We start from the raw sequence: 72,089 nt of genomic DNA, 5'->3' as shown, positions 1-72,089 counted from the left end.
TCATGACTATAGGTGAGGGTAGGAACGTAGCTTGACCGGTAAATTGATAGCTTTGCCTATCGGCTCAGCTCCCTCTTCAACCACGACGGACCGATACACCGACCGCATTACTGCAGCCGCCCGCACCGATCCGTCTGTCAAACTCAAGCTCCTTCCTTCCCTCACTCATGAGGATACTTAAACTCCTCCACTTGGGGCAGGAACTCTCCTCCCAACCTGGAGAGAGCAAACCACCTTTTTCCGGTCAAGAACCATGGCCTCAGATTTGGAGGAACTGATTCTCATCCCAGCCACTTCACACTCAGCTGCAAAACCGCACCAGCGCACGCCGGAGGTCCTGGCCTGATGAAGCCAACAGGACAACATCATCTGCAAAAAGCAGAGATGCTATCCTGTGGTCCCCAAACCAGACCCCCCTCTGGCCCCTGGCTGTGCCTAGAAATTCTGTCCATAAAAATAATGAACAGAACCTGTGACAAAGGCATCCCTGCCGAAGTCCAACATGCACCAGGAACAGGTCTGACTTATTGCTGGCAATGCGAACCAAGCTCCTGCTCCGATTGTACAGAGACCGAACAGCCCTTAGCAAAGGGCCCTGGACTCCATACTCCCGGAGCACCCCCCACAGGATGTCAGTTCAGGGACGCGGTCGAATGCCTTCTCCAGATCCACAAAGCACATGTAGACTGGTTGGGCAAACTCCCACATACCCTCAAGCACCCTGCTGAGGGTTATAAAGCTGGTCCAGCGTTCACGACCAGGCCGAAAACCACATTGTTCCTCCTGTATCCGAGGTTCGACTATCGGACGAATTCTCCTCTCCAGTACCCTGGCATAGACTTTCCCAGGGAGGCTGAGAAGTGTGATCCCCCTATAGTTGGAACACACTCTCCTGTCCCCCTTCTTGTGAAGAGGGACAACCACCCCGGTTGTCCAGTCCAGAGGAACTGTCCCCCTCGTCCACGCGATGTTGCAGAGGCGTGTCACCCAAGACAGCCCCACAACATCCAGAGACTTGAGGTACTCAGGACGGATCTCATCCACCCCCCGCTGCTCTGCCACCGAGGAGCTTACTAACTACCTCAGTGACCTCAGCCTGGTTGATGGGCGAGTCCGCCTCTGAGTCCCCTGCCTCTGCTTCCTCAGCAGAAGGCATGTCGGAGGGGTTGAGGAGATCCTCAAAGTACTCCTTCCACCCGTTCAATAATATCCCCAGTTGAGGTCAACAGCTCCCCACCTCCACTGAAAACAGAGTTGGTAAAGAACTGCTTCCCCCTCCTGAGGCGCCGAACAGTTTGCCCAGAATCTCTTTGAGGCCGAGCGATAGTCCTCCTCCATGGCCTCCCCGAACTCTCCCAGGCCCCGAGTTTTTGCCTCCGCAACGGCACGGGCTGCAGCACGCTCTGGCCTGCCCGGTACCCATAGCTGCCTCAGGAGTCCCACAGGTCAACCAGACCTGATAGGACTCCTTCTTCAGCTTGATGGCGTTCCTTACCTCCGGCGTCCACCATCGGGTTCGGGGATGGATTACCACCATGACAGGCACTGGAGACCCTGCGTCCACAGCTCCCAAACGGCCCCGCGTAGACGATGGAGACCAAGAACATGGTCCACTCGGACTCTATGTCTCCGACCTCCCTCGGAATCTGGTCGAAACTCTCCCGGAGGTGTGAGTTAAAGGTCCGTCTGACAGAGGGTTCAGCCAGGCGTCCCAACAGACCCTCACAATACGTTTGGGCCTGCCAAGTCGTTCCAGCCTCCTACCCTGCCCAGCGGATCCTACTCACCACCAGGTGGTGATTCAGTTGACAGCTCAGCCCCTCTCTTCACCCGAGTGTCCAAAAACATATGGCCGAAGGTCAGGGTGAAACGACTACAAAGTCTATCATCGACCTCCGGCCTAGGGTGTCCTGGTGACATGTGCACCGATGGACACCCTTATGTTCGAACATGGTGTTTGTTATGGCCAAAACTGTGCCTAGCACAGAAGTCCAATAACATAACACCATTCGGGTTCAGACTTTTTCTGTTCTGTGAGTGGTCAAGAGAATGCCAGACGTACCCAGGCCGCCAAATTTGAAACGATGGTTCTTGAACGGGATTGGATAAACTCTCGAAAATGTGAAAAAGGTAGGGGGCGTACTTCAAACACACCAGGAGTGTCTTAACGTGACCCAGGGAGTCGAATAAACATACCAGATTGTCCAAAAAGTTAATTTTGCATGTGCAGGCACCTTTAAGCTCCACCTTGAGCTATATGTGAGAAAAAATTACTATCATTCAATCTTTTTATTTGCTATACACCATATGTGCACTCTCTCTCTGAACCGCATACAGCGCAGGCCTTGCAGTCCTTCTGCTTTTTGACCTGTTGCCGTTTTTAAGGTACAGAACATAAATTTCTCACACATGTCCTGCATAGATATGATTTCTGATTTCTTTTTTGTGCACTACATGTGATGTGCATGTAAGTATTTGCTCATAAGATTGGAAAATGAACATTAACATGAAATGCATTTTTGTCGCCTCATTCACCACCCTCTAGCTGTGATTTTAACAGCGATATATACAGAAATAAACCTTACACTAATAGAAAGCACATGAGTTATTTTAAATGATATCAGGCACTTGTATGCCAAACATTTCTATCAATGTTAACAGACTGCCTGAAATGTGCCATGTTTTCATGACTCTGGCTCTGCGTTCTGGCTGGTGTCTGGTAAAAAGTGCAGTATTAGGAGGAGGATTTCTCAGCAGTGTCACATCATTCAGAAGTAAACCTGTAGCCAATCCACGTCTGGACCTACTGTAGGTAACTTAATACAATGTGTAAACTTTACTCCCTTCCACAGAGACAAAGCTGTAATTTACCAGAAGATAAGAATGCACAGAACTCTTTTCTATTCCACAGGGACACTGTTTCCTCTCACAACAGATCTGTGAGTTTAACATGAACAACACACATAAGAAGTGCACATCAAAAGACCATGGATACTTTTAGGTGACACCACCTAAATCTCACCAGGGTCTTCCTCTACCTTATCACTAAGCAGACCAAGACTTCTCATAATTTCCCTCTCCCCAAGACTCACTTCATGGACTCTCCCACTAGCCCAGGAGATCTGGGATCTAAAAACCTGGAATGTGAACTAATAAAAAGGAAAACTCTTCATTTCGACCCAAGTTTCTGGTTTCAGATGCACCAGAACTTTGCAACTGTCATGAAACTGATTGCCCATTGCATTTTGTGTAAAAAATGCTGTAATTATAATAAAATAATTATGTACAAAAATTACTGATATTGGATTGGTGTCATGTTCAATGCCCTGATCTACAGATTTGCCAGGAAATTCCCAAAGAACAACAAAGGACTTGAGACAACTTATCACCATGCTTTCTTTTGTGTGAAGTTTGAAGTTGAAAATAAAGATACTCACCTTCTTCTTTTAATCTGTGCACTATACATATATGCTATGTCCACCAGCTAAATTAGATATCCTCATTATTGTGAGACATTTTAAGTGTTGCAATAGTAGTCAGTAGTATAACAAGTAATGTCTAGATAAAGCCATTTATAATTTGATTTTGCTTGCAATTATTATTTGTGTATGTTGTAGTGTTTACTCTGTGTTACATAGGGACAAGACCATTCATCATGAATAACATTTCATTTGCTACAGCGTTTTAAGTGACCACGAATAAAACCTTAATAATCCATGCATTAATAATCCACGGATTTCCCTCTATCTTTAAACTTCTTTACCTTTTCTTTTTGGCGTCGCATTACTTTAATTTTACCTTTTGAAACTCCGCAAAACTGAAACAGTCACAAACAGTCCTTAGGTGATTCGCTATTTTAGAATAAACTAATTAAATTCGATTCCAGCCCGTTTTCCTTTTTGGGCTAGTTTAAGTAGCGCTGAAATTTTTGAAACACCTTGGAAGTTCAACCTGGCTGACTGTTACCTTGCTGACTCCGAGCCGTCATCATCACCGCGGGCAACGATTTGTTGCGGGTGTGGCGGGGAACCCTGGACTATTACTGTCACTAATTATACAGGATGGGGAAATAAAGCAATCTCCCTGGCACTGACTGGTGGGTCCCCTACATTGTATGTGAAATGTATATCAAAAGATAAAGTTCTATCTACTAAGATAACATGGCTAATTCCTAAAGGAAAATATCCAGTGACACGAGTAGGACTTAAACCACAAACACAGTGCTTCAGAGGGGAATGCCCTAACAGTTAAGCCATCAGAACACTCCTGCCACAAGATTAATTTGGTCTCCTAATCCTTACTAAGTCCACTTCACATGAGTACAAGCCCTGTTCATGAGCTCTGGACTTACTGAGCTTCCTTCTCTGATGTGAACGACTGGCAAAAAAAAAGTTGGTATCATTTAAAAGCACGTTATCCAAGCTTTAATTCGGCATACAGCATGTGTTATTATCTGTAAGAATGACAAAGAAGCCCTCCCTACATTTATGCACATTACTAAGCGCCTTGGCTCCGAAATTATCAAATTAATTGAGGGCTCTCTTCTGCTTTGAATGACTGACACAGACAAGCTTGCTATCATTCGAAAGCACTTAATGTGAGCTTTAATTCAGCATATAGCATGTGTTTTTATGTGAAGGATTAATGAAGAAACCCTCCCTAATGTTGTGCAAATTACGTTGGGGTCTTACTGAGGGTCTTACTGGGGATTCATCTGTGGCAGTTTTTCACATAATTTTGTAGCTCCCTCTCCTTATTGTACCAAAAGAACCGCTGATGAGCCGAGAAGCGTGTGCGAGGCTGACCTTGATGACCAACGTTGTCGTGAACACCAGCTGGTTTTCAGAGATTCGGATACCACAAACAAACCATTGAAATCTCATGTTAGTCAATTGTCAGGGCGACGTAGATGACGGACCCACATGCACAGCACAATACGAGGGTTTCTGGTGTTAAAGAGTGTCGTTTATTCCAATAAGCAGAGTCAAATCCAGGCAGGGTCATACACAGGAGATCAAGCAGGTTAAACGGGATCAGGCAGAGGCGTAGTCAGGGGCAGACACAGGTCAGATACGAGAGGTGAGTACAATACCAAACGTCAGGCGTAGAATCGTGGTCGGGCAGGCAAGGTCGGTAACAAGCAGTAGCAACAATCAAGGCAGACAAGGATCAGGCAGGCTCAGAATCGGAGGTCAGAACTAGAAACACGGTACACAACAAGGCAGAACTAGAAACGCTGGAAAGTGGTGATCTCACGCAACAATCTGGCAACTGGAGTCTGTGAGGGGTGAATGCTATATACCGGTGTTGATTAGTAAACTGCTAACAGGTGTGCTGAGTGATCCGGGGACTGAACAGAGAAACAGGAAGTATACAAAAATAAAACAGGAAGTCCTTTCAGTGTGAAGGGCGGGTGACAAGCCCGGACGTGACAGTACCCCCCCCCCAGGGCGTCTACCACGGCACCCACGGGGAGCCCCCCCCCCCCCCGACCAGGGCGGGCGGGAGGGTGGATCAGGAGGAGGGGACCGGATCCCGGCGCTGGTCCCCGTCGCCGCCTCAGCGTCCCGGCGGAGCCCGTCCGGGGCGGGAGCTTCCGGATGCGCCCAATGGAAGTCACGGATGATGCGAGCGGTCCAGGATGTCCCGAGCCGGGACCCAGGACCTCTCGTCCGCCCCGTAGCCTTCCCAGTCGACCAGGTATTGGAACCCGCGGCCCCGGCGCCTGCAGTCGAGAAGGTCCCGCACCGAGTAGACCGGGTGGCCGTCCACCACCCGAGGCGGAGGAGGAGGCTGGGATGGCGGGACCAGAGGACAGGAGCGGGTGGGGCTTGAGACGACTGACGTGGAAGGTAGGATTGCACTTTCATGGACCTGGGCAACGAGAGTCTCACGGCCACGGGGTTAATCACTTGAGCGATGGCTATACGGACCGATGACCGTGGAGTCCAACTTACGTGGAGATCCCGAGAGCCGCAGGTCCTTCGTGGACAGCCAGACCTGGTCGCCCCACTTCATACGTGGGTCCCGGGGACCTCTTTCGATCCTGCTGCCTCCTTGTAGCGTGGCCTGGGGCCTGGAGCATCGTCCTCCGGGGCTCTGAGCCACGTCTGTCGACACCCGGCCGTAACAAAGCATGGGCCCGATGGGGACGTGGACTCCTTTTCTAAGGACGGAAACATAGGGGGCTGGAAGCCATAAGCACACTGGAAAGGTGTCAAACCCGTGGAGGCGCAAGGCAGGGTGTTGTGGGCGAACTCGACCCATATCAACTTCCGGGACCACGTCCCGGGGCTCTTCGATGCCAAACAACCGTAGTCCCACCTCCAACTGTTGGTTGGCCCTCTCCGTCTGGCCGTGGTCTCCGGGTGGTATCCGGAGGAGAGGCTGACCTCTGCCCCCCAGAAGTGCGCAGAACTCTCTCCAGAAACGGGACACGAACTGGGGGTCCACGGTCCGACACAATGTCCTGCGGAAATCCATGTAGACGAAGACGTGGTCCCAACATGGCTTGGGCCGTCTGCCTGGCTGAGGGGAGTCTGGGTAGAGGAATGAAATGCGCGCACTTAGTGAACCGGTCCACTACGGTCATGACGACCGTGTTACCTGCCGAGGGTGGTAACCCGGTGACAAAATCCAGCGCCACATGCGACCACGGCCGATGTGGGACTGGCAACGGTCGCAGGAGGCCGGCGGGTCGCTGGTGGGACGGTTTATGCATCGAGCATGTGGGGCATCCGGCCACGTACTCCCGGACGTTCGATTTCATAGAGGGCCACCAGAACCGTCTGCCCACCCTGAACGCGGTGCGGGGTGCCCCGGGGTGGCAGCTGATGGCAGACGCGTGGGCCCAATGGATCACCTCCCCTCTAAGACCTGGGGGAACAAACAGACGGTTGGGGGGACATGCAGGAGGTCTGGGAAGGCCCTGGGTGGCCTCCTGGACCCGTCTCTCCACCGGCCACGTAACTGCCCCCACCAGGCACCCCACCGGTAGGATGTGCTCCGGTTCCACCGGGGCGTCTAGGTGATCATGGAGCCGGGAGGAGAGCGTCCGGTTTCGTGTTCTTCGAGCCTGGGCGGTATGACAGGTGGGAAATGGAAGCGGCTGAAGAACAGCGCCCAGCGGGCCTGGCGGGAGTTCAGCCTCTTTGCGGTCTTTATGTATTCTAGATTTTTGTGGTCGGTGTAGACCAAGAAAGGCTGCGCCGCTCCCTCCAGCCAGTGCCTCCACTCCTCCAGTGCTGTCTTAACAGCTAGCAGCTCCCGGTTCCTGATATCATAGTTCCGTTCCGCGGGAGATAATTTGCGGGACATGAATGCACAGGGATGTAGCCTACCTCCGGCTGGGTCGCGCTGGGAGAGCACCGCTCCTACCCCCGAATCCGAGGCATCGACCTCCACCACAAACTGGCACTCTGGGTCCGGCATGCGAAGCACAGGAGCGGTAGTGAAACTCTGTTTAAGGTGCTGGAAGGCCGACTCTGCTTCTTCCGACCACTGGAACGGAGCCTTCAGGGAGGTGAGTCTGTGCAGGGGGGCTGCGATACTGCTGAACCGAAGGATGAAGCGGCGGTAGAAGTTGGCGAACCCGAGGAAGCGCTGCACGTCCCTCCGACATTGGGGCGTCGGCCAATCCTCTACCGCCTTGGTTTTAGCCGGGTCCATCTGGACTCCGCCCTGTGACACGATGAAACCCAGAAATGACACGGTGCTGACGTGAAACTCACACTTCTCGGCCTTTACGAAGAGCCAATGTTCCAAAAGTTTCTTTAGGACCTGGCGGACGTGACTCTGGTGTTCCTCCTCAGTACTAGAAAAAATCAAGATGTCGTCAAGATACACAAATGCAAATCTGTTAATCATTTGGCCCAATACTTCGTTAACAAATGCCTGGAAGACGGCGGGGGCGTTGGTGAGGCCGAACGGCATCACCAGGTACTCATAATGGCCGTTCGGGGTGTTGAATGCCGTCTTCCACTCGTCCCCTTCTCTGATGCGAACCAAGTGGTATGCGTTCCGTAGATCCAGTTTTGTGAACCACTTGGCTCCCGACAGTAGCTCAAACGCAGAGTGGAGGAGAGGAAGAGGGTACGAGTCCCGAATAGTAATGTCGTTGAGGCCTCGATAGTCTATGCATGGTCGGAGTGTGCCATCCTTCTTTCCCACGAAGAAAAACCCGGCCCCTGCTGGAGAGGAGGATGGCCGGATGATGCCTGTAGCCAAGGCTGAGTCCAGATACTCCTTCATCGCCTGTCTTTCGGCTGGAGCCAGCTGGAACAGTCTCCCCTTGGGGGGGTTGGAGCCGGGCCGTAGGTTTATGGCACAGTCGTGGGTCCTGTGGGGTGGCAGGGACATGGCCTTGGATTTACTGAATACCGCGGCGAGGTCATGGTAGCAGGCCGGCACTCCGGTCAGGTCCACCTTTTCCTGCCCAGTCCGGTCGGTGGTTCCTCCGTCTTCACCGAGGGCTGAAAACAAGTGCTCTTACAGTCCATGTCCCACTCGCTTACCTCACCGCTTCTCCAGTCCAGACTGGGGTTGTGCCGACGCAGCCACGTGTGGCCCAACACCACCGGGTGGTAGCATGCCTCCACCACCAAGAAATGGATGCGTTCCGTGTGCCCGTCTGCAAACTCCATGGTGACGGCCTCTGTGTGGTGGGTCACCTTCCATAGTTTGCGGCCGTCCAGTGCTGTGGGTTTCCACCGGCGTCGCAAGCGGGGAGGTGGCGACGCCCATCCTCTCCACCAACCTGGCGTCCATCAGGCTGGCATCGGCCCCTGAATCGATGAGGACCGCCTGCTGGAGGGAATGAGAGCTGGTCGAGAGCGTGACTGTAGGCAGTGAGCGTGCGGAGGCGCTACCAAACATGGCTCGGCTCACCACGATCCTCCGTGCTCGTGGTGAGCCAGGTCTTTTAGCGGACACTTATTGGCGAAATGTCCATGCTGTCCACAGTACAAACATAACCCCTGGGAGCGGCGGCGTCGTTTCTCTGACTCCGTGAGACGCGCGCGTCCCAGCTGCATGGGTTCTTCTGGTGATGGCGGCGTACCTGAGCCCCGCGAGGGGGAACCTCCGTTGGTGAAACACTGACCTCTGGTGGAGACTTCCGCTTTTCCACGGTGCTCTCGTTCGCTGCTTCCCAGTCGTCGGTCGATCTGGATGGCCAGCGAAATCAATGCATTCAGGTCGCTCGGCAGATCCCGAGCCGCTAGACAGTCCTTCACGCGCCGAGAGAGGCCGCGGATGAACACGTCGCCCAAGGCGGTTGCGTCCCACCCGGCCTCCGCCGCCAGGGTCCTAAACTCGATCGCGTACTTGGCCGTGGTCCTCCCTCCTTGTCGAATGTTCACGAGTCTCTGCGCCGCTTCTCTTCCAGGCGTGATCTCCTGGAAGATCTGCTTCAGCGCCGTTGAAAAAGCTCTAAAAGACGACATGCAGGTTGAACCGTTCTGCCATTCTGCCGTTGCCCACGCCTCCGCTTCTCCGGTCAGGTGCGAAACCGCGTACGCCACCTTAGCTCTCTCGGTGGGAAACGCGGGAGCGTGTAGTTCATAGTGGATCTCACACTGTGTGAGAAATGCCCGGCAGTCGCCTGACTCATCGGAAAACCGGGTTGGCGCACCGAGGCGTGCATCGGGTGCCGGAGGGAGAGCCGGCGAAGTCGCCGCGGGTGCACTTGCCGCTGCGGGCGCTGAAACCTGGTTCGGCGCGGCGCCATCGGAGTTTCCTGACGCGAGGCGACCCACCGCCTCCACGAGTCCTGCCACTGCGTTCTCCTGACGGCGGGCGCACTCCGCCAGATTCAGGAGCGCAGAGTTGGTCCTTTCCTCCTGCTCGTTGAGCCGTTGCTCCTGGGCGGCGAGCGCAGCGCGGAGGGTCTCGATGCTGGCTGGGTCCATTTCTGGCCAGATTGTTCTGTCAGGGCGACGTAGATGACGGACCCACATGCACAGCACAATACGAGGTTTCTGGTGTTAAAGAGTGTCGTTTATTCCAATAAGCAGAGTCAAATCCAGGCAGGGTCATACACAGGAGATCAAGCAGGTTAAACGGGATCAGGCAGAGGCGTAGTCAGGGGCAGGCACAGGTCAGATACGAGAGGTGAGTACAATACCAAACGTCAGGCGTAGAATCGTGGTCGGGCAGGCAAGGTCGGTAACAAGCAGTAGCAACAATCAAGGCAGACAAGGATCAGGCAGGCTCAGAATCGGAGGTCAGAACTAGAAACACGGTACACAACAAGGCAGAACTAGAAACGCTGGAAAGTGGTGATCTCACGCAACAATCTGGCAACTGGAGTCTGTGAGGGGTGAATGCTATATACCGGTGTTGATTAGTAAACTGCTAACAGGTGTGCTGAGTGATCCGGGGACTAAACAGAGAAACAGGAAGTATACAAAAATAAAACAGGAAGTCCTTTCAGTGTGAAGGGCGGGTGACAAGCCCGGACGTGACATCAATGAGTCTCTAAAAAATAGGCAACGCCATTGAGAGTTGTGAGCCTGTCACAATGTTTCAGAAGTCTACACTGTTAAATATTTTGCTGTAAATTTACAGTAAATTACTGGCTACTAACTGCATGACTTTTACAGAATTTTACTGCTTGTAAATTTACAGTTATTTACTGTGACTTCACAGTAAGACAGGATACTAAATTACTGTGAGATAACAGTATATTACTGTGATTTTACAGTAAATGGACATAATTTTTACTGTGATATAACAGTATGCTATTTAACTGTAATATTACAGTAAAGGTTTTATAAGATTGCTGTGAAGTTACAGCATATTGTGGAACAAGTAATATATTAAATTGTGAATTTACAGTAATTGTTTCATGGAAATGCTGTGAGGCTACAGTACTGCATGCAATAATGTAAATGTAATACTAACTAGTAGCCAGTAATTAACAAAATAAACTAAAGCAATATTGCAAATTTTATTAAGTTTAGGATCTAACAAGGTATTACAAATCTAAAACAAAATTAACCACAATAAAATTTATTTTACTAATTTATTTTACCATTACAGTCCAGAAAACAGACAAAACATGACAATGGTAATATAAAGAAAAAAAAACACAATTTCTGTCACTGTTAGGTTTGTTTTTCATGGCACAACCTTTTGCAACACTTAAGCTGGTGACTTAATGAACAGGTGTCTATGACAGCCATTCAAAGTCAATTAATTTTTGAATGAAAGTGCAGACTTTTTGATTAATAGGTCCTTGCTGCCTTTTCGATTTTGACCCTTTCTCAGGATTTATTGTATGCCCAAGAAGCACCTGTAAAAACAAGATCAAGTACAAAAGTGTTAGTTATGGTGAGAAACTATAATATGAAGATAAGCTTATTTTTTATTTTTTAATAAACGTGACCTTTGGATGAATTCCAGGCTGCAGGAAGCATCATCAGCATACTGCATGTTGAAATTGTAGTAGCTGGCAAAGAGCGCTGCTAAGCCACCGGTTATGGTGAGGTCCGATGACCTCCTGCCCCAAAACAGACAGCATCCATACTCTTGGCTCCAATATGTCACCTTAAACAAATGAGAAAGAAACATTGTAAAACATTGTGGCATACATTAAGACATGTTTGGGAATTAATGTTTTATACAGTTTACAGGACAGACATCAAATGAGAATTTAAAGTGCTGTTTGAAAGCTGTTTGTTAGTTTCCAAGGTAGCTGATTATCTTATTTTATGTTTTCTACTGCTGATTTAGTTTGTTTTGCTTTTTAAATAATGTATGAATACATTAGCAACTGAACAAAGTTTTGCTATTCTGGTAACGTGGATATTTTATCTGTTGTTAGTGTTATTATAGTAAACTCTGTAAAGAGACACCTTATTTTTTATTTTCCTATACTTCCCATTCTTTTTGCTGTGCTTCACCTTAACCCTCTTTCACCACACAGTCACCCCACCAAATTTGACTTTTTAACTGCTGTAATAGCTGGGGCAGGCACACTATTAAGATGGCGGCGCTGGATGACGTAGGTCTTCTCTCAGCACCACCCGTCCCTAAACTTTCATCCAGTACATGCCAAAATTGGGTTAGCAACGCTATTGAACCCCTGACGTTTACGTTGCTTATGAGCCTGTTTAAAATGAGAGGGTTTGAAATAAGGGACAGCCAGTAACATCAAATTTGATCTAAAACAAGGAAAAACTAGCGGTACAGGTCACTTAGTGTGAAGAGGAACGGCGTAAGACAAAGTAACAGATAACGAGTAACGCTAAAACGTTCCAACTCAGGTTAGCTAAAGTTTAAGTTAATACGTCAAAATTGTAGTTAGCAACCATTTTGAACCCTCCAACGTTTATGGTACTTAGGAGTCCATTTGAAATAAGCGGCTTCAAGCCTAAAGTTACCATCAGTAACGCAAAATTAAATTGTACTCACGTAATAAGTTTAAGCTCTGAATACTCTTTAGGCCATATCCAATAACTATTACATATTCAAATCTAAAGTCTTCTTGAAGAAAATTATGTAGCATTACTTACCGTTTCAACACTGCAGACAAGCGAAGAGAACACCACAAATATAAAAATGTCAATGACCAATACCGCAAAAAGATACGCCTGCTGTAATTTCACAGTAAAATTTATAATACTGTATTATACTGCCAATATCACAATTAAAACCTGTAAAGATCCACGTCTCTTGTAATTTCACAGTAAAATTCTTACTACTGTATTTTACTGCTAATTTCACAATTAAATACCGTGAAGTGACAATATTGTAATTTATTGTGAAATTTCACTGTTAAATACTGTAAAACTCCGGTAATATTTTTCAGTGTAGAATTATGGAGTTTACCAACTCTCATACCAGCGCTCACGTCTGGAGGGCCTGCGCTTGCGGTCAACATAGGATAGGATAGGTGTCACGAATGAAGCAGGAACGGGGGGATGAAGGACACAAGGACAGAGGCAAAGTCGAAAAAACAGGCACAAAACAAAAACCATGGACTTACTAGATGCTCAAAGGTCAACAACAAGGTGTGTGAACAAACAATCTGGCAAACGAGGTAATAACTAATTAAATACAGCTGAACAGAAACAGGCAGGAAGCAAAACGGAAAGTCACAAAGTAAAGCCGGACACTAGCAAAACAAGACTGTGAAGCTAAAAACATGATAAAAGTAAAGCATGAGTTGACTAGGCGAAAACAGGAACTCAACAGAAAGATGACAAAATAAAACAGGAAACCAGGCAGAAAACAGACAATGATGCTGAATGTATGACAATAGGATAGGGTAGGATACGACTTTATTAATCCCATCGGAAAATGTTTGTGTTTACAGCAGCAGCATAATAGACAAAAAGAAAAGTAAAACACCAGCAGTAACAACAGTAATACTAGTACTTGTATCAAGAATACTTATAAATAAGAAATAAGTTATGCATGAATAAGGTATCAATGTTGTCTGTACCCTAAATATTCACAGTGGCAATCATCACACACTGCACAACAATGAATCGTGACAATTGTGAATCACTGCAGTGCTGTGTTGTCCAGTCTGATGGCTGTGGTGAGGAATGACCTGCGCCAGCGCTCCTTCCTGCACTGAGAGTGTAACAGTCTGGTGCTGAAGGAGCTGCTCAGAGCCTCTACAGTGGTGCAGGGGGTAGAGGGTTCTCCATGATGGATGTTAGTTTAGCCAATATCCTCCTGTCCGCCACCTCCTCCAATGACTCCAGTGTGCAGCCCAGGACAGTTTGTTGAGTCTCTTCCTGTCTCGGCCTGTACTGCCCCCCACCCAGCACACAACTCCATACAGAACTACTGGGGCCACCACAGTGTCATAGAAAGTCCTTAGCAGCTGTCTGCACACACCAACGGGTAGAGGCAATTCTGGCCCTTCTCATACAAAGCGTCCATGTTGTTAGACCAGTCCAGTTTATCGTTTATGTGAACACCCACGTATTTGACAGTGTCTCAGTGTCTGAGCCCCGGATGTTCACTGGTGTGTGTGGTGGAGGGGACCTTCTGAATCAAGCATTAACGCCTTTGTTTTCCCAGTGTTAAGTATCAGGTGGGGAATAAGCAGCTCGGAAAATGGATGGATGGAAGTATCAGGTAGTTATTCTCACACCAGCTCTCAAAGTCATAGATGACCCCCTGTACTCCTGCTCATACCCCGATACACCTCCAACAATGGCGGGGTACAAAAGATTGTTGTTTAGCCCCTTTGGTTTGGTTTCTCTCTGGTTCAGTGTTGTGCATGTGGTTCTCGTTTTGACCATTCGTATTTGCATAACACGGAGATTACGAAGTATTTGACAGTGCGCCTCTACTAAATGCAATGGCTTGATGGTTCATTGACTGTGAAATCACATAAATAGTAAAACGAAACAGAATAAGAAACAAGTAGGTAGTAAACAAAATAAACCCGGAAATGGCGAGAAACTATGACTAAAAGTCTCAATTCCTGGCAACTGGTTGCTGAACACAGTGTCAGGAGGTTTGTTTCTCTTTGTCTTCAGCCTGTTTTGGTGACACTTTTGTGGTAAACTTCGCTTCACATCCACCTTCATGTCAGATCTTTTTTTTTTGTATTATTTCCACTCCTGTGCAAAACCGGCAGCATTGACACCTGCACACACAGTGTGCACAGTGTACTGGACAAATGCAGACCATATTTAAATTAATTAACAGATTTATATGGAGGCGTGTCACGGGAGGAGTCTGCTACTCACGTACTTTTCGTACATCCCAATCAACATGGGATGTACGAAGGAAACGTGTAGATTTGTACTTAGTAGAGGTTAATACATGCTGATTTCTTTTTGGATTTGCGCTTACACAAACTTTAGTAAGAAATCTATGCAAGTCTTTGTACATATCTGCTTCATTGACGATGACAAAACAAAAGAATTGCTCACACCTGCCCATGCAGTAGCATATAGATCATTTACTTAAGAGTGAGGGAAAAAGGGATTGTGTTATAAAAATGCTTCACTTTTCCAGATTTTTATCCAATCTTTTTATTTAGGCCATTAAATTAAACCTGAAAGTATTCACTCCAACTGCATCTTAGTTGTTTAATTTACAATTCACTGTAATAATGTACAGAAACAAAATTTTGAAGACATTTGTCTCTGTCCAAATATTTATGGTCCTGACTGTAACAATGAAATGCTATGGGTTTCAAGCTCGAGTCAGTCATTGGGATCATAGTGATACCAATTAAGCTGACTGCACATCTGGTGCAGTCTCACAGCTAGAAGGTCCTGGGTTCGATTCCCGGAGGCGGACAGGGTGCCTTTCTGTGTGTAGTTTGCATGTTCCCCCTTCGATCGTGTGGGTTCTCTCAGGGTTCTTCCTCCCACAGTCCAAAAACATGTACAATATTAGGTTGATTGGTCACTCTACATTGCTTATAGGTGTGAGTGTATGTGTGAATAGTTGTCTGTGTGTGTGTGTTACCATTTGATGGACTGGCGACCTGTCCAGGGTGTACCCCACCTCTCGCCCATAGCCAGCTGGGATAGGCTCCAGCTCCCCTGCAACCCCACATACAGGATTAAGTGGAATAGAAGATGGATGAATAAATTTAACAACACACCTGTCAGGAGGCAAACAGCAGCTTACCACACTTCACAGCCTAAAAAACAGGCCTACATCATGAGACTCAGTAAAACACAGCCTTTTTAACTTTCATATATGTTCTTTAATACAGATCCCAAAGTGTCACATGCAGTGTGTGAAAAACACAGCTGAGCACCACATTGTACTACAAACACAAATTTATACATTTATATGTTTATATTTTCACATTTTATTAAAACAAAAAAAAAACAGATTAAAATGCAGAAGTGAAAGTGAAGAGTTTGACAGAGGTTGTGGGTGGAACATTTCTGTGTTAGAAAACAGTCTGGTGAATGCTCTATTTCCTCCAAGAACCTGACGATGCAGAGACTTCAAATGCTGCTCTTCTTCCTCATCGGTAAGTTTAAATTACAAGTAAAGCAAATAAAAACAACTCCTGCTGTTTTATTTTTGTAGCTTCTCCCTGTTTTGTGAGCAGCACAAGACCGTTGATCCATGTGTTTGGATATGAAGGGAGAGAAGCATATTTAGTTTTTTTAATATTGTTATTGGTGGTTTTAACCCAGAAATCTCACTAAATACATACTACTGTCCTTCTAAAATTGTTTGATAAACACTTGCTGTGACAATTCCAACAAAGTCCACGTGTTGGAAAGATTCAGTTACAGACAATAGATGCTGTAGAGTATTGTTTTTAATACATTGACTGTGAAGAACTCTGCTTTTTTTACTTCATGTAAATCCAGAAGACACCTGCTGTGACAGTTCCACCAAAGTCCAAAGCTATGAGGGAGGTTCTGTGTCCATCACTTGTTCATATGAGTCTCGGTACCAGAACAACCTGAAGTACATGTGCAGAGGAAACCATCCGTCCACATGTCTGCAGCAGGCAGTAGTCTCCTCCACCAAGAAACAAGACACACGCTTCACACTGACTGATGACAAGCTGTCAACATTCACAGTGAACATCACCAGTCTGACCCAACAGGATTCTGGGTCGTATCTTTGTGGAGTCCACACAAACACAGGCCTTGATGTTTTCTCTGCTGTTCATCTGGAGGTCAAAGGTGAGAGGTCACAGTGTCAAAGTTTAACAGCACCAAGGGCATTGACAAAAATTCAACAGTTACATATTGTGTAAAACATATTGACTATTTTTGAGATCAAATGATGGAAATATATTCAATTTCAGACAACTTGTAGATTATTATGTTTTATACATTGAGATTTGAAGAACTCTTTTTTTATTACATAAATCCAGGGAACACCTGCTGTGACAATTCCAAAAAAGTCCAAAGTTATGAGGGAGGTTCTGTGTCCATCACTTGTTCATATGAGTCTCGGTACCAGAACAACCTGAAGTACATGTGCAGAGGAAACCGTCCGTCCACATGTCTGCAGCAGGCAGTAGTCTCCTCCACCAAGAAACAAGACACACGCTTCACACTGACTGATGACAAGCTTTCAACATTCACAGTGAACATCACCAGTCTGACCCAACAGGATTCTGGGTCGTATCTTTGTGGAGTCCACACAAACACAGACCTTGACGTTTTCTCTGCTGTTGATCTGGAGGTCAAAGGTGAGAGGTGACAGTGTCAAAGTTTAACAGCACCAAGGGCACTGACAAGAATTCAACAGCTACATATGGTGCAAAACACATTGACTTTTTTTAAGATCAAATGTTGGAATTATATTTATTTCAGACAATGTGTAGATTATTATGTTTTACACATTGAGATTTGAAGAACTCTTTTTTTTACGTAAATCCAGGGAACACCTGCAGTGGCAATTCCACCAAAGTTACAGTATGAAGGAGGTTCTGTGTCCATCACTTCATATATTCAATATTTAGGTTAACTAAAATAATAATTGTGGGTATTTCTGTGTTTGTCTATACTCTTCCACTTGGTATCTAGGCATCAGTAGCCTCAGGGTTGAACTGCAGATATTGTAACATTATCTTGTCTGAATTGCTATTGTTTTTTTTTTGACTTTGACATTTTGTTTGACTTCTAGCATATTTAGTTTTTTAATATTGTTATTGGTGGTTTTAACCCAGAAATCTCACTAAATAAATACTACTGTCCTTTTAACACTGTTTGATAGACACCTGCTGTGACAGTTCCACCGAAGTCCAAAGCTATGAGGGAGGTTCTGTGTCCATCACTTGTTTATATGAGTCTCGGTACCAGAACAACCTGAAGTACATGTGCAGAGGAAACCGTCCGTCCACATGTCTGCAGCAGGCAGTAGTCTCCTCCACCAAGAAACAAGACACACGCTTCACACTGACTGATGACAAGCTGTCAACATTCACAGTGAACATCACCAGTCTGACCCAACAGGATTCTGGGTCGTATCTTTGTGGAGTCCACACAAACACAGGCCTTAAAGTTTTCTCTGCTGTTCATCTGGAGGTCAAAGGTGAGAGGTCACAGTTTCAAAGTTTGACGGCACCAAGGGCATTGACAAAATTTCCACACTTACATATTTTCTAAAACATATCAACTATTTATGTGACAACATGTTGGAAAGATTCAGTTACAGACAATGGATGCTGTGGATTATTGTTTTTACACATTGACTATGAAGAACTTTTTTTATTTTATGTAAATTCAGAAAACACCTGCTGTGACAGTTCCACCAAAGTCCAAACTTATGAGGGAGGTTCTGTGTCCATCACATGTTCATATGAGTCTGAGTCCCAGAACAACCTGAAGTACATGTGCAGAGGAAACCGTCCGTCCACATGTCTGCAGCAGGCAGTAGTCTCCTCCACCAAGAAACAAGACACACGCTTCACACTGACTGATGACAAGCTGTCAACATTCACAGTGAACATCACCAGTCTGACCCAACAGGACTCTGGGTCGTATCTTTGTGGAGTCCACACAAACACAGGCCTTAAAGTTTTCTCTGCCGTTTATTTGGAGGTCAAAGGTGAGAGGTCACTGTTGTTCATGATTAGTCATGTGTTTAAACTTATGGTGTTTGACACATTGTTAATTTGCATGTATGTAGGTTTGTTTCATTCACTATGAACTATCACTCTATCACTTGTTTTTTCAAAACACCTGTGACCTGAAAATTTCCCCAAAGGAATCAATAATGTATCTTATCTTATTTAACTTTTGCTCCAACCTCCTTGTGTCTGACAGAGTGGTGCTGTGTGAAGTCAAACAAACTAAGAGGCTTTGTGGGACATCCATTAACTATGCAGTGTCCCTATCCACCACAACATGGGACAAACAGGAAGTTCCTCTGTAAGGGAGACCACCACAGGAACTGCACAGACATGATGACTGACACCAGGTTCACTCTGCTGGATAATGTTTCTACCAGCTCTTTCTTGTTGATGGTCTCAGAGCTGGAAGCAGGTGATTCTGGGACGTACTGGTGTGGCTCAGACTCACAGTGGAGCTTTGGAAACTACACCAACATCCAACTGTCAGTAGGTAAAATCCCATCAATGTTTTGGTTTTATCTGAGCTAAATTTGTGATCTGAGCTGCAACCATGTAAAAAACTAGAAGAATTGTATCCTAGTATTTAGTATTATTTCAAACACATCAAATCCACCAAATGCAGTGATGTCCCAGGTCTGATAACTGGTTTCCTTCTGCTTCTGTGTGAAGGTGAAGCAGGCCTCAGAGAGCAGATATATGAGGAGTCTGCTGCTAACGTCTGTTAACAGGAAGGATCATTTTACTCTTTTTCTCTTTTAGATGTTGCCGCCTTTGAGGCTATGGTTTTCATTGTACCTGCTGTGCTGGTGTTTGTTCTGATATTTTTGATGGTCATGGTGTGTAAACACAAATGTCACAAAGAAAAAGGTACGAATGTAAAACAGAAACAAAACAATGCTCAAACTGTAAATATGGAGGAAACAAAGCTTAACTGTTCTGTTTCCAGCAACTGGAGCCAACGTGGAAACAACACATCAAAAACACAAGGCTGAAGATGAAGTGATCAGTGAATCTGTTGTAAGCAAACCTATACAGTATATTATATATTTATATATACATGTTAGCAGCTCAGCTCCACTTAGAGTTATGTACATTCAATGAAGCCATACCCTGACGTCTCATTAGAGATGGTGGTTGATTCATCAAGTTCACGCTTCAGTTGGTCGTGTAATTTGCTTTACCAACACTGTGGAATACTTGAAGAAACCAGTTGACTCATTATTCTGATTCTATTTAGATTTATGAAAATCAAGACGTGGTTGTGTCCTCAAAGCAAAAGAAGTCCAAACAGCAGAACAGCTGCTCCCGTTATGATGCAGGTGGAGCCCAGCAGGACTTGATGTATAGAAAATTTAACACAACTGAAGACATCTACTGTAATGAAGTTTACTGCAATGACAATACGAAATGAGCACTTTGCACGTCTAAACATTACTTTATGCGTTCCAGTTTGTAATATCTATGTTATTATCTCTAAGGCAACATACAGTATAGCTGGTTGTATTTGACTTCTTTGAATGTAGTTATTTGTCAGTTTAAAATCACCATGTAGACATTTTTTATTTATTTAATCTTTTTTAAGCATTTGTTTTTTTAATTAACCTATAGTTAGCTTTAATTTTTACACATTATCAATACTGTAAAATAAACAGTTATACTTCAGTTCAGTACTTCAGTTATTTACGCATACAAATACAGATATGTAAATTGTAAAATTGCTGACTTACAAATCTGTAAAAGCCTATAATAAAGTGAATAGTAAAGCGAACGTTCTACTGCTCCATTGTAACCCTAACCCTCGGGCCGATGGGGTCGGCCCCGCTCCGCTCGTGTAGGGGTGGTGGACTGGGGGTGGGCCCCACTCTGGGCGCAGGGGCATCTCCTGGCGGGCTCCCTACGAACTGCAGATCCTCAGGCTCCATTCTCTCAGGCCGACCCTCCCGCCAGGGGGAGTGTTTGCCCCTAGTTCTCATGGGGCGGACAGCGTTGACCCCCGGTGGCCCACTCTGACCTCGGGTGCTGTCTCTGTGGCTGCTGCAGCTCTGCCTGGGGGGCTCTGTGTGGGCGGCTTGGGTCGTAACACCTGCCCTCCTGGAACTGAAGGTGTGTGGGCTCCCTGGCTGCTAGGATTCTTTATCTGCTTGTTGGATGGGCGTAGTGGCCAAGCCCATCACATCACCCTGGCTTCCACAACTGGCATTGTTCATGCACCAACGTCCTCACCCTTTGGGTGAATAATGTTAAGCTACAGCCTTACTAACCTTGTAGTGGGACACTCAACACCTGAGCTGATAAACAGGCTTTCTAAACCCAACTGTAAGTATTACTACCAACTTATCACTACCAATATCAATAATGTGTATGCATGCGATATATGTATATATAGGTATGTGCACATACCTTAACACTATCATTGGTATTACTATTAATCTCAAAAGGTAAACCACAGTACAGCAGTTGTTTAGTTATGAATGCGTTAGCCTTAGGTACATTTTGCACCGATTGTTTGCTTAACTGATTTGCTTGGTTGCAGCTGGTTGCAGCCCCCCCCCCGCACCCAAAGCAAAAACTCAACCTGTCTACCAACACAGCAACATCACGCATTTTTAGGAATGACTAAATAAAACATTAAATAAACCAAAAGTATATATATATATATATATATATATATATATATATATATATATATATATATATATATATATATATATATATATTAGTATACATATATTTCTTATACTCCTCTTCTAAAAGCAGTATTATAAGTATTAAGTATTGTCCATTACAATACAGCATTCAGCCTAATACATGCTGCTTGTTGAATTGCTAAGCAGAACAAAAAAAAAAAGAGGAAGGGTCCCCCCTAAACAGGTGGCCGGTCTATTGCAGGGCCAAACAGAGACAAACAAACATTCACGCACACACTCACACCTATGGGCAATGGAGAGTAGCCAATTTACCGTATTTTATGGTATACGGTATGGTAGGATCTTATGGTAGGATCGACGAGCAGAGGGCGTGATGACATCAGTAGGTGCTCCTTTTACATTTGGCACCCCATATGATCCTGTCCAACCTGTTTCTTCCTAAGGAGAACCTCAGCATCTTCATCTCTGCTGCCTCCATCTCTGCCTCCTGTCTCTTTCTCACTGCTACCGTCTCTAACCCACAGAGCAGAGCTGCTCTTACTGTCTTTACACCTTTCCTTTGAGTCTTGCTGACACTCTTCTGTTACACAACACTCCTGACACTTTTCCTCAACCCGCTCCGCTCCACTCGCCTCTTCACCTCTTTTCCACACTCGCCATCACACTAAACTGTTGACCCCAGTCCTGCACCTTCTTCACCTCAGCCCCTGTAGCCTCACTGTTCTACCTCTCTCCCTCTTGTTTAGACACATGTATTCTGTCTTACTACGACTGACTTTCATGCCTCTTCTTTCCAGAGCAAACCTCCACCTCTCCAGCTGTTCCTCCACCTGCTCTCTACTCTCACTGCAGATCACAATGTCATCCGCAAACATCATTGTCTGACCTTGTCTGTGTTACGGACAAGGGTCAAACTGGACTGAACTGTATTTTAAAACACACTCACTATGAGTGGGGAACAGGCTACAAAGGCCTTCAAACTAAACTGGAGGGAGGACCCAAATGCACGACCCACAGACAGGACTGACAATAAGTGATTTAATAAATAAATAAATAGAACATACAGACTGAGAACAATACAAACTAAGGACGCTGCGACTGCAGGATAAGCCAGAAACAAAAAATGCAAACTAACACATATAACTCACAGGTAAACTAAAGATCATTGCAGAGCAGGAAACTAAGTAGCCATACTAAAACACAAAACATGCAAACAACAGTATCCAACACAAACAGTGAACAAACACACAAACCTGGACAGAGCACAAGAGCACAACGACACTGCAACACGTAACAAGTAACCCATAACCAGTAACAAGTAACAAGTAACACGTAACGAGTAACGAGTAATGCACCAACAAAGACTGTACCCAAACCAGAAACTTAAATACTTACTAAAACAGGTGATTCTAATTAACCTAATAACAGGACATGACATGACAGGAAATGAAAAAACAAAGAACCAACCAAGAGGGCCTTAATGCCACGTGAGCCAGAGTGCCCTCTGGCTGTCTGGAAGCTGACTCACAACAGAGCCCCCCTCTCAAAGCCGGCTCCCAGACGGCGAACCCGCACGAACTAGACGAGCCGGGCGGGCGGAGGGAGGCGAGGAGGCGGGACAAACAAAACCAAAACACAGAAGACAAGAACACCCAAGAACCAGCAACAGACATGAACCAACCAAACCGTAAACACTCCAAAACAAAAAACCCCATATCACATCCCCTCGTTTGATCAAAACATAACCCCACTAACGTAACTCTCAATAGTCAAACAAGTCCCAAAACAAACTGAGGTAGTCCACAAATAACGAGTCCTCCAGTCTCATGGTGGGTGCCAACGAGGCAGGGTCCAACCCAGCAGCCGCTGGGAGTCAACTGGCACTCCTGGTGCCAGTTGACACGGGCCCAGCTCCCTGGGTGGGCGTCGACGGTAGAGGCCGAGCCAGCGTAGCAGCGGGTGATTATGGCGGCAAGGCGACCAGTCCGGTGGCATAGCCCCCATGAGCCCTAAGGCCCCTTGTGGACCACCAAGACAACGAATGAAAACCAGTGGCGTCCTCCTTGGACCACCGCGACGACAAACGGGAACCAGCGGCGTCCTCCTTGGACCACCGCGACGACAAACGGGAACCAGCGGCGTCCTCCTTGGACCACCGCGACGACAAACGGGAACCAGCGGCGTCCTCCTTGGACCACCGCGACGACAAACAGGAACCAGCGGCGTCCTCCTTGGACCACCGCGACGAACAGGAACCAGCGGCATCTTCCATGGACCACCGCGACGAACAGGAACCAACGGCGTCCTCCTTGGACCACCGCGACGAAGCGTGGCCTCCACTGGACCACCAGGAACCTCAAGGGTCAAACGGGGCTTGGCGACAGGAACCTCACGCCGTGCTGCCATCGGGGAAACAAGAAGCAGCCCCACCCTCAGAGAAGCGCCCTTCTTGGAGGGCAGACGTGGAGCCGGAACCGGAGCCAGAGACGAAACCAGACGTGGAGCCGGAACCGGAGACAAAACCAGACGTGGAGCCGGAGCCGGAGACAAAACCAGACGTGGAGCCGGAACCGGAGCCAGAGACGAAACCAGACGTGGAGCCGGAACCGGAGCCAGAGACGAAACCAGACGTGGAGCCGGAACCGGAGCCAGAGACGAGACTAGACGTGGAGCCGGAACCGGAGCCAAACGTGAAGAGGTGAAGGCAACAGCTGATGTGCTGTCGCGCTGAATCGCACTGAATGGCGCCGCCACTTTATGGCACCGTGGTGCAGGTACTGGGAAGATCGGCTGCGGCGTTGACGTTCCACGCCGAGGGGCCGAAACCAGAACCAGATGTTGTGCAATGGGACTGCCCCGCTGTATTTCCACGCCCTGCGTCTCCTCCAAACGCTGGGATCGTGGAGTTGGCACAGCAGTAGTGAACTGCCGATCTGCACACGTCGATGCTTCCTCCCTGAAGTGCCTTGGTGCAGGTGTAGGAGTCTGAACAGCGGCATCCTCACGCTGTGACTCCCCATCCAGTGCTCCCTCCCAAGAGCGCTGGGTAAGAGGGTCTCCCGCTGACACGGTTGCTGGCCGACAGCCAGCGGGCTGCGACACTTGGTCCTCCAAGTGCCGGTCTGGAGGAGCGAGAACAGCAGCCCTCCATTGCTGTCTCGTCGAGCGCAGCGTCTTCCGCCTTGAACGCTGACGTCTCGGGGGCTGTGCAACAGACGCAGTGAAGTTCGTTGTGCGAGCCGAATCAGGGATGCCCATCTTAGCTCCAACCCACGAGCTGGAGATGAGCGACTGTCCATGGAAGTCTGAGGGCCCGGTACAAAAACGAACCCCCGAGTCTGGAAGAGGGGGGCGAAGTAGTGCGCGTTGTAGCTCATCGCGCATCGCACCCACCTCCGCCCACAGCTTTGCCACACCCGGGAACTCAAACAACCAGGGTTCCTCCCACAAAATGTCATCCAGCAGCTCGACTGCTACTAACCTGGCCTCCGGTCTAGGAGCTTCAGTGGCTGCTTTCAATATGACCCCGTAGCGCATCAAAAAGTGTGGGGACAGATCTGGTCTTGCTGGATCCATGGCACTGAACTTGAACTGGTTACACACACACACAGACAAACTAAACAAGTTGTACAAGCACGAAAACAAGACAAGCACCCAGTGAACACAAACACACAGCCTCAAACAAGACAAGCTATAGTGCTAACACAGACTACCCCTACAGTAGCGCTCCACTACACTAACCGGGGAAAAACAAAAAGAACAGGGTCGGCTGGGTCCAAATGGTTGGTGCATTCTGTTACGGACAAGGGTCAAACTGGACTGAACTGTATTTTAAAACACACTCACTATGAGTGGGGAACAGGCTACAAAGGCCTTCAAACTAAACTGGAGGGAGGACCCAAATGCACGACCCACAGACAGGACTGACAATAAGTGATATAATAAATACTTGAGCGAGAGAATGGGCAAGTGTGAAAGAAGGGTGAGGATGGCTCTGGCTGTGCTGCGTGTGGCGCCTGGGCAGTAGTACTGCGGTCCCTGGGTCTCGGCTGTCCCTTCCTGGCTGGGGGTTGTGGGGGGTGGTGGGATAGGTAGCAGAGCCAGTCGGGAACCTGGCTCTGCGGACCCTGGAGCTCTGCTTCCCAACTACATTTCTCCGCATTCATCCACTTAGGTCTGCAAGGGGCGTCCTGCTGATGGAGGGACCAGGGCTACTGGGAAGTGGTTCCATCCCTTCCAAGTGGGATGCTCTGCAGTTTTAATTGCATTAGTCATACACACTTGTCCAGGAATCTGGGGGCTCCTTCCGGGGGGGCCAGTAGACTTCCCATTGATGGCTCTGTCTGCTGGACCCCCCGGAGAATTGGGTATCTCCCAAAGTTCCTCATACTTAGCTACATACACATACATTTAGGGCCGGGGGTGGGCTCTTTCACTGGGGCCTGGGGCTGAGGCCAGTTGTGGCCTCGGCCACTGGCCCTGATGGAGAGATCACCACCCAGTTTTAACTGCAAAAAGACATTTAGGGCGCGGGGGGGCACTGTCCGGGGGACACACCGTCAGCCAGCGGTTGTGCTCCTGGAGGTGTCACCCACCTTCAGTGCGATTTAGTTCCACACACTCACGTCCAAGCTGGGTTGCAGGGTTCTGGGGTGCCTTTTTCTACTGCCCTCTGCCTCCTCCGGGTTGGGGGGGTTGGTCGGGGCTCGGGAGGAGCTGCGGTCCCTGCCTGGGGCCACATGGACGGCAGGCCGGAGACCTACCCTCCCCACGAATGTGATCAAGCGAATGGTGTGGGTGGGAGAATGTATCTGAGAGTGCATTGGTTCACGTATGATTGACTAGTTTGTTGTGAGAGAGTCTATGGTGTGTGTGTGTGTTGATGTGATGATGTGTGTTGCACATGTGGGTGGGTGTATGCATCTGTGTTTGTGTGAGTTGGTATGCGTGTGGTGCGGTTGAAGTGTGGGGGGTCCGGTTTTTCGCCCGGGGTACGATGATCGTCTGCCTGGGTGGTCTCTTTTCTGCTGACCCCACCAATTGCTGGCCTTGTGCTGCAGGCCGCTGTAGCGCCAGGGGATGAGGTCGGGCCGATGGGGTAGGCCCCGCTCCGCCCGTGTGGGGGTGGCGGGCTGGGGGCGGGCCCCACTCTGGGCGCGGGGGCATCTTCTGGCGGGCACCTTACGGACCGTGGGTCCTCGGGCTCTACTCTTTCAGGCCGACCCTCCCGCCGGGGGGAGTGTTTGCCCCTGGTTCTCATGGGGCGGACAGCGTTGACCCCCGGTGGCCCACTCTGGCCTCGGGTGCTGTCTCTGTGGCTGCTGCAGCTCTGCCTGGGGGGCTCTGTGTGGGCAGCTTGGGTCGCAACACCTGCCCTCCTGGAACTGAAGGTGTGTGTGCTCCCTGGCTGCTAGGATTCCTTCCTCTGCTTGCTGGATGGGCGTAGTGGCGGAGCCCCTCACATCACCCTGGCTTTCACAAGTGGCATTGTTCATGCACCAACGTCTGCCTCACCCTTTGGGTGAATAATGTTAAGCTACAGCCTTACTAACCTTGTATTGGGACACTTTCCAAATCCAACTGTAAGTATTATTGATACTTATCACTACCAATATGAATAATGTGTGAAGATGGAATTTGTGGTGTTGTATGTCATGACTTTTATTAAGTAGTATGGGATATGTATAATAATGCACATATGTATGTATATTGTATGTATATGTTTGTATTAGTATGTGCACATACCTTAGCACTATTATTGGTATTAGTATTAATCTCCAAGGTAAACCACAGCACAAAAATTGTTTAGTTATGAATGTGTTAGCCTAAGGTACATCCATGCTTCTTATTTATTTTATTTATTTTTTTTATTTTTTGCTCCGATTGTTTACTTAACAGATTTGCTTGGTTTCAGCAGCTGGTTGCACCCCTTACCCCCCCTCCCCCCACCCTCCCGCATACACACCCTAAAGCAGAAACCTAACCTGTCCACCAACACAGCAACATCACACACATTTTGGATTAGCTAAATAAACCATTAAATAAACCATAAATCAGGAAGAGTATATATATTCTATATATACTCTTCTTGTTAAAGCAAAGCTGTCCATCACAATATGGCATTCAGCGTAATATATGCTGCTTGCTTAACTGCTGGACAGAACAAAAAAAAAAAAAAAAAAAAGTGATTTAATAAATAAATAAATAGAACATACAGACTGAGAACAATACAAACTAAGGACGCTGCGACTGCAGGATAAGCCAGAAACAAAAAATGCAAACTAACACATATAACTCACAGGTAAACTAAAGATCATTGCAGAGCAGGAAACTAAGTAGCCATATGTGGTGGAAATTTTTCCATAAAGAAGCAGATGAGAGAGTTGTCCTTTTGTGCGATTTATTGAAATAACAAAGAAAGGATAAAATAAAAATAATGGGGAAAGCAAAAAAAAAGCATGGATGTTGATCGTGCACATCAACAAACCAAAAACCAGCTGGGGAGATCAGTGCACACACACCACGGAGGTATAATGCAAAGAGCCCACGATCCTCAAGTTGCTTCTGCCTTTTAACCTTTTTCCCTGGACCTGGTGGAATCTCCTTATCACACTGTGGGTGAAGATGTTCACATTACACAGGGAATACACAAGGCTACAGCATTGGGTCTGGTGAGGCATCAGACAGAAAGGAGCCAGAGCCCAGGGTTAAAAGGCAGACTCAGGCCATGAACAATCGGTCACCTTGAGAGGGAGATAGATTTTCTGTCTGAGTATGTTCAGTTCTGGGTCTAATCAACAAGTACAGAATGCATGGTCACTATACAGAGTCAGAAATGAACACAAAAGCATTAAAGTACAATTTTTCCATTACATTTCCCCCCTTTTGATTACACATTAATCAAACATTAAAAGAAAAAAAATTGTCAATCGTGGCATTCATTTTGTAGTAATAAAGCATTCTTTAAAAATGATTCGTTAAATATATTGCTTATAAACATGTAAATGGCGTAGGGATAAAAGATTGTGAGCTGTTTTTGTGGGTAGTTATACTAGAATAACCCTTGTGTATGAGCTTTTGGAAAGACAGGGACATAAGCCTCTAATCAATCAGATCACGTTCAGTCAAGCAAAAATGGGAAGAGGGTTATATGTTGATTTAAACTATTGTGGCGTCAGTCTCTGTGTCACTACCATCATCATCGGAGTCATCTTTGTGGTCCTCGTTATCAACGTCAACATCATCCTCTACAGAGTCAGCATCAGAACCAATGAGTGAATCGGTATCTGGATTCCTGAATGTAGTGCATTGTGTCATTTGGTACGAAAGCGCCGCTGATATCGCGCTTGGATCTTCAGTGAACAAATGTGTGAGTTCTCCAGAAGTACGGGAGGGTCACACGTCACCGCAATGGTTGATATGACAATCATTTTTATCGTGTTTCGTCTGGTGAATGCCATTTTGTGTCAGTGGAAGATAAAAATTTGTGTGAAAGTGTGAATCAAGTAGAAAACAGCTCTAGATATGCTTATCGTAAAATGTTTTCATTCAAAAATAGTGGATAAAATCACAGAGAGGCATACATGTAAATCAACCACACAATTTAGAGCAAATATTAAAGTAACATACAATAAGGATCAAAGCAACAGGGTCACAATCAGTGTCTTCTTCTTCCTGTTGAATAGTAGCGTTAGATTGTTTCCAACCTGTTTGTTGACACCTTGACAGTTCGTTGGGGTTCTTCACGTTGTGATCAGCTGATCACAGAGACACCTGGGATTCGTTATCACCTCCAGGTTTCCTCCCAATGTCTGTCACTGTCACTCCCGTGATGTGAAGAGTCTACACGTCGTCCAGCGTCGGCAACTCAAGGCTGCTCGTGTGTGTGTTTTCTCAGGAGCGTGTGTGTAGATGTATGGTCTGATGGTGTGATTCACCGACGCAGCTTCAGGCGGCGCTTGGCTCACACCTTCAGCTGAACGGTCAACGCAGCCTCGCCTCAGTGCGTGTGTGAGCACAGCGAGGGTCGTCCTTCTCAATTCTTTTCGTCAGTGGTGGTTTTCTCGTGTGGTGTAGATGGAGGGTCGTCTGTCGGATCCGGGACCTTCCTGCAGTGGCTGGAGTGGATCCAAGTCGCTCTTTCTGCGATCTTCACAGCCGTGTTGGTCGTCAGAAGGACCTGGAAGGGACCTTGCCACCGCTTAATGAGGGAAAAAGTGTTTAGGCAGGCAAGGTTTGCCGTCGGGCCCATACCAAACGCCATGGCTACTGGTGGCGCCATTCGTCAGCCAGAGCTTGCGTTCCTGTGGGGTAGAGAATGTCTGAAGATCAGGGAGAGCAGAGGGAGGAGAGGGAGGTTGGGTAGAGGTGGAGGATAAGAGGCAGGGAGCAAAGGGAAGGGGAAGTCGGGCAGCTGCCTTCGCAGCAGCATCAGCGCGTGCGTTTCCAGCAGAGATGGGATCAGCGCCCCCAGTGTGTGCAGGACACTTACATACAGCAATTGCAGCTGGTAACAGAATTGCGTCAAGCAGATCAGCAACCTTATGATGCAACATAGGTTTGCCATCAGATTTCAAAAACTTCCTGTGTTTCCACAAAGCACCAAAGTCATGTGTGACGCCAAAAGCGTATCTGGAGTCTGTGTAGATAGTAACAGACTTCCCTTCAGCCAATTTACAGGCTTCGGTCAGTGCGATCAACTCCGCAGCCTGAGCAGAGTAATGTCCTGGTAAAGCGCCAGACTGTAAAACAGTATGAGAGGTGCAGACTGCATATCCAACCTGACAGTGGCCCGAAGCAGGGTCTCTAGAGGCAGAGCCATCAACAAAGAGACCGAGGTCACAGTTAGGAATTGGCACCTCCGATAGATCTGGGCGCGGAGTGCAGACCTGGTTCAAGACCGAAACACAGTTGTGAGGCTCGCCATCGTCAGGGCCTGAAAACAAAGTGGCTGGGTTAAGCACATTGCACCTTTTGACAGTGATGTTTGGCATTTCCAGTAAGATGGTGTTGTATCTAAGCCATCGGGCTGTAGAAAGATGTGATGTTTTTTGTTCCAAAAGGATCAAAGACACGGCATGAGGAACCAGCAGGGTGACATCAGAATAGCCAACAATGTCACGTGATGCCGTGGGAGCCCCGCAGCGACTGGGTCAAGCTTAGCAGAGAAATAGGCTACAGGGCGTGAACGCCCTCCGTGATCCTGTAGAAGGACAGAGGTCATACAACCTGATTTCTCATCCACTGTTTGGGTGAAAGGTCGCGTAGGGTCAGGCAGACCCAAAGTAGGAGCCGACTGAAGAGCAAGTTTGAGGTCGGTGAACGCCTGTTCAGCCTCAGATGTCCACATGAGGCGGGTGGTGGATGCAGAAGACGTCTGCATCAGAGCTCTAAGCGGAGCCTCCAAGACGGCGCAGTTAGGAATGAAATTCCTGCAATAAGAGCACATGCCTAAAAAGGACATAAGCTGTTTGTATGTGCACCGTTTAGGCAGGTTCTGAATAGCTTCAGCTCTTTTAGGTGAAATGGATTTTCCTTCAGCGGTGATGATGTGACCTAGGAAGGTAACTTCAGTCTGAACAAACTGTAATTTAGACAGACTTGCTTTGTGTCCTGCAGCGTGCAGGTGTTTCAGCAGCTTGATCGTATCTGCTTTGCAAGTTTCCTGATCCTCAGTGCAGATCATCAAGTCGTCAACGTACTGCAGCAGGGCGGTGCCTGGAGACAAGACAAGATCATCCAGGCTGTCTTTCAGTGCCATATTGTAGATTGTAGGGCTTTCTGAATACACCTGGCACAGTCTGGTAAAGGTGTATGACTTTCCGTTGAATTCAAAAGCAAACCAGAATTGACTGTCTTTGTGGACGGGCACGCTGAAAAAAGCATTGGCCAAATCAATTACTGAAAAAAATTAAGCCTTGGGCGGAACCTGAGAAAGAATGGTGTAGGGGTTCGGTACCGTAGGCACGCGTGGTTGGACCGCCGCATTTACTGCTTGCAGATCCTGGACAAACCTCCATTCTGTTGGCTGTCCTTTGTCTCTGATTTTCTTAACTGGGAAGAGTGGAGTCCTCACTGGAGAGTTGTCACATGGGACGATGACTCCTGCTTTCAACAGAGAGTTAAACACCGGTGTTATTCCTTCAATTGCTTCTCTCTTTAAAGGGTATTGCTGTTTGCATGGTCTGTGGTCAGATTTTGGCGTGATGACCACTGGGTCACACCCTTTGATCAAACCTACATCATATTTGTGTGTGGCCCACAGGGAAGCTGGAACTTCCTGTAAGGCTGGATACTGCGTCAGAGCGTCCTCTGACAAAAACACGTGGTGTGGAGTGTGTGTGGAATGTTGAGGTACCAAGTGCACTGTACGCTGCGCATGAAAGTTAGACTGAAAAAGTTTTTTGTAAGCATGCAGCAAGTAGGTGAATACATCACATTTGGGTCGGAAGTCGTTTGCCAGTCTCCTTCCCGGTGACATCTGTCCATGAAAGGACCCAAGTCCTGCCATCTGTCTCCGTCATGTTTTGATGTTTTGACAGAAGGACATGTGGATCTGTAGAATAAGCATCAACAAATCTCTCTTGTTCGTTAGTGAGAGAAATCGCAAGCGCAGACCTATGTTCATCCCAAAATAGAGAGGTTGAGGTCAGTTTGTCCGCATGTGTGCGTAACCATGATTTTTCAAACTCCTCATCAGGACCAGTGGACACATGTGCTGTACAAGACAGTTCAGATGCGTCTCTAAAGGTCGTATTCTGTGAGGAAACAAGCTGTCGAGCAGCCTGTATGAGGGCCTCAGTTACAGCCTCTCCCTTCAGCAGCCACTGATAAGAGTAGAGCAGCGGCTCTGAGCTGAAATTAACACAAACAAAGGAATAATTATTCACATTGTCCGTGGTTGTGACCTGCACTCCCTCCGGAGTGGAAATCAGTGAAATACCTAAACTACACGAGATCTCTTCCTAATAAATTAACTGGGCATAAGTTTGAAAGCAAAAATGAATGTTTGAGTGTCTTGCCGTCTGATGTCGTGCAAGACAGAGGCTTGCACAGGGGTTGCAAGCCAGTAACTTCTGTGGATGTGTTGCATTCAAATATTGCTGTTTTTTCTCTTGAGTAAGTTCATTTAATTAAACAATTACATTTGGGTTATACCTCACATGCAGTGAATGGCAGAATGATGGTTTATTTGCTTTTTTGTCTGTTGTCTAAATTTGTTGTCTAAATTTGTGCCGCTTAGCTTGAGGGTTTGCGGGAAACCAAAGTTTCCATTGGCTGCTGGATGGAGAGGCTACTTTTCACTTTGGTTATTAATGCCAAGTTCATGTTTCACCGACGTTTCATCACTGTCACGCTTTTACTCCTCCTTTAAATAAAGATTGGTACAGGAAATGACTCACAGTATTAGAAATAGTAATGTGGCATGCAGCTTGACAGTTTGACAATCTTTCACCATCTGTATTTGCAGCATATATATATATATATATTAGAAAAACGTTTAGTTCCTTTTTTGTCATGAAGATGTGTTACATTCAAATATCGCTGTTTACAGTACATTTGTGTTATACCTCACATGCAGTGAATGGCAGAATAAACATCTTGATAAGTGCCATTATGCTAATGTAATAATAAGAAATGCTAGTTCTAAATACATATGTTTATATATGGTGCAGAGATCATTTTAGTAGGAGGATTATCATCTTTAGAGACGATATAAATGGAGGAATCCGTCCGTCCACATGTCTGCAGCAGGCAATAGTCTCCTATACCAAAAAACAAGACACACGCTTTACACTAATGATGGGAGGTTTTGTTCTTTCAACTGACTCGGATCTTTAAGTCTCGTTCGGTACAGTGAACAAATCATTTCGAGTCAGTGGTTCATTTCGTTCATTTACAGCAGGTGGCGCTGTGGGCGTTGTAATAATGGTTCTCAAACACTATATACTGACCACTAGAAATTCAAACTATCTGAAAACCTAGCAAATACCCACGACATTAACGTGACTTATGTCCTGCATCTTCCCTGTCATTGTTGTTTAACAGCGCGACAGACAGTCGCTTGGTAGCGGTAGGAACGAACTGGAGCGCTTGCTGCTTGTTACAGAGCCTGCACGGCTCCGCTGTCACTTGACAAGTGAACGAACGAACGAGTCCCCAAAGAACTGTGGTACTTAGTGCTCGCCACAGAGCCTGAGCTGTGAACGATGAACGAGAACGATGAACTACACCGCGCAGCCGAGCTAATGATTACATGATTACAAGTGAAAGTAAAACTTATTTTGACAATTAGTGAGACTTTTAAAGTAAAAAGTAACAATAAGTTCCTTAAAATATTTACCTGGTGCATTGGTGCATTTATCTTGGTCAAAACGTGACATTATTAATATTATTATTATTATTATTATCACATTTTATGATTGTGGCAGAGTATACAGGACCACAAAATCAACATATTGATATAATGTTCGCAAGTATTTATTTACAAACACACTTTACTTTATATACATAATAACACTACACACATCTACAAGAATCAAAGACCACTAATTAATTATGATTCCATGAATAAATAATATATGTTGGCTGTCAGGTGACAAATAACTAAACGTCAGAAATCAGACATTGCTCATTTCCTTGTTTATCAGTCCACACAGCACCGTAACTGAGCCACAGCTGTGACGTTATGGCAGGCCCCAAGTGTCACAAGAACGGCGTTTCCAAAACGCGTTATGTCAGGTTGCGTCATGTCAGGTTGTGACGCGTTACGAGACGCGTCACAACCTGACATAACGCGTTTTGGAAACGCCGTTCTTGTGACCCTTCAGGCTTTCCATACTAGAACGCTTGCTGCTCTACAGAGCCTGCACAGTTCGGCTGTCACGTGACAAAAGAACTAATCCTTGAGGAACAACGCTCAGTTGAGTTTGTCCTAGGGTGTGTTCCAGAAAGCAGGGTTGATTAACCTTCTGCTAAACCCTGAACTCTGGGTTGATTAACCCAGAACCTGCTTACCCTGAGTATGTCGGTTCCAAAACACCTGATATGAGTTAGGTTAATCTACCTCCTGTCTTTTACCCAGAGTTAACGCACGTGCACAGCGTATACAGTATATAAAGACATTGCCAATGGATCGCCGAATTCACCATGGAAATCCGAAGCTACACTATAATGGCAGCATATTTCAACGGCGGAGTTGGAGGTTTTAATGCAGAGATTGAAGAATTTAAGACGATTATTAATAGAAAAAGCAACACAGCTGCATCGGCGAAGGCAAAAACAGAAAAATAATGTAAATTGAGTTTATTTAATTACCGTTATGTTACCCTCTCCTCCCTTATTGTAAAGGAAAATTTAACATAACTTCCACATCGTTTTGTACTATTAACTCCATGAGATTCAAATAATATTAGATAATAGTAATATTCTTGTTTAATAAGGTGTAATCCTTCTGGAGCAAGAGGAACTCTGTCCCAAGTCAAAATGAAACACAAAATCCTACAAAAAGGTAAGATTTGATTATACAATTACAAGATCTATATTTTGCATAGACTTCTAAAATGTTGTAGTACTCCGACTTTATTTCACATTGATCTTATGGGTTGCATTGTCTTGCAGTCACTGATAGACGGATTGTATTATTGGACGTTCCAGAAAGCACACAGTCGGTGACATTGTGTGAAGCAATGTAAATAATATTCCATTTTATTTTTCAGGACATGAAGAAATGATGAGTGCCTTGGTGCAGAAACCTTAATAAAATTGATTCTGACAAATCATGTTTCTTAAGAGTCTTACATCTCTGAGGTCTACTTGGTTCACTGCTGGATCCTCTTGCTCATCTTCATCAGAACAAGAAGGGTGGCTCTCCTCGTATTGTGGCAATGTTGTGAAGGACAACACACGCCACTATAATGTCACATGCCCTCTCTGGACTGACCCTGAGGTCACGTAGACACTGGAACCTCGCCTTCAGGATGCCTGTGGTCATCTCCACCATGGCCGTGTCTGTGGTCCAGGATCGGGTTCAGGGTAGGGTGTCATTAAATAGGGCAGACAAGGGAACCCTCTGTCCCTCAGCAAGTAGCTATTGTAGTGTCCTGTAATGATTGAAATGTGTAAAACAACAAAACAATACAGTAAAAACATGAACTTAAAAAAATTACAACATACCCTGTTGAAACATGTGACATAGTGATCATTCCCTGAAGATTCTGGAATCATGCAATGACCCTGATCATTTGGCTTCAACATTAGTGATCAGATGGGTTGCATTAAGGGGTGGCACGGTGGTGCGGTGGGTAGCACTGTCGCCTCACAGCAAGAAGGTTCTGGGTTCGATTCCCGGAGGCGGCCCTGGTGCCCTTCTGTGTGGAGTTTGCACGTTCTCCCCGTGCTTGCGTGGGTTCTCTCCGGGTTCTCCGGCTTCCTCCCACAGTCCAAAGACGTGCATTAGGTTGATTGGCTTCTCTCCATTGCCTGTAGGTGTGACTGTGTGAGTGAATGGTTGTCTGTCTATGTGTTGCCCTGCGATGGACTGGCGACCTGTCCAGGGTGTACCCTGCTGTAGCCTACCCGTAGCCAGCTGGGATAGGCTCCAGCACCCCCGTGACCCCGCACCAGGGAGTAAGCGGTAAGAAAATGGATGGGTGGATGGGTTGCATTAAATATTACCTAGTTAATGGAATGGTTGCATTAAATATTACCTAGTTAATGGAATGGTTTAATGACCATTAAACTCATGGTCATTGAGTTTAATGGTCTTTAAACCAAAAGGTTCTGAACAGGAAATAATAGTTACCTGCACATTAATACTGTGAAATGACTTCCTCTTAACACAGCCATTGGCTGATGGAGCTTTAATAATAATAAGGAATGTGGGTGCCATCGATGCACTGTAGATGCACTGTAGATTTTCGGAAGCTAAACTGATCGCCACACCCTCCCCTTTGAGGAAGCAAGATCCGCCGCGGGAATAAAACGTCACGGTCACTGAATCCATTGTAACACTACAACACTGGCTAACTCGTCCTCATAGTGGAGTTCAACCATACGATCTGACCAATCTGACATCAAAGTCGAATGGGAGGCTGCTGAAGTGGTTACACTTCGACTGGCGCAAGTTACGTCTAAATGGCAGATTCACGTTTAATTTCAATTTGATTTATATAATACGCAACTTGATTAGCTGCTAACGCTAATACTAATGGTTGCAAATTAGCAGCCTGAATTAATACAACTGAATATTCATAAACACGACTACAGCTTGTTTGGGCTTGATAAACTAATATAAACTCATTTTTACATGTTTTTTTCTTTCTCGTTCTGCTGCTGTGTGAAAATAATTTTTCCATAATGGGATCTTCAGCTGCAGCTTATATTTTGCCGTATTTGTCTGTAATTAAGTGCCAATGTAGGAACAGTGAATGCCTACAGAGGCATGGTGTGACAGCAACTATTGCTTTCAAGATATTGCATGTGTTTATTACTTTTATTAATACTGTAAATTAAAATTTTCGATAAATCTTACCTCAAGACGCCTGAACTAGATGCCAAACCTACTGTCATGTATGGTTGATGATCCAGGACTGGAGCCAGTATGATTGAAGTTGTATTCATTACATAACACATTTAATATACAGTATATCAGACAATTACACATGCATGGAATAAATCAGTATCTCAGAAATTCATAAAAAACTTTAGTACATTTTACTATTTACAGATTAATCATAATGTACCTGGGAACTCTGGTTTACAAACATAGTTTTGTTTCTAAATATATATTGACCTACTGTAATATTTTTTTATTTGCTTTTAGTAAGGTGTATGATATATCAAGTGCTAATATATAACTAATAGAAATGTAGTTATTGTTTTTTCAGTACTATGTCTGTGTGTATCTCAAGTTGTTGCAGGTATCTAGCCTAGAAGTCTTGTCAGCTGGTGCTGGGGACTTCTAGGGCGAAGAGTCCAAGTCATCCCCCCTTCCCTGGTCTGGATCAGGGCAGTTTTTCCTGAGGGACAAGGCACCTATGTTGGACTTAGACCACCTGTGAAATACCTAAATTATTGTTTTTTTGGCAATACCTCAATAAAAGCTGAAATATTATAAAACATTTGTCTGTTTTCCCTCATTAGGTATATACATACAAAAATAGTTCAGTGAAACAGCAATAGTCAAAGCCAACTTTATTTTTAACCAATGCACCAGCACTATAATGCTGGATAAGTTACCGTCACAGTTCAATTTGCAGACCACAAAATGAACGAGTAGGATTCATAGTTATGTTGAAAGCATAGTTTCTGGAGTGGAACAGGTACAGTCACGTTTTCAACTTATTTTATAGTGCTGGTTTGTTAAATCTTAGCATGACATTAATGACCTCCTTTTTTGTCAGGTTGCTCAAATTTTGCTCAGAGGGCCGGTAGAACAGGGATGTTTACAAGGTCCTCCATAGAACAACCTGAGTCCAGCAGGACTTTATTGAAGATGGTCTCCATCACATTTTCCACATAATCTGCACTATAATACTAGAGTTACAAATTACCCGTCAACGGACTAAAATATCAAAATAAGTTGACCAACTGCATAATGAGTAAATACATAGACAATAATATAGATCAGATTATGAATACCACAACTACTGAAATGTGAAATGCAAAATCTCTGTGAAATAAAACTGCATATTGGCCAACAAATGATCATACTGCTGTTAAATGTACATACCTTTGCTCCTGAGGTGAGCAATCTTCTACTCTTCTACAAGGTAGCCGCGTGTCAGTTTGAGAAGCAACCTCCTCGCATGTCGATAGCTGGCATGCGTCAGCCTCTATAAAAAAAAACACACGTCACGTTTACAGCTAAAGTAGCTGACTAGATAAGCAACAACACACATGTTAGACTTAGAAAGAACTTGCAATAACCCAAATTCACGGGTCTATTCGGGCTACAACATACATACGACAGGCTCGGTAGTAATTAGAAACACAGCTGACTCTCACAATTTACTAGCACTAGCCGCTAACCCTAGCCGCTAAAGCTGCGCTACTATCCCGCTAGCAGCTATAATGTGAGCTGAGTGAATGACCTCAGTACCATATATCACACGATTCGAACCGGACAAATGCTGGAGAGGCTTGGACTCATCCAAATTGTGTGTCAACACCTTGCAACACTGTCTCTCTCTGTCGCTGTAGCTGTTACATTCAACGGTTTCAGCAATTAACATTCCTTACACAGGAGGGAAGCTACATTATTAACAGAGAAACCTCTGGAGTACATACATCAAATAAGTATCAAGCATGTACTTACGTTTGGGGAAGCAGCAAGTGGGCGCTTCTACAACCTTAGTGACTTCTTTTTCTTTTTGTTCTGTAAATGGCGGGTGGCAACCAACTGAAAGGTGCATTAGCGCCACCTCCTATGGTAGACTGCGCAGTGAGTGACTTCTTCTTCTTTTGTCTGTGACTGGAGGGACTGAAACGAAATGTTTCAGGTACATTTAGGGGTCCAGGTTTGTCTGGGGGCGGGCGAAGCTGGTTCTGTGATTGCTCAAGCGAATGCAAACGTATTCAGTCCGCCAAATTTGAAACGATGGTTCTTGAACCTGATTGGATAAACTCTCAAAAGTGTGAAATAAATAGGGGGCGTACTTCTAACACACCAGGGGCCCGTTTCAAGAAGGTGGTTTTGTGGAAACTCTGAGTTTGTTAACCCCGAAATGAGGAAAACTCAGAGTTTTCGTTTCAGAAAGCGGGGTTACTTAAACCCGTAAAGCGGGGTAAGTTTAAGCCCGTTTCAAGAAGCGAGGTAACCGAAACTCAGAGTCAGTTACTATGGCAACTTACTCTGTGAACCTAACCTGGTCGCGAGCAGGTTTTATTCGGGAAACCCAGAGTTTCCTTCGGTCTCCGCCCCTTTTTAAAGTGAACAGTGTTTAAATACCTCGTTTAATCTTTCAGTTCATTCATAGATTTCACCTGTTTCCTTCGTGCAGAGACCAAAATGTCCGTTTCTAGAGGATGCTGTAGATGAAGACTCTGTATTAATTCACACGACGTTGAATTTACGCCGCGAGAGGATTTTAACGCCACAAGTTAATTTTCTGTCATATCGCCGTGCATATTTATTTTAGCGGTACTGTTTTTATCGAGACTCCATACATACATTAATAATCTTATTCACCCATACGTCAAACACATCACCCATCGTGGCCGTGCTTTTACATCCGAAAAGATTCTTTGCGTTGCGTTATGTTTTTTTTTTTTTTTGCAAACGGTAGTTTTCTTTATAACATTGGAGATGCTGAGCACATTAGAGAAGCCACTGTATGTAGAAAAAATCGACCTCAAGCGCTTTCCTTGAAACAAACTCCTTAAAGCCATTAAAGAGGAGTTTCACAGGATTGCAGGTATGTGGTAATTAATTTTTTTCATTGAGGCTAATCTGAAAAATGATGATCAGTTAATAATATCTTGCTGTGATCTGAAATAAACTGATAAATGTGCAGGTACACTGACTACTCTTTCTAATGGTCACTGTAACTGTCATTACATTGTTTACATCACCAAGATCATATGTGATGTTGCACATATCATAAACGTGAACTCATGAATATATAGTGAGTCAACCCTAAGTAACAGGCTGCATTGTGGTAAGTACATGTATGTCCTATACACTTATTTCAATGCATGCACTCACACTCAGAGGAACACTTCTATGCAGCACTAAAGTAATGTGAACTTTCTTCTAGGAGAGATTGACAGCTTTCTGCTGGAGATAGGGGTTACCCATGAAGGCGCACACTACTGACGCCTGACCCAGAACCTGAAGCAGGCCCCCAGCAGCGCTTTAATGTGGCCCTGCAGAACAAGAGCCCGGGTGGAAATGACCATAGGCCTGTTGAAAGCACGTCTTCAGTGTCTACGTCACCTCAGGGAAACACCTGAGAGGCCTGTGACATTAATGTGACATGTGTTGTTCTCCACATTATTGCAATTATTAGAGGGGAGCAACACCCTGCCCTACAAATACAAGACCCTGAGGAGACTCCTTCCATTACAGTAATCTGCAGAGTGGATGGACAGATTTGCTTTAATGTCTTAATCAACCATCCCCACCACCACCAATAAAAGAAACTGAATAGATGTAAATCATAATTTATTTGTTTTTTTTCATTTCCTACAAATACAAAGGCAATTGTTAGATTTTAGAATTCTTCCAATAATTCATGCAATTCACCTTTAACTATACACTCATCTCCAGCTTGTGTTTGGGAATTTCAATTTCTAGATCTGGCTTCTCAATCTTGTGATACAAGTATAACATTTCCTTGAGATTTAGTTTATACAACTCAATAACCGGTAACTTAAAATACAGAAGATTTAGAGTTACATGACATCTTGACATGACATGTTCTTCATTACACTTACAGAATTGAACTCTGGCATTTACTGAACATCACTGAACCGTGTGCATCTGTGCAGCAAATGTGACTGACCTCCTCCTGCGAGGTGCAGGTCCTCCACCAGTTGTTCTAGCCTCTGCCTTCTTTCTGTTGGCTGAGTAGAAGTCAAATGTTTAACTGTGTGAAAACATTACAGCCATGTTGAAAATGCTGCTGCACTTCTATACTCTGCATGCTATTTAGTTATTTAATATATCAAATATTGTAAAGTCAGGTAGTCTACACCCATGACATGATGGTGCCTTATACCTGTTTAAATTATGTTTTTACATTCCATTTTTAGCCACGTTCCTTTATGTCTGCAGGATTGCGCCTACATAAAAACTGAAATTAATTTCTTATATTATTACGTGTTTTGGGTAACTTTTAAAAACCTAATTAGATTAATGTAATAATTGCTCTCCATAAAACGTATTGGATTATTGAATTATCATTACTTTACAAATCCCACATCAACCACAACAGAAATTTTAAAAATGCATAGACATAACACTGCACTTTTAATTCATACAAACGTCGGTATTTCATGCAATTACTGAAGTAACGCCTTAGATAAGTGAAAAAGTCCTTACTTTACGAGTGAAATATAACAACAATACTAAAATTATTTAGTAATTAGTTACGCTGTATGATTAAAATGTAAACTTACGCATTGACTCGAGGAGCTATTTTCTTCCAAGCTAATTCTTTCTCTCGCCGCTGCAGCCGTGTTGCCTTTTCTACGGATTATAGGCTCGTAGTCGCTATATGCTTGACGTAACATATCCATTTGTTGTCCTGTTGCCATGGTGACTCGTAATATCTTCACTCCATTGATCAGGGCTTTGTATCGTCGCGGTGCACGCGCTTAACTCTGAGTCAGACAACTCAGAGTTGCTTAAACCAACTCTTTTCAGCTGTTCTGGAACCGAAAACTCCAGGTTTGCAAACTCAGAGTAAATCAACTCAGAGTTTCGTTTTAACTCAGAGTTTGTTAAACCTCCTTCTTGAAACGGGCCCCAGGAGTGTCTTAATGTGACCCAGGGAGTCTAATAAACATACCAGAATGTCCAAAAAGTGAATTTTGCATATGCCCGGACCTTTAAGCAGTTGTTGCCATGTGGCAAGAGACGGTACTGCACGTACTGAACGAGTCGTTTCCTGAGAGGACTCATTCCACCTGAGTCATATAAAAGATTAGTTCATATTGAACAAATCGTTCCAGAACGACACATCACTACTTCACACTGACTGATGACAAGCTGTCAATATTCACAGTGAACATCACCAGTCTGACCCAACCTTAAGGTCAAAGGTGAGATGTCACAGTTGTCTCATCATTTTTTCATTCCTTAATCTCCAGTATTCCAAAGCATCTGTGACCTGAAGTGTTATTATGTACTTTTGTTCAAACCTCCTTTTGTCTGACAGAGTGGTGCTGTGTAAAGTCAAAGAGGCTCTGTGGCACTGCACATACTGTATGAGCAGTGTCTTTAGCCACAACAACATTGTCATGCCTCAGCATTATTGTCACCAGTATCTTTGCCTGTTTGCAGTTTCCTATTTTATTTTGCTAAGTTCCTGTTTACTTCATCTTGTAAGTGTCATGTACCAAGTTTTGAATTTTGTTTGGCCTTTCTAGCTCGCTCTAGATACTTGATCCTCTTGGCAGGAGCACGTTTGCTTTCACCCCTGGTGGTCCAGGGGAGGCTGCGCTGACCTCCGTCTCCAGGGGCTCGGAGATGTCATGTCTGCCTCGTCTCTGGTCCTGCCTCTTGCGCTTCGTTTGCTCCCGTCTGTGGTTCGGGCTCCACGTCTGCCCTCGTCTCTGGTTCGGGCTCCACGCCTGCCCTCGTCTCTGGTTCGGGCTCTTTGTAATCTCTGCCTCCTACGCCGTCGGCCACCTTGACTGCCCTGTCTCTGGGGCGGCTCCCTGCCTGGAGGACGCCGTCCTCTGCCACAATGATAGCACAGGTAGGTAGTCGTTGTCACTCGTGTTGGGCCACTACAGGCATCTTGCTTAAACGCCTTGGGCTCCAGCCTGGCTCTTGGACACTGAGTGTGCCATTTCGGCCCAGCGGCTGCTGGGCGAAGACTCTCCTTGCTTCCACTCTCATTGAGGGAGTATTTGGATTTTGTATTGCTCTTGGACTTACCTTATGTACTCTTGTATTTAGTTTGTTGCCTTGCCTTTTTTGTTGTAACCCTCCCACTGTCGTCCCTTTGCCCTGCTTCTGTTCTGGGTTATTTTCCTGTGTCTGTCCAATCATGTACCAAGTTTTGATTCGTGTGACCTCGTCTTGGCCACTCAAGATCACGTCCTGTCTGTGCTGTGCATTTGGGTCCTCTTCCATGTGATCGTGACAAACAGGAAGTTCCTCAGTACTGTACTGGACTGTACAGACATGGTGAAACAAGACAACAACAACAACAACACTTGGCTGGAGATGTGGAGGAAGTGATCAGTGAATCTGATGTAAGAAAACCTAAGTCTGAAACGTTCCCTGATTCTCATCTCGACTTTAACCACCCCTGCTCCCCCCTCTCCGCCACCCTCTCCAACTTCACCCAGTAGGTTAACTGCCCCACAAGAGACAATAAAACTTAAAAAAATAAAATTTGACACAATCAACACTTTATCCTCTTCTGAACATGTCTGTTCTAGTCTATTTCCTGTATTACTGGCACCGACACTTCTGCACATCATTGTTCAACATGTTTAAAACTTCTATTTACAGTTAATGACTGTGAAAACATGCTGCAGTGCAGTTCACAGACCTGTCAGGTGCCTACTGTATTGTACTGATCAGTAATCTAATGTTATAATCTGAAATAATCTGATTAGAACGGGTCAATGAATCAATTAATATGGGACATTTGCTATAGTAGTAGTTCAAGAACTCGTTTATCCTCTTGCGGAGTAAAATATTGCAAATTAGAATTATTGAATTTGACAACCTATGCAAAACTCAAATAGATTGTGACAGTAGATTCTTTTGATGTGATGTGAAATGGGGAAGATTATGGAATGGCCCTCTCTCTGTGTAACTGTCTTATTAGCCACATGTAAAAAGTATGTGCTATTATAAGACATTAAGCTTGTCATTATTATTATTCATTCCAGGCATCTAGTACAGCCTGTGATTACTTGGTTTTCTTGCTATTATTAAAAGTACTTTGCAGCCTTCGAGCATCTCATAGTGCAAACAGTGTAAAATAGAGTAAAATGTCCAGGGGTGTGTGTTTCACAGGAAGTGGATTTGATCAGAAGTGTCCAGGCTCTCCTGAAGAGAACTACAGCTCAGGTTGTCACTCAGATCAAGTGAGTGATTGTGCGTGAAAAGTTAAATTGCCCTGACATGTGTCTCACTCAGAAGATGTTATATGGTTCCATGTGTGTGTCAGGATGAACAGAGAGGCTAAGCAGATGCTAGAGTCAGACTGGTCTGATAAGTACCAGGCCTACAACCTGGACGACCACTGTGGAAGACACAACAACATGAGCCCAGACACAAAGCACCACCCGAGCTCAGGCGCCCTGCAGGAGCAGTGAGTGTGTGAATCTACAGCCCTCTGACTGAAAGTGAGTCCTCTGACTTCTGCTTCTCACACTTGCTGCCTTCTGCTCTGCTGCAGGGTGTGCAACCGCTCAGCATGGACAAAGTTCACTCAGGACAACCTGAACAAGGCCCTGCAGGAGGAGCAGGCCACCAGCAGCCTCAGGTCTGATGGCCATGAAGGACGCTCCTGACCCCAGTGTCACTGTGGTGGATGTAATCAGGCTGTGTGTTTGTCCCAGGCTGTTGGTGGAACAGCTGCTGCAGGACACCACCAAGGATCTGACCTTCCAGTGCTCCAGCGTGGACCAGGCTCTCAGTCAGCGCTGTGTGGAGCTGGTGGAGGCCAAGGCTCAGCTGGAGATGAAGCTTGCAGACAGCCTGGGACAGGCTGTTAGGCAGATAGACAGACACATATTAACTGGTTTCAACACTGTCCCTGTGTGTGAAGACCTTGGAGCAGATTGGGGCCCAGAAGAAGAACATTGTGGCTCTGCACAATGCCCAACGTTCTCTGCACTGTCAGGATACTATACTATCTGTTGCTGTGTCTGTGTGTTGTTTTTCAATCCTAGTTGATTTCGTAGTGTTCAAACTATTACAGGGGCAAAGTAGATATTGTAGTGTGTTTATGGAAGCGTTTTTTTATTTTTCATGTAGTAAAATTGATTATTGCTTATGAGAGAAGTACAGAGAGTAGATGGGTTCGTGTGTCCTCAGTGACTGGGTTAAAGAGTTTGCTTAAACTGGGTTCGCAGAATCTGTCTTCGCAGAATCTGTTGCCTAACAATGTTGCTGTTCCTAAGGAAATATTCAAAATGTCACGCCGACCTGGGAAAGGAACTGGGAGGTTGAGGCTGGGCCAGATGGATCTGGGAGCCGGACAGATAACACGGCCCAGCGCCAGGACTTTCCGAGTAGCCGAGAAAAACATCTACACGTCCTTATTTGGACATGTGGAAAGATTTTAGGTGGTGGTTAAAAGCAGGCCTTCACAGGCTGGGGTTTTCAGAGCGCTTCGCAGAGGGTCCGCTGGTAGCACACAGCTGACCTTTTCCGACCTCTCAGTTCTCTCTGCAGAGGAACAAGCAGGTGAATTCGGTCTCTGCCTCTCTTGCTATTACTCTTTTGTAATCATTATCTGATTGATTTAATTTGTCATATAATAGACCTGTATGCTATTGATTTAAACGATACAAAGTTGAGTTCTTGTGAAACCTCTGCTGGGTTGAAGAAAATACACAACAGAAATTCCAAGCAGGCAGGAAACAGCCGGGTCTGGAGCCGACAGGTGCCTGACTGCACTCAGCCCGAGACGACTCGTCACTGGTGGCCACAGGTGAGATGCGCTTAAGCTCTTACATGACGATTCTCTGTGTTGGGGGCAGTGTGGGCAAATGTTGGTTATATTAGAAATTTCTAAATTCTGATTCGGCTATTTCTAGGAAACTATCTGTTTGGGAATTAGCAGAGAGAGTCAGTGGAGAATTTGCTTGTATAATTTGCTGTATATAAATATAACTAACCAACTGCTTTATTTGTGTGCTGTGCTGTGCTTTTATTGGGGGAAAAAATGACATGGCCTATTGACCTCTAGACGTTGACTTAAATGTTGACTTAAGGCAGACGCGGATTGGACACTCTAATATTAAGGGCTTTGAAGTCTGTATTTGGTTAAAGCATATATAAAGGCTGTGTAAGTACCATAACTGATGCAGATGGCTTCGGCCCAACAACGCTGAAGTGGCAAAATATATGCACATTTTTCACTGGACTGGACACTCACTATTTACTCTTTCATAGGGTAGGAGCTATATTATGCCATTTTAAAAGCGTACACTAAATTTACAGGGGGGGGTGAGTAACAAGCGTCAGGTTACGGTGCGGCCTCAGTGAATTAGGGAATAGAGTGTGACCTTGTGCTACACATTCAATCAAATTTTGGTTTTAGGCACTGTAGGTTTGTGTGTGTATGAGGAGACCTACATTAAGCTTGGGACTGATCAATCCAAGTGTAGATTTTCTCATGAGTTGTGAGGCCTGAGAGACATAGGGAAACCGGTAAAAGCACTTTCTGTGATATGCATATGAAGTGTGCTGGCAATAGTGTATGAAGTTTAATCAAGTGTGTATTTGTGTATATACGTATGTGAGGTTAAACGGCGTAATAGTTGCTTGACGCTGATTTAAATTTGAGTAGGCTGGGTTGACAGCGGCTCCTCTACTACTCTGGTGCAGAGGGAGTGTGTGTGTGTGTGAGGGAGAGAGGGAAAGAGAGCAGGAGGGCGGGGGAGTGAGTGTGTGTGTGTGACTAGAGACAGATCCCCGCTCCTCATACGTGTGTGTTTTCAGATAGTTGGGGGGAGCCGTTGGCTTGGTGCCAGGTGGCGACAAAGTTTTAATTTTGTAGTAGCTTAATACTTTATTGTCCTATATCATGTTTACTTTTCTTTGTACTTTTATAATCATTTTGACGTAATCTGAGTATTTTAGTGCATTTTTTGTGACGACGTGTCCGCACTGTGGTTGGGAGTGGTCAAGCTGGTCACGGTGTGTGAAGACGCGGCTGCTTTGTTTATTAAAATAATAAAAAAGGGGGGAGTAGAGGCGCGGTCTCTGAATTGGGTGTGGAGGCGTCAGCTGTGGGCCTCTTCTGTTGTTTACGCTCCCAAGAGAGAGTGTGTGTGTATGTGTTTTCCTGCTCAGAGCACTAGGCTCAGCATGTGTGTCGTACTGGTCAGAGCATTAGGCTCACGTGTGTGTGTGTGTGAGTGTGCATTGGAGAACTATAGACACATAGTAGGCCGACTGTAATAAAGCATTAGTTTTGTCACTATTATTATTGTTACGGACAGCATTTAAACTTCAAAAAAAAAATTCTTTTCTTGTTTGTTTGACATATAAGCATCACATATATCCCGAACCCATACATACATACACATACCGTATTTTGCGCACGAAAAGACGCACCGCATCAAAAGGCGCACCTTCAATAAATGACGTATTTTAATTATTTTTACATATATAAGGCGCATCGCATCATAAGGCGCACCTTTAATAAAACGCTTCGCATAAGGCGCTAAAGTAGAGGCTGGAGTTACGGTGCGTTATGCATCCATTAGATGCATAACGCATCCATTAGATCAGGGGTCGGGGACTTATGGCTCGCGAGTCACATGTGGCTCTTTTGACGACTGCATCTGGCTCTCAGATAAATCTTAACTTATATTCCTTAACACGATATGTAAGAAATAATTCCGCTGGAAATCACAGTGTTAAAATAACGATCACACTGTAACTTAGAGCTTTAGCTGCTTGGGCTGTTTCCGCAGAGATTTTGACTCTTACAAAGATCATCGCTGTATGAAACGATGCCACACTCTGTGATATTTCCTGACAATAGAACGCTAGTCACGCACAGAGAGAGAGAGAGTGTGACATCCTCACTGCAGAAAGGATCTGTGTTCACACAGACACAACAGCGCTGAACCAAACAGGTGACAGCGTCTTAGCAGAAGTGGAGCGCATTTCACTTTTCCTGCGTTTTACTCGTTTTTAATTAATTAAGTGCAAATAAATCTTGTGCTTATCAACGATTAGCGCCAATTTGTGATTTCAATAAATATACTTAAAATATTTTGGTCCTGTGGTGTGCCTCGTGTGTGCCTGACTGATGGATGCGTTATGCATCTAATGATTAGCAGTCAGATAGGTCAGTCAAACTTTATTAACAAGAAAACAAAACAACAAAGCAACAAGCAACAAGAACAATAATAACTCTGTAAACGTAAAGCTCACTTTCTCAGTTCCTTATCTAAAATCCCTCGAAAACTTCTTCTTCCGTGTCCGAATTGAACAGCTGGGCTATTGCGGCATCCAAAACGCCTGGCTCCGTCTTATCAAAGTCATCATTAACCGAGTCAGTGTCGCTGCTGTTGTCTGGCAGTTCGGTGACAATTCCTGCCTTCCTAAAAGCTCGGACCACAGTTGTGACTGATATACCAGCCCAGGCATTTACTATCCACTTGCAGATATTAGCATATGTCGTCCGGCGCTGTCTCCCCGTCTTGGTGAACGTGTGTTCGCCTTCGGTCATCCACTGCTCCCACGCAGTTCGCAGTCGAGCTTTGAATGCTCTGTTGACGCCAACATCGAGCGGCTGGAGTTCTTTTGTTAATCCACCCGGAATGACGGCGAGCACTGAATTAGTGTGCTTCACTTGTTTTTTGACATGCTCGGTGATATGTGCGCGCATGGAGTCATAGATCAATAGGGACGGAGCTGTGTGAAAAAAACCACCCGGTCTCTTCACATAAATTTCTCTCAACCACTCACTCATCTTTTCTTCATCCATCCATCCCTTCGAGTTAGCTTTTATGACAATGCCAGCTGGAAAGTTTTCTTTCGGCAAGGTCTTCCTCTTGAAAATAACCATGGGTGGAAGTTTGTGGCCATTAGCCTGGCAGGCGAGAACTACAGTGAAGGACGTTTTCTCATTCCCTGTGGTGCGAATATTCACCGTACGTGCTCCTGTTTTATCCACAGTGCGGTTTACAGGGATATCGAAGGTGAGTGGAACCTCGTCCATATTGATGATATGCTCTGGCTGGATCTTTTTTCAGTTATCTTGTTTCTGCAGTATGTGCGGAAAGTGGCCAACTTTTCCTGATAATCAGCTGGTAGTTGTTGTGACACAGTAGTGCGCGTACGGATGGAGAGATGACGTCGTTTCATAAAACGGAAGCACCAAGAAGGACCGCCTCTGAATTCACTGATGTTATGTTCGCGAGCTAGCGCTATTGCCTTCATACGAATTGTGACTGTACTAACACTTCTGCTTGCTGCTCTTTGTTCAGCAACCCACTGTTCAACTTTGTCCTCTAACTGTGGCCATCTCGCTTTGTTCCCGCGGAAACTCTGTGTTGTCTTCTTTACTTGGCGGAGCTCATCCTCATACTTCCTCCACTTCCTCGCCATTGATTCATTGATATTAAATTCTCTCGCTGCTGCTCTATTGCCGTGTTCTTGTGCGTGGCTTATCGCCTTGAGTTTAAACTCAGCGTTGTACGCGTGTCTTTTGGTAGGAGCCATTTCAGGGTATTTACAAAAATATTAAAATGGAAATGAAACGCCAGTTTCCCGGTATCCCAGCATGCACTGCGCACTATTACGGGGGAAAATCGAGTCGCGGCTGCTTACCGTAACTGAGACCTGTATGCGTTTTAATACTGGGCCATATACAAGACGCATTGTATTATTAGGCGCATGATCAGCTTTTGAAACGATTGAAGGCGTTTAGGTGCGCCTAATCGTGCGGAAAATACGGTACATACATTCATACCATAAATAGGAACCATGGCTACACAAAAAGACACATCTTCAGTTGCGATATTGGGGAAAAAGTATCCCCTCCTAGTAGCGGAGATCCAGAAATATTCCAAAAAGTGGAATAAGAGAATGCGTAAAGCCACGTCACCCTGGCCATCCGATGTAACATTCGACCGAGATCAGTGTGCAGAGATGGGAGTGTTAATAAAAAATTACAAAATAAAAGATAAATCTGCCAAGCGCGCAAAAACGAGAGCGAGAGACTGCAATGCTAAAACTATTTACTGACCAGGCCAAGATGTTGGGGGAGAAAACAGTGGAGCATGTGAAAAAGCAGCTTGAGCTAAAGAAAAAAGAGATGAAGAAGGGAGGGAAACCCCCTCCTTATGCTGCACAGATGCCTGTTCGGGAAATAAGACTGTTGGGGGACTACTCGCTTAGATCTGGCAGATCAGGTAAAAGCATCTACCCGGTTGAGGAGTTAAAAAAGGTCAGGGAAAGAGAGATAGAGCTAGATGACCTAGAGGAGCTGCCCGCCACATATGCAAAAGCAGCGCAGCTTGCAGGGAAAGACACTCGCCGCATTAGTGGATTGCATGATAAAGTAATGCAGGACATCAAACAATCAGAGTGTGCAGAGGACAGCAGCGAGGCCGAAGAGGAATGTGACGGAGAGAGTGCGACTGGGGAAAGCGAGAGGGTCGACCCCCCGCTATTTGAAGGAGGGGGCCAAGCCCAAGCAGCCAGGGATGAAGAAACGAGTGAGTGTGGCTGCAGCGTTTGCTCCTGGGAGTGAGGTGGAGGAAGAGCATGGAAAGATGAATGGAATCATCACACTCAGCTCCCAGGGACAGCCAGTGTCGTCAGAAGTGGTGGAGGAAGCATCAGAATACCCCCTGCTGGCCAAAGGTGCAAATCTGCAGTATGTGCCCTGGCCAACCATGGATCTGGAGGGGCTGGTACAAAGACTGCCCTGTCTGCATGATGGTGCAGGGAAATGGATTGCAGCCTTCGAAGAAGAGACCATCGCCACTATCCTGGCTATGGGTGACCTCAAAGCCCTCCTGGGAAAAGTGCTGGGGAAACAGGAAATCGTATGCTGGAACCCAGGCACACGATGGAGAACTATTCAACAGACATCGCAACGCGCTGTGGACAACCCTGAGACTGCGCTATCCAACCAGAATCCAGCCTGACAGCATTGTGGCAGTGCCAATAAAAGATGATGAGAGCCCACAAGCCTATGTTCACCTCACACGTAAAGAATGGATAAGACAAACAGGTGGGAAGCCTGATGAGGACATTTTCCATAGGCAGGCTCTGAGAAAGAGGATTGTTGACGGGCTGCCACTCCCTGCACAGATCAAGCTGGGTGATGCAGTGGGACTCTACTCCATGCCCTTTGAACAATTCACAGATCACGTGATAGATGCTGTGACCAAAGTTCGCTCTGCTGTGCTCCGTCAGAAGCAGCAGGACGAGCAGGCAGTGAGAAAGCTGACCCAGCAGCAGCTCACAGAAGGGAAAAAGAAAATACAAGCTGTGGTCCAACACGCACCCCCACCCCCAGGGACGGCCCCAGCGGCTGTCCAGCCCCAAGTGATCTATGTCCAGCCAGACGGAGGGAGGAGGCCCATCCAGGATGAGAGGAGGGGGCATGGCTGGCAGAGGCAGAGGAACGGAGGAGAGACGTGGAAATGCAGTAAAGTGTTACTATTGTGGAAAAGTTGGACACATAAGGCGATTTTGCTTTGAATGGATACAGGCCATGTCTGGCCAGAACCCACAGGGAGGCAGATGGGACCCACCAGTCCATGGCGGGGTCCCCCTGCTGGCTACTAGGGATGCCCTGAGGATCAGGGGAATCCGGGAGGGGAGTGTCAGTTGCCACTAACATGTTTCAAGCCCTGATGAAGAGCCTTTGGTGCCGGTACAGGTAGCTGGTAAACCTATTAACATGATGGCTGATTCCGGAGCTGCTTACACTTGTGTTAGCAACGCTGATGCTGATCACCTCCCAAGATCTGGACAGTATGTATGGATCGTTGGATTCTCAGAGACAAAGCAACTGATTCCACGATCGAGCCCGGTTCCTCTACAGTTCCAGGGAAGAACAGTGAAACTGCCAGTATTAATATCGGACCAGACTCCTGTGAATTTACTGGGACGAGAGACCCTGTGTAAACTAGGCTGCACTATCCTATGCACGTCGGATGGAGTGATTGTGGACACTGTACACCATCAGATGACTATGAGAAAATATGAAGAAATGGTGTATTGGCTCGGAAATATAGATGAGACATTCATGAACTCTGCTGAAATGTGGATGGACTTCATCGGAGCCAACATGCCAGAAGCTTCTCGACCGGCGTGTCCTCCTCACTGCACACTCCAGTACTGTATTTCAAAACAGAATTTGAAGCGCAACCAGATGACTGGATCAAGAAACAGCCAGAAAAAATTCCGATCCAGTCTGCGTCTATCGTCTTAGGGAGGCAGGGAGCTGCGATGACGGTAGAGAAAGGGGATTATTTAGATCAAGAGTTCAAAATAAAAAATAGCATGCCCCACGTTACACTTTTAGTGAATCCGGAGTACGGGCCAAAACATTTAGGTCAAATGATTGTGCAATCTAAACAAGCAAAGTTTAGACCTACAGAGAACAAAAACATTTGGGTGAGTGAGGATGAGTTGTTTCTAAAAATAGCTATTTCAGCTGAGGGTTGGGCTTCCCCACAAGTAATTAGCCTTCCTTGTCAGACTGTGCTCTGTCATCAACATTCTGATTTACAGAAGCAATTGGCTGGAAAATATGGCTGGGGGCTGGAAACAGGGGCTGATTAAATTGGGGGTAATGATTACTGTAGTAGTAGTTGTCCTAGGACTCATCTTCTGTTGTTGCATTTCGTGCTTGAGATCGTTAGCGCTTAGAGCAGTAACCAAGCAGACGATGCAGATGGCTGTTATCAAACAGAGAGAGTAAAGAGAAGTCAGGGTAGCATAAGTAGTGAGGGAGGTGACCTCTTTTCAGTTCCTGACTGGATCCATATCGGGCCCGAGGACGGGGAGGACGAGGAGGCGGATGAGGACGGTGCCACCCCATCAGCGTGAGGACAGAGAGGAAGACTGGAGACGGCCTGATATGCACCACATCTATCTATGCACATATACTCCACACACAGTTAAAGGCACACTTCTGTTCTGTAACGTGCCACAGATTATCCACATTGTTCATGTATTCACATTGTTCATGTACTGCATTAATGTTCTTGTAACCAGAAAAATGACAAATGTATGCTGTGGTGCGTGTAGTATTGTTTGCCACTATGTATCTGAATTAATCTGACACAATATAACAAAAGTTTGTACCACATGATGTATGTTTTTTGTGTTGTTTTAAGGTGGGGGACCGGATTCACCTGAAAAGGCAGTCCTCTAAACTAATTTGGGCGTGAGGTAAAACAGGTGGTTTAAATTGCATAGTTTTACTAATAGGGTTAATTAGGTTAATTGGCTTTAGCTTTAATGGACATTTATCTGTCCATTGAATTGAGGTGAATTCGGTCTCTGCCTCTCTTGCTATTACTCTTTTGTAATCGTTATCTTTGTTAATTTGTTATCGCTATCTTTAATTTGTCATATAATAAACCTGTATGCTATTGATTTAAACTTCGAAGTTGAGTTCTTGTGAAACCTCTGCCGTGGTTGAAGAAAATACACGACATTCATAAATAAATGCTCTTGGAACATTTGAGGCTCTGGACCATCTGGTGACAAAACAGCAGCAGCCAAAAGAAGATGGAACAGATTGAGCTCCATAAAATCTTTACATGGTGAGAAAAAATAAAAACAGGAATCATGTTTAAATTAGGAAAGAGAAATATAATCTCAAGTTATGAAAGTGACTTCCACTGAAATAATGAGTCAACCTACTATCAGTCACGAGGTGGCGCCATCGAACCGCAACATCTCCTTCCTCCACATAAACTGAGCATCTTCCACCAGCATGAGCAATATTAGCATCCCGTGTGGGAACTTTTACAGGTAGTTACATGATAGTGGGTTGTACTTCACATTACAGAATTGTATCAGTGTATTTCATTCGTTGTTGCTGTTATTTCTGTTATTGATTCTATACTCAGTGGAATTCATTGGGGGCGGCACGGCGGTGCGGTGGGTCGCCTCACAGCAAGTACTGTAGGTTCTGGGTTCGATTCCCAGAGGCGGCCCTGGTGCCTTTCTGTGTGGACTTTGCACGTTCTCCCTGTGTTTGCGTGGGTTCTCTCCGGGTTCTCCGGCTTCTTCCCACAGTCCAAAGACGTGCATTAGGTTGAATGGCCTCTCTCCATTGCCCGTAGGTGTGAGAGTGTGTGTGAATGGTTGTATGTCTCTGTGTTGCCCTGCGATGGACTGGCAACCTGTCCAGGGTGGACCCTGCCTCTCCAGCTGGGATAGGCTCCAGCTCCCCTGCAACCCCACGTACAGGATTAAGTGGAATAGAAGATGGATGAATAAACTTTAGCAACACACCTGTCAGGAGGCAAACAGCAGCTTAGCAAACTTCACAGCCTAAAAAACAGGCCTACAGACCCCAAAGGGTCACATGCAGTGTGTGAAAAACACAGCTGAGCACAACACTGCACTACAAACACAAATTAATACATTTATATGTTTATATTTTTACATTTTATTAAAACAAAAAAATAAAACAGATTAAAATGCAGAAGTGAAAGTGAAGAGTTTTGACAGAGGTTGTGGGTGGAACATTTCTGTGTTAGAAAACAGTCTGGTGAATGTTGTATTTCCTCCAAGAACATGACGATGCAGCGCCTTCAAATGCTGCTCTTCTTCCTCATCGGTAAGTTTAAATTACAAGTAAAGCAAATTAAAACAATACATAAGGACACTTTGTCAGAATGCTCACTTTTCTGCTCTGTTGTAACAACTCCTGCTGTTTTATTTTTGTAGCTTCTCCCTGTTTTGTGAGCAGCAAAAGACCGTTGATCCATGTGTTTGGATATGAAGGGAGAGAAGCCAAAGTCTCCTGCTCTTATGATGCAGGATATGAGGATTATGAGAAGTACCTGTGCAGAAACGACTGTGGCAGTAATGATGTTCTCATCACAACGACAGAAGCAAAGAAGAACAGATTCACTATCAGCGACGATATAAACAAGAAGGTTTTCACAACCACCATCTCTAATCTTCAGTATAGTGATGCTGGAAAATACTGGTGTGGAGTGACAATAAGTGGAATACTAGAAGATTTCTACCCTGCTGAAGTCAGGCTGCAGGTGGTGAAAGGTAAATACATCATACATTCAAGTAATGTTATAATTAAGACAAAGTCTTCATAGTATATTTACAATGTGATGAAACTGAATGTTGAGTTTCAACACTGTTCTCAAGTCATTTTTTCATTACTGTTTTTAATATTATTTTGTGTGATTTCAGATTATTTATGAATATGAAGTCATTTAGGTTAACTAAAATATTGTCTGTGGGTATTTCTGCATTTGTTTCTACACACACACACACACATATATATATATATATATATATATTTATATATATATATATAGAGAGAGAGAGAGAGAGAGAGAGTTTTTTATATATATATATATATATATATATATATATATATATATATATATATGTACACACACACACACACACACACACACACACACACACACACACACACACACACACACATATATATATATATATATATATATAATATATTAATTGCTATTTTGCTCTTTTTTGACATTTTGACTTCTAGCATATTTATTTTTTGTAATATTGTTATTGGTGGTTTTAACCCAGAAATCTCACTAAATAAATACTACTGTCCTGAACTGTTTAATAGACACCTGCTGTGACAATTCCACCAAAGTCCCAAGTTCTGAGGGAGGTTCTGTGTCCTTCACTTGTTCATATGAGTCTCGGTACCAGAACAACCTGAAGTACATGTGCAGAGGAAACCGTCCGTCCACATGTCTGCAGCAGGCAGTAGTCTCCTCCATCAAGAAACAAGACACACGCTTCACACTGACTGATGACAAGCTGTCAACATTCACAGTGAACATCACCAGTCTGACCCAACAGGATTCTGGGTCGTATCTTTGTGGAGTCCACACAAACACAGGCCTTGATGTTTTCTCTGCTGTTGATCTGGAGGTCAAAGGTGAGAGGTGACAGTGTCAAAGTTTAGCAGCACCAAGGGCATTGAAAAACATTCAGCAGTTACATGTTGTTTAAAACATATTGACTCTTTTAGAGCTCAAATGTTGGAAATATATTCAATTTCAGACAATGTGTAGAATATTATTTTTCACACATTGAGATTTAAAGAACTTTTTTTTTTTTACGTAAATCCAGGAAACACCTGCTGTGACAATTCCACCAAATTCCAAAGTTCTGAGGGAGGTTCTGTGTCCTTCACTTGTTCATATGAGTCTCGGTACCAGAACAACCTCAAGTACATGTGCAGAGGAAACCGTCCGTCCACATGTCTGCAGCAGGCAGTAGTCTCCTCCACCAAGAAACAAGACACACGCTTCACACTGACTGATGACAAGCTGTCAACATTCACATATCTTACTCTGAATGCCATATTGTGATGGACAGCTTTGCTTTAACAAGAGGGGTATATATAAAATATATATATACTCTTCTTGATTTATGGTTTATTTAATTGTTTATTTAGCTAATCCAAAATATGTGTGATGTTGCTGTGTTGGTGGACAGGTTAAGTTTCTGCTTTAGGGTGTGTGGGGGGGGGGGGGGGGGGGGGGGGGGGGGGAACCAAGCAAATAAATAAGCAGGGATGTACCTTAGGCTAACACATTCATAACTAAACAACTGTTGTACTGTGGTTTACCTTGGAGATTAATACTAATACCAATAATAGTGTACAGGTATGTGCACATACTCATACATATACATATCATATACATACATATATGCATTGTTATACATATCCCATACTACTTAATAAAAGTCATGACATACAACACCACAATTTCCATATTCACACATTATTGATGTTGGTAGTGATAAGTAGCAGTAATACTTACAATTAGGTTTAGAAAGCCTGTTTATCAGCTCAAGTGTTGAGTGTCCAATCACAAGGTTAGTAAAGCTGTAGCTTAACATTTTGAGGCAGACGTTGGTGCATGAACAATGCGTGCCACTACGCCCATCCAATGAGCAGAGGAAAAAATCCTAGCACTGTTTTTTCTTCAAAGTAACTGTGACCTGAAGTGTTAATACACTGTGGCGGTTGGTGGTTTAATCCCACCCGGACACTTCACACTAGGTCCCCAGGGGTCGCCATACAGTATGTGGCAACCCACTGCTCCACCATGGGGGACTGGGAAAAATGCAAAGGAATCAATAATGTATCTTATCTTATTTTACATACTTTTGCTCCAACCTCCTTGTGTCTGACAGAGTGGTGCTGTGTGAAGTCAAACAAACTAAGAAGCTCTATGGGACATCCAATAACTATGCAGTGTCCCTATCCACCACAACATGGGGCAAACAGGAAGTTCCTCTGTAAGGGAGACCACCACAGGAACTGCACAGACATGATGACTGACACCAGGTTCACTCTGCTGGATAATGTTTCTACCAGCTCTTTCTTGGTGATGGTCTCAGAGCTGGCAGCAGGTGATTCTGGGACGTACTGGTGTGGCTCAGACTCACACTGGAGCTTTGGAAACTACACCAACATCCAACTGTCAGTAGGTAAAATCCCATCAATGTTTTGGTTTTATCTGAGCTAAATTTGTGATCTGAGCTACAACCGCTGCCTGTAATGTTTGTTGTTACGTTATCCTGTGTGTGTACAAATATTGTTAGTCCGTGAAATCAGTGTTTACATAACTGGTCCCAGTGTACACATGTAATAAACTAGAAGAATTGTATCCTAGTATTTAGTATTATTTCAAACGCATCACAAATCCACCAAATGCAGTGATGCCCCAGGTCTGATAACTGGTTTCCTTCTGCTTCTGAGTGAAGGTGAAGCAGGTGTGAGAGAGCAGATATATGAGGAGTCTGCTGCTAACGTCTGTTAACAGGAAGGATGATTTTACTCTCTCTCTTTCAGATGTTGCTGCCTTTAACGTTGTGGTTTTCATTGTACCTGCTGTGCTGGTGTTTGTTCTGATATTTGTGATGGTCATGGTGTGTAAACACAAATGTCACAAAGGAAAAGGTACAAATGTATCAACAGAAACAAAACAATGCTCAAACTGAAAATATGGAGGAAACAAACCTTTACTGTTCTGTTTTCAGCAACTGGAGCCAACGTGGAAACAACACAACAACAACACAAGGCTGGAGAGATCAGTGAATCTGATGTAAGAAAACCTACTGTATATATTGAAAACATGAAAATCATGTTAGCAGCTCAGCTCCACTTAGAGTTATGTACATTCAATGAAGCCATACCCTGACGTCTTATTAGAGATGGTGGTTGAATCATCAAGTTCACACTTCAGTTGGTCGTGCAATTTGCTTTACCAACACTGTGGAATACTTGAAGAAACCAGTTGACTCATTATTCTGATTCTATTTAGATTTATGAAAATCAAGACGTGGTCGTGTCCTCAAAGCAGAGGAAGTCCAAACAGCAGAACAGCTGCTCCCGTTATGATGCAGGTGGAGCTGAGCAGGACTTGATGTATGAAAACTTCAACACAACTGAAGACATCTACTGTAATGACGTTTACTGCAATGACAATAAGAAATGAGCACTGTGCACGTCTAAACATTACCTTATGCGTTCCAGTTCCAGTTCTATGACGCAACATATAGTATAGTCCAATCTGTATACAGTATATAGCTGGTTTTATTTCACTTCTTTGAATGTAGTTATTTGTGTAAATCAGTTTAGAATCAGCATGAAGACATACTGTATATGTTGTTTTTTTAATTAACCTATAGTTTGCCCTTTGCCTTTAATTTTTACACATTATCAATACTGTAAAATAAACAGTTATACTTAAGTTCAACAATTTACACGTATACAAATACAGATATATAAATTGAAAAGTTTTTCACTTACAAATCTGTAAAAGCCTGAAATAAAGTGAATAGTAATAGCAAACGTACTATTGCTGAATCTACTACTGCTACTTCTCTTTTGGCTTTTCACAGCGAATCATCCTTTTCCATCAATCTATATCCTGGGCATTTTCTACACTCACACCAGTGAGTCAGTTAGCACATCCATATATCTCCCCTTTAGTTATCCATTCGTCCATCTCCATCCATCTGTAAAATTCTACCAATATATTCACTCTCCCTCCTCTGCACATGTCCAAGCCATCTCATTCCGGCCTCTCTGACTTTGTTGCTAACACAGGCAACATGAGCCGTCCCTCTGATTAACTCTTTCCTGATCCTGTCCTACCTCGGTCACTCCTAAGGAGAACCTCAGCATCTTCATCTCTGCTGCCTCCCTCTCTGCCTCCTGTCTCTTTCTCACTGCTATCATCTGTAACCCACAGAAAAGAGCTGGTGTCACTGTCTTTACACCTGTCCTTTGAGTCTTGCTGACACTCTTCTGTCACACAACACTTCTGACACTTTCCTTCACCTGCTTTGCTCCAACTCACCTCTTCACCTCTTTTCCACACTCATCATCACACTGAACTGTTAAACTCCTGCACGTCCTTGACCTCAGCCTCTGTAGCCTCACTGTTCTACTTCGCTCCTTCTCGTTTAGACACATGTATCACTGACTTTCATGCCTCTTCCTTCCAGAGCAAACCTCCACCTCTTCAGCTGTTCCTCCCCCTGCTCTCTACTTTCACTGCAGATCAAACATCATTGTCCAGGGAGATTCCTGTCTGACCTCGTCAGCCTGTCCATCAGCATAGCAAACAAAAGCTGACCCTTGGTGTAGTCCTGTTGAACAAACTGGTTAGAAACTCCCTGCTGTCTCTCCTAGACACAGGTACGTCATCAGCAACAACAGCCTTTCCACTCTTCATCCTTTTCAGGGCCTTCCTCACCTCATCCTTTCTAATCTCTGCTATTTCCTGCTCCACAGCATCCACATCTTCCTCCCTTCTTTCCCTATCATTTTCACCCAGCCTCTTCCTACCTGTTTCCCTGATAACCTCTGCTGTAGTTTCCCAGTCAAGTGGAAGCTCTTCCTGACCACCCAGAACCTGCCTCGAGACGAAAAGAGACTGGAAAGAGACTGAAGCGGCTGGCTCCGGGCCACCAGGAACCGATGGTAGGGCGACCTACTCCGGGAGGTCGGCAGGAACCGAAGCTGGGACGACCTTCTCCGGGAGGTCGGCAGGAACCGAAGCTGGGACGACCTTCTCCGGGAGGAGGGTGGAGCCGACAGGAACTAGAACGGCGTCCTCGGTGAAGCCGACGGGAACTAGAACGGCGCCCTCGGTGGGGCCGATGGGAACTGTAGCTGGAATGACCGAGTCAGGCCCGACAAGGACCAGACTGGTCTCACCTGGACCAGCGGTGGGTAACATGACCGCCTCCCTAGGACCGACAGGGACAGGGACGGTCACTGCTACCAGGTTGGCAGGGCTGCTTGCGGTCTCCTCTCTGGAGCCGGCAGGGCTGCTTACGACCTTCGAGCTTGACGGGACGGGCGCTGAACCCGACTGGGCTACAGCCGGGTTCAGCGTGAGCGTGACGTGATTTGACAGGAGCACAACGTGACCGGGCTGGAGCGTGAGCATGACGTGATTTGACAGGAGCACAACGTGACCGGGCTGGAGCCTGAGCATGACGTGATTTGACAGGAGCACAACGTGACCGGGCTGGAGCCTGAGCGTGACGTGATTTGACTGGAGCCTGAACGGAGCACGACTGAACTGGGGCTGGAGCCTGAACGGAGCACGACTGAACTGGGGCTGGAGCCTGAACGGAGCACGACTGAACTGGGGCTGGAGCCTGAACGGAGCACGACTGAACTGGGGCTGGAGCCTGAACGGAGCACGACTGAACTGGGGCGGAAGCCTGAACGGAGCACGACTGAACTGGGGTGGGAGCCTGAACAGAGCATGACTGAACTGGGGCTGGAAACTGAGCAGAGCACGGCTGGGCTGGAAACTGAGCAGAGCACGACTGGGCTGGAACCTGAGCGGGACACGACTGGACTGGTACTGTCTGTGATTCTGTGGCGAGAACGGGGGCATGAGACGGCGGACCGCACGAGTGCAGGAAGTCTTCCCAGCGGAGTAAACATGGAGCTGGGCAGGCTGGTGCAGCAAACACGATCTAACAATCTGGCAAGGTACTGGGGTGAGAGGTGGTGCTTAAATGCTAGGTGACCTGATTACAGATGAGCTGCAGGTGTGAGTAATGAGAACCAGTACTGGCAGGGAACAGCTGTGATATGACGTTTAGCAGGAAGTCCTTTCAACATACTGTAAAAGTGGAAGTGAAACCAAGACGTGACCGTGAGTCCTTCAAAATAAAACCAGAGAAAGGACAGACATTACCGAAAGGAAGGACTGCAAAATATAACAAGGAGCAGGACCAAAAACTGTGACACTTTACACCAAACCTTCCCAACACCTCCTCATCACCTCTGTTCCCCTCAGCTTCTTCTCCAGCTATTTGCGGAGGGTACCCACTGACTACATTCACCATCACCCCTTCGATTTCTAGCTTCAGGCTCATCACCCTTTCTTAGACTCTTTTCACCTCTAGAACACTGTTCACAAACTTGCCCTTCAGGATCACTCCTACCCCTTTTCTCGTCCTATCTACACCATGGTAGAACAGTTTGTATCCTCATCCACTCCGTGCTTTGCTGTGCTTCCACGTCATCTCCTGCACACACAGTACATCTACCTTCCTTCTCTCCATCACGTCTGCCAGATCACTGGCTTTCTCTTTCATTGTGCCAACTTTAAGTGTCCCTATTCTCAGATCTATCCTGCCTTTCCTCTTCTCTCTCTGTCCACAAATCCTTCTCCTTCTTTGACCAGTCCAATTTCCACCGACACCCTGTAGGTTAACAGCATCTGTGGCATTCAATGTTCATCCAATATGAAAGTGGACAATTCGCATGGTTGCTTTTGGCAAGTTTTATGCCGGATGCCCATCCTGATCCAACCCTCTCCATTTATCTGGGCATTGGACCGGCACAAAGGTTACTGGCTTGAAACCCCTGTGCTAGATTGCTGAATTGTAACAATCGATTAATAGAAATCATCAACATGTGTGTCCTAACCTCTAGAGTCCCTGCATCCTCATTTGAGGACTGCACATTTTGGGTTTCCTCCTACTAGTTAAGATGTTGGACACTGAACACTACAGCAGAGCACATAGAAATATGAGGGTACGGTGAACTAACACAGCCTAGGAGATAACAATGTTTCACCTAAGGCAACATAATTAATAAGCAAAGACAAAGACAGTACACAACAGTAACAACAGACATCCACTACACACATCAGGCATCATGGATGAGGGAGACTCTGTAAGTGTCACAGAGACATATTTAATTTAAATTATTTCCTGAAACAAAATGTTCTTATTTTGAAAGTATGTCCAAGCCTTTATTTTGATGTACGGGTCACTGGCGGGAGTTTGCGAGGAGCATTGTGGGTCAGTAGCATGAGGGCAAAGGAGAGACGCTAACTGCTGGTAATTCTGCGCACGATCCCAGAGGCGCACACGGTAATTGTGGCTTAATGTTGTCGATGCAATTTGTCGTGTACATGTTCAAAGCATATATTTCATTCTATTGTTGTAGTTTTCACGGTGTCTGATGATGAAGAAGCGTAAATAAAGAGCGTCAAAGACATCAGTACGATGCGTGGCCATCATTGTGGATCTGTGCAGCTACAGTGAAAACGTACCGCCAACTCGGCCGACAGTACAACGCTAAGAGACGCGCTCCGTCAGAAGAGGAAGCCTGGTCGCTGGAGCCGTGAACATCCGTGAAAAATGTCATAGAAGAGGTTCACCGACTCGCGCCTGGACACCTGACGTTGCATGGTTGACAACGTCGGAATCCACCACAAGAGGGCAACATTACGATATCCTTCCTAGTGGCTGCGGAGTGTAAACTTGTTGATTTAACTGTGGACTTCCAGCGGTAGGCTCTGGCACTTCCAAAGGTATCAGGTCTGACTTACCCGTTGTTGCAGTGCAACATTATGAACATTCTTAAATACACAAATAAGTATTTGTAGAGTGTGTTGATAAGAATGCCTTTTTTGTTAAGGAGAGAGTGAAAAGAGAGAGAGAAAGTAGTCTGTCTCTATACTCTGTTTACACTTAAAAGAACGTGTAGTGGTTTAATTTCTTCAAATTATATCCAAATAGAGATACAGCATTTTGCAAAATGTCAGTTGACAGAGAAACACAACAAGATAATGGTCTTGTTGAGCTGCAGGAGCCTCCACAAGCTGAATGTAGGAAGTCCGCAGGAGAAAGGAAGTTAACCCCAAAGATGCTGGAATTAAAGCAACAAGAGACTAACCAAGGAGAAAGAAAATTCATCAAGCTATATGAAAGCTGGAAAGAGCAAGTTAGAGCAGCACGTATGAATCTTAAGGAAGAGTGCTCTGATCATGATTTAAGTAACTTGATGGATGCCATTGAAGAGTTAGAGACACGAGTTAGAGACTCTTATGAAGGTATAAGATCTCATTTAGCACCTTCTACTGATATTCGTAGAAAAATGGACTCCTGCACAGCAGTTACAACAGATTTAATGGGCTTAATGAAAGTACGCATGAGTGAAGTTGGACAAGATGAGTTTGATGCAAGTGCAGAAAATGCAAGGCTTCACATGGTGCTTGACAGGGAGTATGCAGAGTCAATATTTGGGACTATGAGATCCAAATCTAGCAATCGCTGCACAAAGACAAGAGCTTAAAGCACAAAGCACAAAGACAAGAGCTTAAAAGGCTAGAAAATCAAAGAGATCTTGAAGTAATAGCTGCAAAACTAAAGGCATACTCTGAGGCTGATTCAAATGAGAAGTGTTATGAAAACAGAACAACCCACTGTGAGGTGACCAGTTGTCCTGCAGTCCCAAATAAAGAAAGTAAAGAAGGAACAAGTATCACAAACAATGGAGAGTCACTACTTCAAGCTCTACGCGACTCTGTGGTTTTGACCAGACTTCCGGCACCTGAGCCAACTATCTTTACAGGAGACCCACTCAAGTTCGTGCAGTGGAGCACAAGTTTCAAGACTTTGATAGAGCGGCGATGTACAAATCCAGCTGACAGGTTGTTCTACCTTCAGAAATACATAGGTAGTGAAGCACAGTCTGTACTTGAAGGAACCTTTTGCAGAAAGGATAGTGAAGCTTATGAACGAGCATGGGAGACATTGAACGCTCGGTACGGTCACTCCTTTATCATTCAACGTGCATTTAGAGAGAAATTAAGTAGCTGGCCAAAAATTGGATCCAGGGAATCAGTTAAGCTTAGACAGTTCAGTGATTTTCTGACAACGTGCAGCAACGCCATTCCACATGTTAAGGGACTTCAAGTTTTAAATGACTGTGAAGAGAATCAGAGGATGCTACAAAAACTCCCTGACTGGGTGACCTCTCGGTGGAATGGTCATGTCACAGAACAGCTACGACGAACAGAAGATTACCCAAGCTTTAAGGAGTTTGCTGACTTCCTGGCACAAGAAGCAGAAATCGCATGTAATCCTGTAACATCCTTTTCTGCCTTGAGATCCAGTGAAGAAAGACCCCTCAAAGATGGCAAGCGCCAAAAGGCTAATGTCTTCATTACGAATCTAGAAGCGCCAGACAAATCAAATACAGCGATGAAACCATCTGCCATGGCGGAGAGCAGCTCAAAGGATCCAGATGAATCCAAATGGACAAACGCTCCACATCAAATCGCATGTGTGTACTGTGGAGAAAGCCACTACATCCACAAATGCCAGATATTTGCCAGTCAGTCCACAAACAACAAAAGAAAGTTCATACTAGACAACAAATTGTGCTTCGGCTGTCTTAGAAGAGGGCATAATTCAAAGGATTGCCAGAAAAAGGCCACTTGTATATTATGTAAGAAGCGTCATCCAACAGCACTTCACGAAAATCGCCCTGCAGCAGACATGCCATCTCAGGCTACGCAGTCAAATGAGAAAATGTCGTCTCTTTCCTGCTGTGTGGACAGAAGCGATGGTGGGAGTACATCAATGATAGTACCTGTATGGCTCTCTACAACCACCACTCCTGAAACAGAGACCTTAGTGTATGCCCTACTGGATACACAAAGTAGTATTTGTAGACCAAGAGGTATGCCAGAGTATAGGTGCACGTTCGCAGCCAGTGAAGTTGAAACTTACCACTATGATGGGCAGAGACTCCCTTGTCCATAGTGAAAGGGTTAGTGAGCTTAGAGTAAGAGCTTTCAACTCCCAAAGCTTTATCAACTTACCACCTGCCTGTACTAGAGACTTCATCCCTCTCGAGCCATCCCACATTCCCACCTCTGAAACAGCCAAAAGGTGGAAACACCTGATCCCTATAGCACACGAAATCCCAGAGTTGATGGATTGTAAGGTCAGACTCCTGATCGGTTATGATTGCTCCAGAGCATTAGCACCACGACGTGTCATCACGGGAGGCGACAATGAGCCATATGCCATTCAAACCGATCTAGGCTGGAGTGTGGTCGGCAGCTCACCACAAACAGCAAAGTTGACTGAGGTGACAGGTTTGTGCCATCGTGTGGCTGTTAAAGAACTTCCACCACTAACACCAACTATTGTCATCAGAGCCCTTGAATCGGACTTCAAGGACACAAACCCAGGCGAAAAATGTGTATCCCAAGAGGACATTCATTTCACACATTTACTAAATGAAGGAATACGCCAGAACGCTGATGGGCACCTTGAAATGCCTCTCCCATTTAAGACACGCCCACAATTACCAGAAAACAAACTTCTAGCCCAGGTAAGGCTTAAATATCTGAAGAGAAAATTCGAGAAAAATCCCAAACTTAAGACTGACTATGTTAAATTCCTGGAAGGTGTATTTAAAGACAGTGATGCAGAAAGAGCTGAAAACCAACCCAAAAGAGGAAACGTGTGGTATATTCCTCATCATGGGGTATATCATCCTCGAAAGCCAGACAAAATCAGAGTTGTTTTTGACTGTTCAGCCAAATTTGAAGGCACAGCTCTGAATGATCACCTGTTAGCTGGACCTGATCTCACCAATGGGCTCACAGGAGTGCTCTGCAGATTCCGCAAACATCCAATTGCAGTCATCTGTGATGTAGAAAAGATGTTTCACAGATTTCATGTAAGCCAAGACGACAGAGACTACTTACGTTTTTTGTGGTGGGAAAATGGCGATACAAGTTTAGAACCAAAGGAATATCGGATGAAAGTTCATCTTTTTGGGGCAACATCTTCTCCTGGTTGTGCGAATTACGGAATGAAGTATCTGGCCAGTCAGAATGAAAACGAGTATCCTGCAGCAGCCAATTTTATCAGAAAGATTTTTTATGTTGATGATGGCCTCATCAGCGTAGATTCTGTGGAAGCAGCCATCCGACTTGTTGGAGAAGTACAAGACGTGTGTTCAAGGGGGAAATTACATCTTCACAAGTTCATCTCCAACAGCAGAGAAGTCTTGGAGTCTGTCCCTGACACTAAACGAGCTAAACAAGAACTTAACGATGTAGATCTCAGCTATAATGAACTACCAATACAAACTGTGCTGGGAATAAGGTGGAATGTGAAGAGTGACACGTTCTCCTTCAAGGTTGCTCTAGATGAAAAGCCAACAACTCGACGTGGGATTCTATCAACTGTAGCCTCAATGTTTGATCCACTTGGCTTCCTGGCCCCCTTTCTTCTGCTGGGAAAGCAAGTACTACAGGAGATGTGTCAAAGGGGCATTGGATGGGATGAACCACTCCCTACAGAATTAAAGCCACAATGGGACAGTTGGCTTAACGACCTTAAGAAGCTACAACAACTCCAAATCCCAAGATGCCTTGTTTTGGAAGACCCTAGCAAGGTTCTGAGAGTTGAACTACATCACTTCTCAGATGCAAGTAGCCATGGATATGGTCAGTGCTCTTACATGAGAGTAGTGAGTGGAGACAGGGTGCATTGCTCCTTAGTCATTGGTAAAGCCAGGGTGGCACCCACCAAGATTGTAACTATACCAAGGTTGGAATTAACTGCAGCAGTGGTTTCTGCAGCAGTTAGCAGCATGTTGAGGGAGGAGTTGGAGCTCAAAATTGACGAGGAATACTTTTGGACAGATTCCCAGGTGGTCTTAGGCTACATTAACAATGAAGCGAAGAGATTCCATGTGTTTGTAGCAAATCGCGTTCAACGAATCAGAGAGACCACTAATCCTGCACAGTGGTACTACGTCGAGACTGATAAGAACCCAGCGGATCACGCCTCCAGAGGGCTTAAGGTGGAAGAGTTGATGAACTCGAGTTGGTTCACTGGTCCCAAGTTCCTATGGGAGAGAGAAATTGTCATGCCAAAATCTACTCCAAAGATTCTGATAGGGGATCCCGAAGTCAAGACAATACAGACACTGCAAACACAAGCTGAAAAGGAGGACAGGTTTATAGAGAGGTTTGAACGGTTCTCGAAATGGCATACAGCAATAAATGTTGTTGTTCGGATCCAGAAACTAGCAAAGGGATTAAAACCTACAGAACCTGTCACTGTTGAAGACAGAAGGAAAGCTGGTTTGGCACTGATCAAACTAGCGCAGAAAGATATCTTCAAAGAGGAAATGCAAATACTTGAAACAAGACACAGAAAACTTCCACAGAACCACAAACTGTTTCAGCTTGATCCTGTCTTAGAAGATGGTGTGCTAAGGGTGGGAGGTCGACTGAGAAAGGCTGCCTTACCTTTGGACGTGAGGCATCCAGTGATTCTACCAAGAAATGGTGTGGTAACCCGCCTCATCTTAGGCTACTGTCATGAGAAAACCCAGCACCAAGGCAAAGGGCAAACCCTCAATGAACTGAGAGCAAATGGTTACTGGATTGTTGGGGGCAGCAAGGTTGTAGCAAACTACATCAACCAGTGTATTAAATGCAGAAGAGCTCGAAGGCCTACAGAGATGCAAAAAATGGCAGATCTACCTGCTGCACGAGTCAACCCTTCTCCACCGTTTTCTTATTGTGGTATGGATTGTTTTGGTCCATTCTACACTAAACAGGGTCGTAAAGAGCATAAGAGGTATGGCCTAATATTCACCTGCTTATCCTCCAGAGCAGTGCACATTGAAATGGTGGGAGATCTGTCAACCGACGCTTTCATAAATGCTTTACGCTGTTTCATAGCAATTTGTGGAAGTGTGAGACAAATTAGATCTGATCAAGGGACAAATTTTGTTGGGGCAAGAAATGAATTAACAAAGGCTCTGCACGAGATAGACAAAGACAAGGTCACAGCTTACCTAGCAGAAAACCAATGTGATTTTACTATGAATGTACCTGATGCCAGTCACATGGGAGGTGCATGGGAACAGCAGATTAGGTCTGTTAGGAGCGTCCTGAGCAGGGCCCTCTCTCAGAGTGCTGGAAGATTGAATGATGCTTCCTTAAGGACTTTCCTATATGAAGCCATGTCAATCGTGAATAGTCGTCCACTCACTGTTGATAATATCAATGATCCCAAAGGCTTAGAGCCACTTACCCCAAACCACTTACTCACCATGAAGGCATCTATCCCACTGCCTCTACCAGGAAAATTTGAGAGTGAAGATCTATACGCCAGGAAACGATGGCGTAGAGTTCAGTACTTGACAGAGCAATTCTGGTGCAGATGGAGGAAAGAATATCTGGCAAGCCTCACCCTCAGACAGCGCTGGCACTCTCCAAAGCGGAATGTGAAGGTTGGAGATGTTGTTATTATGAAGGAGGAAGGCGTTCTGCGTAATGACTGGAGACTCGGAAGAGTTCTTGACGTATGTACAGATGAAGATGGTCTGGTGCGGAAGGTCAGAGTTCACGTAGGAAATAAAGAGTTAGGACAGAAGGGTCAAAGACCCAAGGGTCCCTCTATTCTTGAAAGCCCCATACACAAATTAGTTGTGCTGGTGGAGAATAACTGAATGGAGACACATCTGTAACATACTGTAGTCTAGGAGTTTAAAGAATTACTCCTGATTTAACACATTTGTAAAAAATGTTTTCAATATATGTGATGATCTGAAATTACTAGATTGTGCAAAGGGCTGTCAGAAATCTTAGTAATTTGGTGGGAGTGTAAGTGTCACAGAGACATATTTAATTTAAATTATTTCCTGAAACAAAATGTTCTTATTTTGAAAGTATGTCCAAGCCTTTATTTTGATGTACGGGTCACTGGCGGGAGTTTGCGAGGAGCATTGTGGGTCAGTAGCATGAGGGCAAAGGAAAGACGCTAACTGCTGGTAATTCTGCGCACGATCCCAGAGGCGCACACGGTAATTGTGGCTTAATGTTGTCGATGCAATTTGTCGTGTACATGTTCAAAGCATATATTTCATTCTATTGTTGTAGTTTTCACGGTGTCTGATGATGAAGAAGCGTAAATAAAGAGCGTCAAAAACATCAGTACGATGCGTGGCCATCATTGTGGATCTGTGCAGCTACAGACTCAAACAAGGAACTTAAATACTAAGATGTTAAACACAGGTGAAGGAATCTCATGATTGTGAATGTCACAGTCTGGACTTTTGGTTGCCGTTTCCTGGTTTAATTTGACACCTCCTGTTTTTGTCCCTGCCAGTCACTCACCACTGCCAGTTCCACCACCTGTTCCGTATTAGTAATCAGTCTCTGCAATTGGTCACTAGTCAACAGTCCTTACCTCAGTTCTCCTTCAGATTGTTTGCTCATACACCTGTGACACCTCTCTAGCGTTTCCCAGTAAGTCTGATCATGTACCATGTTTTTGCCTGCTGTCTTGACCGTGACTCTGCCTTGTCTGTCCCTGAGAGGATGATTTGGACCCTGTGCCACTCACTCATGTCTCGGACTTAGGTTTGGACTCATGTGTTTTGTGCAGTCTTGTTTATGTTTTCTGGCCCGCCTCCGGTCCTCCCTACGCCCACGCTGTTTGTGTTTTTGTGGCATTTTGGGCGCCCTGGAATTTGCCCTTGGGGGGTTTTCTGTCACAGTTTGGACTTTTGGTTGCCATTTCCTGTATTATTTTGACATCTCCTGTTTTGTTCCTGACAGTCAGTCATACGTTCCACCACCTGTTCCGTTTTAGTAATCAGCCTGTGCATTTCAGGCTCATCAGCCCCGTATATTATTGTTGTATATAATATTATTGAAATTTTTTTAGACTCCATTGCCATGAAGGTTGCCATAGACAAGAACACAAGGTTTAAGGCCTATACAACTTAAAATCTCACATAAAGATAGCTAGTTAATTGTGTCACAGTTCATGCTCAATAAGTCGAATCCAGTCTAATTTCCGATTTTATTTTTGCCACTTCCTGTTAGTTTCTATTATGTTATGTTCAACTTTACACCGGGTCACAGCTCCATCTGCAGCCTATATCTATGTCATTATCCTGGTCTTTACCACAACACAACATTTACCATGACTGACCACGACATTAAAGCCTGCTGAACCTGACACCTTCGCCTGTGCTGTGCATTTCACTCCAGAGTTTCCCGTTCATGACAAATTGTAGCCAATGAACATATTTTAAATGAAATATATGTATATTTATATACCTTAGTGTGTGTGTGTATGGGGTGCCAAATGTAAAAGGAGAACCTATAACTAGTTTTCTCACATTTAACTAAATGACACAACATGATTTCTCACATTTAGTTAAATGTGCAAAAGTCTAAATGTAAATGTTAAATGTTAAATGTAAATGTTAAATGTAAATGTTAAATGTTAAATGTAAATGTTAAATGTAAATGTTAAATGTTTGAGTGTAAAACTGAATATTCATGAATGGGAAAGTAGACTCCACCCCTACCCTCAAACAGCGCTGGTCTCAGATCAGAGACGCGAACTCAATCACCTCAAACAGTGCGCGCAAACCCCGCCCACATCTGATCTGGAAACTTTTGTTTTTAGCCTGGACGTAACTTCGGCTAGCTAGTATAGTTAGCCAACTAATTTTCCACCGGCGCCACAGAAATATTCTTTTTAAACCTACTTGACTCCTCATTAATGGTGTTTACGACAGAACGGCAGTTTGAAGCGGAGCCTCAGCCCGCACACCTGCCGTTACAGCCCGTTCAATCTCCCCCAACGGGAGGGAGTCGGAGCTGGCGGCCATGATGGCTTCGACTTCAGGCTTCTCTCCAGTATTTCCGTGCACCGATCCAGAGTCAGATGTGGGCGGAGCTATGCGTACTGTTTGACGTGTTTGAGTCCGCGTCACTGATCTTAGACCAGCGTTGTTTGAGGGTAGGGATGGAGTCTACTTGCCCATTCATGAATATTCAGTTTTACACTCGGCAAACATTTAACATTTACATTTAACATTTACATTTAACATTTAACACTTACATTTAACATTTACATTTAACATTTAACATTTACATTTAACATTTACATTTATATTTAACATTTACATTTAGACTTTTGCACATTTAACTAAATGTGAGAAAACATGTTGTGTAATTTAGTTAAATGTGAGAAAACTAGTTATAGGTGCTACTTTTACATTTGGCACCCCATATGTGTGTGTGTGTGTGTGTGTGTATGTGTGTGTGTGTGTGAGGGGGGACTCTATAGAATGCCTAGTAATAAATATTGATAAATCAGTGAAACTCTACAGTAAAAATACAGAGATAGGACATGTGTCCTACATTTAATAATGAAATATTATGATTATGTGGGTCTGGCATTATGGACCAAAGTCACTTTATTCATTATCAAAGTTGATAACTAATACTGTTTTTGTGCCACATTAAACTACTAATATATCCTACATTATGCAGTAAAAGTACACACATCTTTGTTAGATAAGAGTGTTATTGTATATTTGCAAACTGTCTTTTGTAGTTTTTATATTTAGAACAAATCAGTTGTCTTCACATGAAAAGACTACGACTCTGCAACCTGGGCTCCACTCTCAAGGGGTAGGGTGCCTATTACAGTGCATGTGGAATATATTCATAGTCTCACTTCTTCACTGCTTCACTTTTTCCACAATTTTTATATTACAGCCTTATTTCAAAATGAATTTAATTTATTTATTTTCTCAAAACAAAATCTACACAAAATACCCCATTATGAAAATGACAGAAAGGATTTTGGAAATTGTTGCGAATTTATTAAAAATTTAAAAACTGAAAGAACACATGTATATAAGTATTCACAGCCTTTGCTGTGAAGCTCTAAATTGAGCTCAGGAACAATCTGTTTTCGCTGATCATTCTTCAGATGTTTTAGCAGCTTAATTGGAAATCATTCAAATTCAGTTGATTGGGCATGATTTGAAAAGGCACACACCTGTCTATATAAGGTCCCAGTGTTGACAGTGCACGTCAAAGAGCAAATCAAGTATGAAGACAAAGGAATTGCCTCTAGACCTCCGAGAAAGTATTGTATTGGGGCACAAGGCTGGGGAAGGTCA

The 72,089-nt window shown here is 45.0% G+C and overlaps 2 protein-coding genes and 1 long non-coding RNA gene across 13 annotated transcripts in view; all 3 read left to right on the top strand.

Moving 5' to 3' along the window:
- The first annotated feature begins 16,717 nt into the window (after positions 1-16,717).
- LOC114844559 (polymeric immunoglobulin receptor-like) lies at positions 16,718-20,281 on the top strand. The gene is made up of 6 exons (XM_055512217.1): positions 16,718-17,149; positions 17,677-17,994; positions 18,729-19,025; positions 19,295-19,402; positions 19,482-19,552; positions 19,773-20,281. The coding sequence occupies exons 1-6, from the start codon at positions 16,777-16,779 to the stop codon at positions 19,944-19,946; spliced, it is 1,341 nt and encodes a 446-aa protein (XP_055368192.1). The 5' UTR covers positions 16,718-16,776; the 3' UTR covers positions 19,947-20,281.
- A 24,547-nt stretch (positions 20,282-44,828) lies between these two features.
- On the top strand, positions 44,829-62,327 carry LOC114853671 (polymeric immunoglobulin receptor-like). Of its 11 annotated transcripts, none has more exons than XM_055512194.1 (10): positions 44,829-45,530; positions 54,298-54,377; positions 54,581-54,823; positions 55,392-55,709; positions 56,978-57,274; positions 57,639-57,746; positions 57,827-57,891; positions 58,111-58,214; positions 58,691-58,744; positions 59,300-62,327. In XM_055512194.1, the coding sequence occupies exons 2-10, from the start codon at positions 54,335-54,337 to the stop codon at positions 59,427-59,429; spliced, it is 1,362 nt and encodes a 453-aa protein (XP_055368169.1). In that variant the 5' UTR covers positions 44,829-45,530; positions 54,298-54,334; the 3' UTR covers positions 59,430-62,327. The 11 variants fall into 11 exon arrangements, 9 of the variants coding, with proteins under 9 accessions (XP_055368169.1, XP_055368167.1, XP_055368162.1 ...); XM_055512192.1 differs by having other exon boundaries at positions 44,832-45,530; positions 54,332-54,377; XM_055512187.1 differs by having other exon boundaries at positions 45,034-45,530; positions 54,488-54,823.
- Positions 62,328-70,940: 8,613 nt separating this feature from the next.
- Positions 70,941-72,089, top strand: part of LOC129604697 (uncharacterized) — a 4,537-nt gene continuing 3,388 nt past the window's right edge. The window contains exon 1 of the long non-coding RNA XR_008695798.1: positions 70,941-72,089. This exon is cut by the window's right edge and continues 382 nt beyond it. This is a non-coding gene — a long non-coding RNA (uncharacterized LOC129604697).

This window comes from Betta splendens, chromosome 1, assembly GCF_900634795.4.
Source record: "Betta splendens chromosome 1, fBetSpl5.4, whole genome shotgun sequence".
Taxonomy (NCBI): Eukaryota; Metazoa; Chordata; class Actinopteri; order Anabantiformes; family Osphronemidae; genus Betta; species Betta splendens.
The sequence above is the reverse complement of the archived record's forward strand: the minus strand, read 5'-3'. Positions and strand labels throughout refer to the sequence as shown.

What these genes read in the sequence shown, in the direction of transcription:
- LOC114853671 (XM_055512184.1), top strand. Translation starts at nt 54,436, where the DNA reads ATGCTCACTTTTCTGCTCTGTTGTAACAACTCCTGCTGTTTTATTTTT. An exon ending in CAGGCTGCAGGTGGTGAAAG is followed by an intron (nt 54,824 to 55,391) that starts GTAAATACATCA and finishes ACTGTTTAATAG; the next exon opens with ACACCTGCTGTGACAATTCC. An exon ending in CATTTTCTACACTCACACCA is followed by an intron (nt 58,745 to 59,299) that starts GTGAGTCAGTTA and finishes TCTTCCTTCCAG; the next exon opens with AGCAAACCTCCACCTCTTCA.
- LOC114844559 (XM_055512217.1), top strand. Translation starts at nt 16,777, where the DNA reads ATGTTTTATACATTGAGATTTGAAGAACTCTTTTTTTATTACATAAAT. An exon ending in TGTTCATCTGGAGGTCAAAG is followed by an intron (nt 17,995 to 18,728) that starts GTGAGAGGTCAC and finishes TGTGTCTGACAG; the next exon opens with AGTGGTGCTGTGTGAAGTCA. An exon ending in CAAATGTCACAAAGAAAAAG is followed by an intron (nt 19,403 to 19,481) that starts GTACGAATGTAA and finishes TTCTGTTTCCAG; the next exon opens with CAACTGGAGCCAACGTGGAA.